This window comes from Panthera uncia, assembly GCF_023721935.1.
Source record: "Panthera uncia isolate 11264 chromosome D3 unlocalized genomic scaffold, Puncia_PCG_1.0 HiC_scaffold_8, whole genome shotgun sequence".
Lineage (NCBI taxonomy): Eukaryota > Metazoa > Chordata > Mammalia > Carnivora > Felidae > Panthera > Panthera uncia.
The window spans coordinates 23,143,528-23,215,616 of record NW_026057586.1 but is presented as its reverse complement, the minus strand read 5'-3'; the positions used below and the strand labels follow the sequence as shown (position 1 = coordinate 23,215,616).

The 72,089-nt window shown below is 42.2% G+C and overlaps 1 protein-coding gene and 1 pseudogene across 1 annotated transcript; both read left to right on the top strand.

Annotated features, from left to right (window-relative positions):
* The first annotated feature begins 39,306 nt into the window (after positions 1-39,306).
* LOC125914301 (protein NipSnap homolog 3A-like) lies at positions 39,307-49,499 on the top strand (annotated as a pseudogene).
* A 1,334-nt stretch (positions 49,500-50,833) lies between these two features.
* Positions 50,834-59,730, top strand: LOC125914300 (60S ribosomal protein L30-like). The gene is made up of 3 exons (XM_049619555.1): positions 50,834-50,871; positions 52,168-52,560; positions 59,625-59,730. Exons 1-3 carry the CDS (start codon positions 50,834-50,836, stop codon positions 59,728-59,730), a joined length of 537 nt encoding a protein of 178 aa, XP_049475512.1.
* Positions 59,731-72,089: the final 12,359 nt, after the last annotated feature.

Sequence of the window (72,089 nt, the reverse complement as noted above, 5' to 3'; positions counted from 1 at the left end):
AGATAGTAGGTAATAAAATCAAGACTCAAATCCATACTTTCAGATGTCAAGCTCATTTATTTTTTTGTTTATTCCCATTGTATTACCTGCACCATTGACGATGCTGCTAATGGCCAGTCATGGAAAGCCAGGTAAAGGTATTTCAAAGGGAAATAACCCAGGGCCCAGATAACTTCTGCTTCTCACAGTGGGCTACAGCAGACCAATGTAAGTGGCCCCAAAACTTGGGGATGGCCATGATTATCTTCATGGAAACTATCACATCCTGTTCATCTAATTTAACAGTTTTCACATGAGGTATTTCCCACATGGGGCAGTACTGGGTAGTCTTCATTCCACAGGATAGGGGAAGAGGCTTTCTTCTCTGACTTGGCCAATTTACTCTTTTCTGTTGAGATTAGCAAAATGAAAACCATGGCTTTCTTCAACTGATAACATTCAAAAGGCTCAGGCAAGAGCCATCTCTGTATTGTCATTACTTGGCACTGCCTGTATTTATTATCCGAGTCTTGTGGGCTTGATGTATAATAAATCCAAAGGAGACTATTGGTATTATTAGGCTTTGAATTCATTTCTTGAGTTTTAGGTTTAGACAATGGGATATAGTCTAAAAGCTCATGAAAATGCCGACTATCTTGAGTGCTGTGTATGCCACTTTGAGCTTCACAAAATCAGATATGACAGCAAAGTAAATAAGAGCATGTTGACTTATAAAGGACAGTGCCTAGCACAGAGGATGGATATGGTCCAGTGCTCCTGAACAGAAGATGGAGAAAGACTCCTATGAACAGTCAATTTCATAACATAACCTTTGAAAGAAACCAGTAGCACTGTTTTATTTTTGCAGGGAGCAATTTTTGCAGTGTCTGAGATGAGTACCCAGAAATGCTGAGAGTCATGCAGGGAAGACGTTTCTTTTGCTTTCACAGAAATTTAAAAAGGATGCTACTGCTGTCTTGAGCTTCAAATCAGATTTGTTGCTTGATTAAAGAGTAGGGCCATCTTGTGTCTTCGTCCATGCTTTTCCCCACATTTTACCACCTTTCTGCTCAGTTTTCAAAATGTTTCCATTCTGCAGGGCCCACATCACTTGCTCTGTGGTTTAATGGCTCATGCTGCCTGGGGTCAGCTGGTCAGGAGAAAAAGAAATCGTGGCTTGGTATTGCCAGAGCAGAGGCACAGACCCATGTAGGTAATTAGTGGCCAAACAATGTGACTAACAGTCCAAAATATAATGGCTCAAAGCCTGATCTGGCATTGTAGGTATTGATGCTTGGTCATACCCAGCAGTCTCTGAACTATGGTGATCCTTCTAGAGAGGTTGTTGCCATTGCCTTGGCTTGAGGGTCTATCCAAGTTGAATGCAAGGGAGCTTACAAGAACTATGGGTTTGTCATGCTTCCAGGTGTGATGGGTTGAATGATGACTCCCAAAGATAGGTCTACTCTTTAATTCCACAGACTCTATGAAAGTGACCTTATTTGCAAAAAGGCTTTTTACAGATGTAATTAAGTTAAAGATCTTGAGATGAGATCATTCTAGATTATCCAGGTAGACCCTAAATCTGAGGCCAAGTATCCTTATAAGAGATGCAAAGAAGGAAAGACACAGAGAGAAGGTGGCTGTGTGAAGACAGAGGCAGAGATTTGAGTGATAAAACCACAGGCCCCAGATGCATACAACTACCAGAAGCTGGAAGAGACAGAACAGAATTTTTCCTAGAGCCTTTGATAACTTGAATCATCAGAATTCTGGCTTCTACAACTGTGAGAGAATGAATTTATGTTGTTTTAAGCCACTCAGTTTGTGGTAATTTGTTACAGCAGAGTTAGGAAACTGATACACCAGGCCATAGGGGTTAGACTCAGGAGACGTTACAGGCCAACTAGGAACCAGGTGACACCAATAATCAGGACTGAAAGAAGCCCAGTTATAGGGATGAAACCTTCAAAAGGGCACCAGGTATAAATAAAGGACAGGCTGCAGATCAATGAATGCCTGCTTGGCCAGGAGCTCTCTCAGCCGTAAGACTAATTCCAGACATTCCACTGATGGGAATATGGTTAGAACATGTTAGAATAACAAGCTAAGTTATTTTTGATGAAAATGAATATTGTTTCTCAAACTATGGGTCACTACCCATTGGCTATGAAATCAATTAAGTGAGAGACAAGGGTTTGTTTGGATTTTTTTGAAAGAATGGAATAAAGAACATCAGATTGCATCACATGTGGTCAGGGTAAGGATTTGAATCAGCAAGGTACTGTCAGGAAACAGATGAGACTCAAATTGAATAACTTGAGGACTGTTTAATAAAAAGACTATTTACAAAGGCAAAAGCAGCGAAAGATGGTTCAGCATCTGGGCCTGATAATAGCATAGAGACTTTATCATTCTTAGGCCTGGAGATGTAAACAGAAAGCGAGCTTCCAGAATGCTGTAAGGAGAGGGATGCCTGACAGGAGCTGTGATCTTTGCAAGAAGGAAGTGGACATCCCACAGCAAGCTGGCAGGTAGGAACCAGCATAAAACAATGTCCCTCCCCGCTCTCCTCCTGCCATCTGCATGTCCCGCTGGTGCCTCCCATTGGCCAAACCTACCTTTGGCAGGAGGGCAAGAGAGCTTACAGATGGGATCCATAGGCATCACCTGGAAAAGAGTAGAGAATGGATCTAGAAAAGCAAAAGGAACGAATCCAGAACTGTACTGTTTCTGGATGCTTTTGTGTGTATCGAGTTGCAATAAGAAAGTATTTTTGCTACTGTGTGTTGTGGCCAAAAAGTTGAGAAAAATTGGGATAATGGTTGGCATTGTTCTGAAGCTTCAGGCTGAAGGTTTTCAGACACCTTAGCCAGGTGAGTGGGGGGTGAACAGGCAAGACTCCATGGAGACTCTTCCCTGTAACTCCACATAAAATCAGTCATTCCTTATCAGTCCTTCCTTACATGGATGGCCTGTGGCTCCTACATTGTAACCTTGATTATATTTTATTTAGTGCTATATTTTATGCTATCATTTAAAATTCTTTGTTTCAGATACATGAATCAAATCTCCCCAGGATATTCTAAACTCCTTGAGGGAAGAGACAGGGTCATGGTCTTCTCATGTGACCTCCACAGTGCTTGGGAGATAGTGAGGCCGGTCACCCCACATATTTAATTACTTATGATCTGGAGGAGACCAAATGGCCTCCTGGTCTTTCAGTCAAACCTTGTATTCCAAACCTTGTTTCACTCTGTGGAAGCTATAATGAGTTCAACTTAAAATCTGACTCCTCCTAAGAAAAGTTTCATTTAATGGGCAGTAAGTCTATAAGCTGAAGCCAAAACTCATTTAGAATTACTAGGCTCACTCCATCTCTTATGGAATCCATTTTGAAAATTTCCCCTAAACTTTGGCATTCTTATCTACACTCCAAACCCAGAAACCAGTCAGACTCTGCCTTTTCAATTACATTTCTGAAAATCTCAGTTCTCTATAGAGGTGAAACCAGTAAATGAACCTGAAAAGTGGGACATTCCACACCCCCGGTCCTGGTTTTTGCCAGTTAACTACCTTGAGTGGGTGAGGTGGTCTGAACCTTGAGCATCTCATCTCATCAAGGCCCCAGGGAGTTATTGAGATGCTACAGAAAACTGGCAAAAATGGTTGAGATTCAGGAAGGAAAGTGCCAGGGGTAGAAATGCAAGACTTTTCCTATCTTTTACGGTCCTTGAAAGGAACCTGGTTTACTTCCAGTCATCAGATTCCTGTCGAGTCCTTCACAACTCTCTCTCTGGGACCTCACTCTTCCTAAAAGATGGCAGACCACTGGTGTCTGGGGCATCAGTTGTGTTTGCCTAAAGCATAAGTGATTGAGAAATCAAACTTCACCTAAGGAAGACTGTTGCCTTGTCATCACTAGTCATTATGTACACACAGATTGGGTTTCTGAAGAAGCGATGTGGATTCTTTCTGCTCAGGGAGGATGTGGATTGGGGTTCAGGGGAAATGTTTTCCTCTCCTTCCTTTTAAGGAAAATAGATGGCAAAGGATTTTGAAAAACATGCAGTTTGTTTACAATGTTTAAAAGTGTGTATACAAACTGTGTGTTTTTCAAAGTCCTTTAACATCTATTATCCTCAAGCATAAGTAGTCAGGAAAGATATTGCTGCCTGCCATGGGTCCAGTTGTGTTTACCAAAAGATAAGTTGAAGCCCTGACCAATGGTACTGTGACTGTGACTGTTGTTGTCGATCTAATCAAGTTAAGATGAGGTCCTATTGGATCAGGGTGGGCCCTGAACAATATGACTGAGCTCCTTACATGAAGAGGGGAAACCACGTGCACAGAAGGAGATGATGTGAAGAGCCTCAGGGAGAATGCCATGAGATGATGGAGGCAGATCGGAGTGACGCTGAAGATTGCCAGCTGTCACCAGAATGTGGGAGAGGCATGGAACAGATTCTCCCTCAGAGTTTTCAGAAGGAACTAACTCTGCTGAAAACTTGATTTCCGACTTCTTGCCCCTAGAACAGCGAGAGACTACGCTTCTCTGGTTTTAAGGCACCCAGTTTACAGAACTTCGTCACAGTGACCCTTAGCAAACTAATCCTCTCCCTTATTGAATAGCTCAGGAATGTCAGGTGGTTTTAGCCACACCCTGCGTCTATGTGACTTTTGTCATCTTTACTCTTAAAGTTTCAAAAGTTACCCCTTTAAACATTGTATTATATAGCATAATATATCTGGCACATGTTATATTTTTAGCAGTCTATTATAGTACCCCAGTTTTCCCTTCTGAGAACTGACAGGGCTGGACCCAACACTCCCGAAGTCCTCTCTTAGTGCACTCTCTGATTGTGACACCCTGCTTACCAGACCCTCTGGGAATGAAGCTTTTTAAAAATGAAGTCAGATAGGCAGAGAGTTGGAGTGACCTGTTTAAAACTTTGCCTCTTAGCACCTGAATTTTATTAACTTCAAATGTCCTGGTTGTGCTGAGATTGGTGGGGAGTCCAGAACTGAGGGAGAGCGTCTAGTCCCCTGCAGGATGGGGAAACTGAACCCTGACAGCAGCCAAGGCATAAAGAGGCCCTTCTTCAGACACACTACCTGCACTTCTCGCAAAGGGCCAACGTGCTTGAATGTCATATGTCTTTGAGGAGCAGGTGACAGGTTGCCTCAGGGACTCAAGGTACAGGCTTGGCCCAACTCTGAAAAGTTGCCCTTGGTCCCTGGGGGCGGGGGGGGTCCTTGTCCCTTCACACTGTCACAGTTTGTTGGCTTTGTGGCTCTTTTTTGGGGGGGGGGCTTTTGTTTCATTTTTTAGCAGCTTCTCACAAGAATGGGTTGGCAGGCAGCTTGGCCCCGCTGTGACACGAGTCTAACAAGCTTGTCACGCTGATTGATTCAACACGACAGGTGAGCATGAAAATTCCTCGCTCTGATTGTCCTGAGAATTGGGCTTGCTAATGAGTGGGGTCTGATTACCGCCCAGCCTCTCGAGGAGGGCCTCCTGCTGCCCCAGTCCCGGGACTTCCTTTTCGAGTACATCTTAGAAAGCAGTACAGGCTTCTCAGCAGGATCTGGGGCCATGGGACCGGGAAGAGTTTCTTTTGCTCAGTCCTTGCTCTCAAACCTTCTCTGCACCGTTTGGGGGCAGAAGGTGATTCCACCCAAACCAGATGCTGCCACTGAAGCCACCCACTAGTAAGCAGAGGAGTCAGCTTTATAAATTCCAAATAGTTAGGCTTGGATGTTCCAAACTGGAATCTCTGAGAGTCCATTGGAAAGTCCCCTTCCAGCAAGGCATCTCTTCGTATCAGAGCCTGCAACTTAACACTCTGGAAGGCAATGAGGTTGCCTGTAGTTCTATCTGCATATGATTCCTAGTTAGCAACTAGGCAGGAAAGTGACTGAGGCAGGAAATTATTTCCTTCTCTCTGTCTCTCTCTCTCTCTCTCTCTCTCTCTCTCTGCATGTGTGTGTCTCTCCCCTGGGTTATAATAGGCAAATGGAACTTGGTCCCTTATTTGTAAAGTAAGGGAACTGAAGATGATCTCCTGGCTTTAAAAAGTCTTGTGCTTCTATTTTTACTGTTTTCATCCATATGCCCTCTTCCATGGGCCCAGGGCTGCCCATCCCTTGGAATGTGTTTCTGCCCCAACAAGAAGTACATGAGCAAGAAACTTGCCTCATATCAGATTTACCACAGAACATGACTAGACACAAACACCTGAAGCAATGTTCTACACTGCTCTTATGGGATTCCTAACCTCCTTCCCTGCATTCGGATACCCGCATTCTCCCCAACTCGTGCCAGTTTTCCTGCATTTCTGACCACTCCTCTGCTTTGGCCTCTGGTGACTGCATATCCTTACTTGTGCCAGACACTGGGAATTTGTAATCGCACTGGGAATATTCCCCAGCCCACATGTACCATCCTCTACAAAGATGCTTCAGTACACGCATGACAGCTCAGACTCTTCAGTACATACTCTGCAGTACATTCCATGACAACAGCAAATTCTGGGCTCTCCTCAAGGGGCTTTGTCTGCTTTCAGCACTTTCCTGGGTCTGGTATCTCATTCCTGACTCTTCTTCCTCGAGTAAATTCCCTCTCCCAAATTCCCTCTCCCCAGATCACAGGTGCATTTTCTGGGCCTGGGACCGATCTCCATTGAGGTTAGTTGGCTATAGGGATGGGGGTAGTTTGTCAAACTGACGAAGAGTGGAAAGTCCAGTCCATTAGTAATGGCTAGGGTGGATGAATGAGGAGTCCGTTCAAAGTGACAGTGTGGTGTGCAGCAGGCCGACATCTAGAGTCTGTATAAAGGAGACCAGGGGCAGGCAGGAAGAGACACTCTGGTTGGTCTTGCAGAGGCAGGACCCCAGTTTTGGTGAAAGCACACACGAGAATGCTAGGGCTGGAACCTGTGCACAGGGGCATAAGGTTTGAACCTTCTTCCAAGGAGCCTTGTTCAATAAGGCTTAATTTTAGAAGATTAGATTGTAGTAGGCCAGTTATAAAAATCTGGCGATATGATGAGAACTGCCTTAGTAGCTGCAATAGATGAATTGTGTCCCCCCAAAATATGTGTTGAAGACTAACCCCTGGTATCTACGAAGGTGATCTTATCCGGAAATAGTGTCTTTTATAGATGTTATCTACAAGTTTGGGAACAGTTCCACTTGATGAAGGTGGGCCTTAAATCCAATATGACTGATGTCCATATAAGAAGACAGAAATTTGGACACAGATGCAGGGAAGAAGTCCACGTGAAGGCAGAAGCTGTGGTTGGAGTCGTGTGCCTACTAGGCAAGGATTGTCAGAAACCACCAGAAACTGGGAAAGAGTCATGGAACAAAATGTCTCTTATAGTCCTCAGAGAGAAACAACTGGCTTTAATTTCAGACTCTTATAGGCTTTAGAACTATGAGAGAATGAATGTATATTGGTTTTGGCTGCCCAGTTTATAGTAATTGGTAATGACGTCCCTAGGAAACAAACATAGTAAGCAAGCCAATCTAATGGAGAACCACAGAAGTGCTGGTCTGGTCCTTCTTCTATTTCTCTGCATGAGGATAGGATTGGTTTTAAAGATTGGCTAAGGGTTGACCCAAGGGTGTGATGATCTTCAAATATTAGGGGCAATGTGTCTCAACTGATATGCATGGCTGGGTGTTATGAAGCTGAGTGCAGTGTGTATGTTGGTACATATCATAATTACCAAGACATTCTTACCGAATATATATATGTGCGGGAATTAATTACCAAGATGGGATGAGTTTGTGAATGGGCTGGGGCAACTGGACACACTGTTTCTCTATCCCCTTCCCTGTCCTTTTAAGACATGGAATAGCAACTCCCCGACCTCCCTCCCCAACTCACTGACTTGTCCTCAACACTCAGGTTGAGAAACATTATGTTACTGGGATATACCAGGGGCAAAGAGACGAGGAGATCACTGTGTAGTTTATCTGGCACCCTGTCTTATTAGGGAAATGCTAGATGATGTAAGAAATGAACCCCAAAATGTTAGTCTCTTACATAATAAAAGTGCTTTCCTCACTAAGGTGATAATTGAATATAGCTCTTCCTCGACAGCAGGCTGATCTTTTTCACACAGTGATTCAGGAACTCAGTCTATTTCCGTCTTGTGGCGACATCCGCCATGGCTTTGGAGTTCTCTGCTCTAGTCTTCTGGGGAGAGGGGGTTTGTGAGAGTCCCGTGTACTTCTCAAAAATAATGGTCTATAAGTGAAAAATATCACATCCTTCATATTCTGTTGAAAAGGCAGCCACATGGCCCCACCTGAAAGCAAGTGGGGTTGTACTAGGAAATGTATTATTTGGCTATGAGTCTGTCTTCTGGCAACATTCCTCCTACAGATGGGCACAAATTTTTGGTGGTCAGCTATCCATCTCTGTTATGGTCCTTCTCATCACATCATAGATCTCAGAAATTTCCTTTTACTTTTTTTTAAAATTTTTTTTTACACATTTATTTGTTATTGAGAGGCAGAGAGAGACAGAGCATGAACATGGGAGGGGCAGAGAGAGGAGGAGACACAGAATCTGAAGCGGGCTCCAGGCTCTGAGCTGTCAGCACAGAGCCTGACGCAGGGACCGAAATCACAAACCGCAAGATCATGACCTGAGCCGAAGTCGGACGCTTAACCGACTGAGCCACCCAGGCGCCCCTCCTTTTACTTTTTGTGTGATTTCTTACATAGTAAATTATAAAATTGGCAGTTAGCTACAGTAAAAAAGAGACACAAGTGATACAGTAAGAATAAGATCTGTGTTTGAATCCTGGTTCCAACTTTTAATAATTGTGTAGATCTTGGGCAGTTTACCTAAATTCTCTGAGCCTTAGTTTCTAGACTTGTAAAATAGAGATAATAATATATCTTTCTAAGTTTAATGATTGGAGATGACATATGTAAAGGATTGGCATGTAGTAAGTACTTATTAAATCGTGGCTTTTATTGTAATTTCAATAAAATCACTGCCCTTGGATTTTTATCAGTCAACATGTTACTGTGAAACTCACAGTTTTTCTAAGTTTGAGATTTTCTCCTGTAACCTAAATTAGTTTCCACTTAGTCATAGAAGGTCGGAGTTCAAAGGCCCTTAGAGATCATCTTGTTTGATTTCTGGGGACTTTGAATGGCTTATTCAAGGTCACAGGGGTAATTAGTAGCAGAGATAAGATGAAACTTTAATTCTTTTTACTTGTATTTCAGTGTGCTCTCCAAGACTTCCTATTAAGTTCACCGAAAATTGAGCATACCAGAGCTGTAGTTTCCAAGTGGGAGCTTTTGAATGACCCATTTGTCTGGTTTCGTTGGGTATGAGTCTGGGATAACTGTAATTTTCCTGAATTCCCTGTCATTTTTAGTATTATCATACAATAATTATCTTCCAATAATGAATTTTGTTGTTTCCAGAGTGGTTACTTTGACCTAGTCTTTGAATTGTGACTTTCAATTTATTTTATCCTGAAAAAAAGGGTACAAAAAGTAGATTCTCTAATATACCATATTTTAAACCTCTATTTTTCTTCTTACTCTTCCCTTTCCAAATCATTGAGTGTTCTTTCTTTCAATGGTTTTCTGGTGATTAAGAACATACCATTACTGTATACTTCTCTGTGGGGGTGTTTTCCCATTCAGTAAAAACATTATAATATTCTATAATGGAAACACCAAACAACTCAGCAACACTGTTTTCAGAGAACCGAATTTCTGATGAACATTAATAATAAAGATACAGACCTCCAGCTCTTACTGAATGGCATGGGTTAAATGTCAATAGAACAAATAGTCGTTCCTGGGCATTGTAGCATATGACCTTGATCCAGCACTGTCCTTTCTTTTTTTCTCTAAGGGGTAGTCTATGCCAGCCTGAGGAGGAAGGGCTTACTAATTAGAAATCTGATCTTACTGCCTTGTGTATTCTGAGCAGGTCTTCTACTGTGTCTCTACCATGCAAGACAACCAGATGAGGGTCCTTTCCCACCTCACCAGACTTCCCCAGATCAAAATGTCTAGGCTGCGAAAAGACACAAAAGAGTCTTAGCAGTACACGTCTAGAGGGCTAGAATGTCAGAGACTGAATCTGTCTGCAGCAGAACTGATTTTTCTATACCATACTTCCGAAGGCTAGTTCAGGCTTAGACCTTGGAGTAGAGGATATGCCATGAATGTTCCCTCTCCTATCTTTGCTTCTTCCCTGTTTTCCTGTATTTTATCCTTTTAAACTCATCAAACTGGGTCTCTCCACCCTCAGCTTTTGTGAGAAAGGCCTTTTTCCTCCCACTTTGCCCCCGGAAGCAAAGGTGGGATCTTTGTTTCCTCAATTTCTTGTAAAATGAAATGCTCCATTCTTTAGCCAGATTTTAATAGTGTGCTCCTTGACTTAACTGTAATCGTTTGGGAAGAGTGAATTCTAGTCTCCACAGCTACCTCTCATTTCCTTATTGTTTACCCATAAAGCAAGTACATTGGACCAAAGTGAGTGTTCTGAAAGACAACATAGTTTAATATCACATGAGGAAATAAGAATTCTAGGGCAAATGTGGAGTTAACCTCCCTTGTTCTGAAATATTAAACGCTTGCATTATTGTATTATAGAGACTTTGACACCCCCCACACCCCCCCTTCCCCCACCCCCTGCCAGCAGGCCCAACTGGTTCTTTTCTAAGGGCCTTGCCACTTGTACTACAATATGTCTGGCCTGTTCATGTTGTGTTCCAGAAAGCGAGGCACTATTCCTAACTATTCTCTTCTATTCAAATACGCCTGTGTCCTCAAATATGGGGAGCAATGTCCAGGCTGTTTCCACTTCATTTTCCTGCAAAATAATACAAAGAAGTATAAGATTAATAACATAAGTTTATAATTAGATTGGGGAGATGTGCTAGTGATGACTCTTACTGTTGCAAGTGACAGAAAGTCAACTGAGACTAACTGAGAAGAAACAAAGGATTAATTCATGTAAAAGTTAAGTTCCAGGGGAATACATTTAGCTCCATGTATGGCTGGATCCAGAGGTATCAAGAAGTATCCGCTCTTCCCATAGCTCAGCTCTACTCACCTCACTTTGGTATGCTTCACATGTTAGCATCATGGCTGCTGGCTGTCCCAGGGCTACACTGTTGTTACAGTCCTGAACTCTCTGGGAAAATGGCTCCAGAAGTGATCCTATCTTAGGTTACTTTTAATTCCAGAAACACTCACTGAGAAGGGAAGTAATTTCACTGATTAGCCAAATCTGGGTCTGCTGTCCACACTTGGGTGGTGGTGGTGGTGGGGTGTGAGGTTAGTCCCACCCCAACCATAGGGATGGAGCAGAACCACCTTAGAATGGAAGACAGGATCTTCCTCACAGGAAGGAGGAATGCTTTGCAGATAGCAAATCTCACACTTCCCCTCTAGGAAGTATGGCATTCTAATGGGAAATAATTAAACGATACCAGACCATGAGTAATTACATACCAAAATGCCAAATCTATTGGATAGGGTGATCCTAAAAAGAGGGAAATCAGAGAACGTTTCACACAGAGGTGTTTTTTGACCTGGATTTCAGTGAAAACTTTCAAACAGATAATGGTTAATAAAGGAAATAAAGACATAGGCAGGAAAACAGAATGGGGAAGTCTGAGACAGCAAGAATTCATGTCAAGGCAATAGCACAGCTCATCCAAAACAAAGGTTGGTCTAAAACCTGCAACTCCTGACATTCAGAGTTGATTTTTCAGCAAATTTACCTATGATGCTTTACTTCTCAGTGTTCCTGTGGCTTCCCCCAGGACTGAATCAAAGCACTGTGTGCATCTGGGGAATTTGAGACCCGTCAAACAGTGGAGGTTTTGGTGCCTGGAGATAAAGGCAGAGATCAGACTAGCTTTCTCTATCAGCAAAGCAGGGGACTGCCTGGGAGGAATGAAGGAGCCTTTCTCCTCAAACCTCTTCTTTACCTGATGGTGGATGTCTGCATCAAGGAGATAATGAAATGGCTCATGTGATCATTCCTGGAGAGAGAGAGAGAGAGAGAGAGAGAGAGAGTGAGAGGTTTTGTGACAAATTCTTTCTATGATGTTTATGAATGAGATAAGAACCTTGGGAGGTCAGATCAGGTGAGTAAGGTCCTGGTATTAAATAAATGCTAGAACTGAATGTTGGGGGTCTTAGGAAGTGGGAGAATGAGTTCAGAAAGAGGAGAAAGGCTTAATCTGGGACGAACTACCCACTTTTACAGAGCAGTGAGCTGGTGCTGGTGATGCGCGGAGAAGTGTTGGGTGCTGATAAAGCCAAATCCTTCTGCTTTGTGTTATGGTAGAAATGACACCTCGGGTGACTCTTACTCTTGAAAGCAGTGTAAATATTTATTTGCAGGCACATCACATCTTATATGCTGTGAGTGAGTGAAGGGGTGGGTGTTTTTTGTGTGTTGTATTATCTCAAGAACTGTGTGACCTTTTGCTCTCAGTCACGTCCTGCCTGGGGAGGAGTGTCACAGTCTCATGACTGTGTTCTCACTCTTGTCTGCAGCACATGGCTCAGCAGGTGAATGGAATGAGAAGATCGCTCTGCAGAATGGAAGGGCAGCTTTGACTCCCTGGCCTCCTTTTGATAGATCATGAGAAAGGCTTTGCTCTTGGGGAGTTGCAGCTTACTCTGGGCTGCACTCCCATGTTTATTTTGGGAGCAATGGAGATGCAGAACCCAGCATGACACTTGCATGACAATTTATTTTTAAAGGAGTTATAAATATGTAATTCCTTCAGCAATAAATCAAAGCTCTTTGGGTATATTTTATAATCAGCTACCAGCATCCTCTTTCTTTGTGAAATAAGTAAGCTAGATTACATTTTAATGCAATTTGCATTGATGATTTCATTTTCATTTAATTATCGGCATTTTTTTTGCTGGCATGTAAGACATGCTCCCAACAGTCGTCTGTTTCAAACCCGTGCTATGAGGTCCATTACTGGGACCCCAGAGTGAGTGCTCTGCATTGGGGCTGGCTCAGAGTTAGTGTTCTCTTTCTCACTTCCTAAGACGTTCATTTCCAGTTCTCCTTGATATAAGCCTTCCTTTCTAATACCATAAACAGAAACCCTGGTAGAGCAGAAAGGAAAAAAGACAGAATGATGGAAGTAGGTATATTTTGAGCAGTTTTCTGTGGTGGAGAGTATGGGTTTGAGAATAAATGTGTGTGGTGGGTTCAATTCCAAGATCAATCACTTACTGCTCAAGTTGGGCACATTACTTGTTTTCTAAGTCAGAGCTTCCTTGTTTATAAAATGAAGAGAATGCTTTCTTCCTCATGGGGCTGTCATAAAACTGAAAAGACACTATGTAAAGCACCAGGCAGGTAGTAGTCACTTAATAAGTGTTAGTTCCTTTCTTTACTTAAAGCAGAGATAGAAATCATCCAACCCATGAAAAAGGTCAAACATTTATTTTATTTTGGGGAGTAGCTGTATCAGTCAGGATAGGCTCGATTATGCTTCAGTAACAATCTCAAAATCTCAGTGATTTACAAAAACAAAAGCTTACTTTTATTCATGCTACAGGTTCATTGAAGGTCAGTTGCATCGTTATTCTTTGCCGTGGGATCCAGGAGTATGGAGCAGCCTCTTTCTGGGACATTCTAATCGTGGTGACAGAGGGGAAAAAGCTAATGAATTATGAGCTGCTTTGATTCAGAGTGCTACAAAACATTTTGCCCACATTTCATTGGCCAAATCAAGTCAAATGGTGGACCATGATGTTGATGCTGGTATAGAGAAGTAGAATTCTTTACCCCTGTGTGTTTGATGGAGCTGACTTGTTGAAAGCATAAGCTAAATCCAATGTCTGAACCAGAATGTTGTATGAGAATCACCCATATACACAACAGAGTCCTAATGAATCGAAACCTTTTGGTAAGCCCCTGAATACACATTTTTTGCTACTTATCACAGGTAATTCTGCTTTGCACTGTCTGGTTATTAGCCACTGTGCTAAAATGTTAAGGTTGATGTAAAAATTAAGAATATTAGTAAGATAATTAGCTTTCAAGGGAAGTGTTAAAAAGAGTTAACTTTGCCTTTTTTTGCTAAGTCTTATAAGTCTTTCTTTCTTCGTTCTTTTCCCTGTTATTCTTTTATTGAATTGTTCCATGGCCTCCTTATTTATAATTTAGGAAGCAGCTGAGTTCAATACTTTCTCTTTCTCCAAGGGAAATAAAGAACTAGGTTGCTTTTTATTTGTTTGTGGCCCTCCATTGATTTTTCAATGGGTCAGTGGTTCACAACAGAAAGCAGCATCACCACCTTTGACTTACATCTTTCAGAGATTCATGAAGATGGATATTGAGGAAGAGCCAGACCTTGATTAGCCATGTGCTTTGGGTACTATCTACCTTCTGCTGTACAGATAGTTTTCAGTTAACATTTTATTGTTTTTGTCAGTCAATCAAGAATATTGGATTTGCCTTTCCAGCATACTCCTGTTTTCTTTGGTGCAAAACAAGGCAATGAAAGAAAACCACTGGGGATGGGTGTGTGAGGGAGGAAGTCATAAGAAAGCAAAAGGGCAAGGGGGCATGTCTAGATTGAGCACTCTTATTCCAGATTGCCTTTTGGATGATGATGTGTTTCAGTCTTTATTAATCACATCCTCTAGTTCCAGATGTTCCTCGGACCAAAAAAAAAAAAAAAAAAAAAAAAAAAAAAAAAAAAAAAAAAAAAGGGTCCTGAGCCAGCACCTCTCCAGATACTACTGGAAAAGGACCCAACCTATGTGCCAGCCCTTGTAGGTGTTTAGTGAAGGTATCTTACTAAGGGGACGGAGCTGGCAACAACAATGTCCTTGGGTCTGAAAACACACTGAAGCACAAGACTGCAAAGAACTCTCAGTGCGATTATTGGAGTCATTGTGGCTCCCTCCCAATATTATGCTTGCTCTGGGGTTTGGGTTGTTCCTCCCATTTCAGAAAATGGGAAACTGGATTGCATAAAGTTCATGCAAGTGTTCAGATACCCTTAGAAGTTAGTGCACACCAGTTGCAGGACCTTGATGTAGCATTACTTAAAAAAAATTTTTTTTTAACATTTATTCATTTTTGAGAGTGAGAGAGACAGAGCATGAGTAGGGAAGGGGCAGAGAGAGAGGGAGACACAGAATCGGAAGCAGGCTCCAGGCTCTGAGCTGTCAGCACAGAGCCCGACACGGGACTTGAATTCAGAACCACAAGATCACGACCTGAGCTAAAGTCAGACCCTTAACCTACTGAGCCACCCAGGCACCCTAGCATTACTTTTTTCTTTGTTCTTGTTTTTCACAATTGTCTCTGTGGTCAAACGCCTAGGGAGTGCCTGACAGGGCTGACCTGTGTGTTGGCAGAAGCTCCATGCACTGAGGTGTCAGAACCACAAAGAAGCCCCCCAGCTCCCCGTGCACACTGCCAAGTGAGTCGCTGAAGTCACTGGCAGCCAGAATTCCCCTGGCTGAAATACGCTTCAGCTTAAGGTTTCAATTTTTGTTGAAATGTCTCTAGGAGGAGTCAAATCTCATTTTATGTGGTGTGTGTGTGTGTGTGTGTGTGTGTGTGCACACTTTTTGTGAAAATAAAATGTCCTGTGGATTGTAATACTGCTTTACCAGTGCTTGCTGAGTTTTCTTCTGGGAGTGTGACATAAGTGGCTAGCTCCTCTTCTATAATATAGATCCATCGCTGAAAGTAGCTGCTGGAGGTCTACCCTCTAACACACTTTCTTGTATCTAAGTGCGTATCGTGTGACTGGGTTCTAGCCATTAAAATGTGATTGGAAACTGCAGAGTACCACGCACTGGTTCCCAGTGCCTGAGGAGGATTCCAGCTACATGGAGGATAGCAAAGATCATCACAAAGCCAGCTGCCAGCAATAGGAGCCCGAACACTTCTGAGCACCGCTTCTTGGAGTCAGAATCACTGAGGAATACACAACACATTGGCTGCCAGGAAAGACTCACTGATCATGGGGACTGATGCCCACAATCGAAGCTGATCTTGCCCTGTCTCTTCTCTCTGTGAGCAAAGCACTCCATTCAGTGCTGGTATGGATGACAGAAGGAAAAAGGGAAGCTGGTTCTCTAGCTGATGGCATATGTGCATCAAAGGAGTTGAAGCTTTTGAAAGAAGAAGGAGGCAAATAATTTGAGAGCAGCAATGTGGAGCAAGGAGTGATCTCCCCAGTGCTCAAGCCTGTGGGACATAAGCTCTAGGAGGGAAAATAGCAACAGCTTGAGGGTGTGGTAGAGAAGGAAGATTTAGATCAGGGCAATAACAAAAAGGAAATTAGGAGGTGAGAATGTGGTCCATACAGTGTCCGTCTAGTTCCCTGTATTTTTATCCAGAGAATAATTTGAATTGGGGAGTTCTGTACTGCGTGATTCCCATATCAGGAGGTACTTCCCCCCTACCACAAACATGGAAGGACATTTGGAGATTTGGGCAGCTGGTAGGCCCCTAAAGAGCGCAGGCCTACTCGATCTAATTGTGCCTCTCTGGTTAGGTTTCTCTTGAAGCATTTTGATATTTGTAAAGAAAATTTGTGTGTACACAATAATTTCATACATTAACAACTGAAAACATATATATTTCATCTACTTGTTTTTTTAAATGTTTATTTATTTTTGACAGAGAGAGGGAGACAGAGCACGAGTGGGAGAGGGGCAGGGAGAGAGGGAGACACAGAATCGGAAGAGGGCTCCAGGCTCTGAGCTGTCAGCACAGAGCCTGACGCGGGGCTCGAACTCACAGACTGTGAGATCATGACCTGAGCTGAAGTTGGACTCACAGACTCTGAGATCATGACCTGAGCTGAAGTCAGACGCTTAACCGACTGAGCCACCCAGGCGCCCCTATATTTCATCTACTTCTGTAGGCTGGTTTGGGAGCCTAGCTATACAATGAAAACAAAGTGTCTGTGTGTGTGTGTATGTGTGTGTGTGTGTGTGTGTGTGTGTGTCTGTGTGTAGTACATAGTAGATGGCCACATGGGTGTGGTTGTTGAGTCTGCATCTAGGCTCCAATATTTAGTAGCAGTAAAACTTTGTACAAAAAAACTAACCTCTGTGATCTGTTTTTTGTATCTATAACATAATGTTGATAATCCCATGCACTTGGAAAGGCTGTTGTGAGGATTAAGTGACATAATCCATACAAAGCACATGACATAGCGTCTGGCACCGAGTGAACATATTATTGTTTTTATTCCGTTATTACTTTGAAAGGAAATTCTGCGTTGCAAATATTATGCCAAATAACCCTTGCCATGTAGCTCTTAAGTTAGCAAGTATCTGTTTGTATTTAAGAAAAGCAGACCTATAGTGTCTTTGTAGTCAGAGAATTGCTGTACCTAATCAGGGCGTATTGATTAGAGGGTATGGTCCGAGCTCTGAGAAGCCTTAGCAACCCTGTTTATAAATGGACAGTGAGGCATGAAGTGGTAAAATGTTTTATGGGAAAAACCCATGAAAACTTCAAGCCTTCTATAATACTGATTAAAAATAATTTAAATCATTCATATTTTATTGGAAAATATCAGTGGCTATGAGTTAATCAATTTCAAATAGATTTTATTTGTGTAAAATTGGCATTTTAGAAAGTGAATGTATTGTTCACAGTTACCTCTTCCAATGTGAAATTATTGCAATATTAGTAGTAAATGCACTCTGATTGAATCTATATCATTAATCAAATATTCCCCAATTGAACTCCTAATCATGTTTTTAAGATTAAATAAAAAGACCCAGAGGATGCTGGTTGCTTTTCAAGGCCTCAGTCAAGGATGAGGAAATGGTGACCGTAGAGGACAATTGCTAATTTTTGGCTGCCTCCTCTTATGTTGCAGGAGTGGTGGTAGGATGCAGAATCCTCCTTTTACTAGAGAAGGTGCTAGATGCTGAAAGGCTAGATGCTTTCCTAGTCTCCCCTGCAGCTAGAGTGGGTGTGTGACTAAGGTTCAATCAATCAGACACCACCACCCCAGACTTTGAATTGTTGCTAATGAGTCAGAAGGAGGCAGTGGAGAATCCATTCTGGAGGCAGAGGTAACAGTGGAACTCCGGGTCTAAGACTGGTGGTAGCGGCAGGGCAGGTGTCATCAGTGTTCTTCAGCTGGAGTAGAGTTGTCACTGTCAGTGAGTCATAAGTAGGATGACCACATATCCCAGTTTTCCTGGGACAGTCCCAGTTTATGCCCGGGAATCTCTTCATGCTCCCACCACCAAATACACTAGCCTTCTCACCTATTACCCATTTACTTAGCCGTCCTTCCCTGTATAATAGACTGTCCATATGCTCCGTGAATCCAGACCCTTCACGTGTGCATTGGATTCCACCCCCTCATCCACAGTCAACAGTGTTGCTCCTTCAATTACACCCACTTGCTTCAGCATCATCAACATATTCCTTCTATTGGATCATTCCTGCCCTTGTATGCTATGCTTTCTGCCATGACATGAAAGGGCCAAAATGAGTGTGTGTGTGTGTGTGTGTGTGTGTGTGTGTACAGGCAAGAGTTATCTATGAATATCAGTATTTATTCTCCAAGGCCTTAATTGTAAAATCAGTACAAATAAACAGATATTTGTTTATAATCTATAAAATGAATATATATATATATATATATATATATATATATTAGGGAATAATGAAGTTTTAAAGCAATGTAAATGCTTATCACAGTCCTAGGTTATCCAGAGAAGTTCTGGTATTAAAGACTTTTACTCACTATCTGCATAACTACATCCATCCCCGCCAGCCTGAGTAATCAATTTTAGGTTCAAAAATAGTTAAATCACATAAGAACTAATGCAGTTCATTTGGGAGTATCATGCATAAAATGCTAAGAATTAAAGATGCAACATGAAGAGACAGTACCACCTGAATGGCTAAGACTTGAGTTAGAAAATTCTGGTTCTCCTGGAGAGGCTGAGATTCTCCTGTCCAGTCCTGAGGGTAGCCAGTGCTAAGCAGTGGGTGGTTTTGATTAAAGGGCTGTGGTCTGGTTAAAATTGTTCTGCACTGTAGGCAGGCATCAGCTTTGTTAGAAGCTGACATTGGTCCTCCGAAGTGGCTGCACCATTTTACACTCCCGCGAGCAAAGGAAGAGAGTTTCACTTGTCCTACCTCCTTGTCAGCACTTGTATTGTCAGCCTTTATGATTTTAGCCATTCGGATGGATATGTGGCAGGATCTTATTGTGGTTTTGATTTGCAATTGCCCGAGGAGCAGTTACATTGAGTATCTTCTTCGTAGGTTTACTGGTCTTTTGTATAGCTTCTTTGGTGAAGTGCCTGTTAAAATCTTTTGCCTATTTTTTGATTGGGTTGTTTGTCTTCTTACTATTGATTTGCAGGGGCTCTTTATATATCCTGGATACACATCCTTCATCACATATAAGCCAGGAACACTTCTGAAGGCAAATAACGGAACTTGACTCGTGGTAATGCAAGCAATAGCAGCATCAATTATCTGACAAAGCAAAAAGTCTAGAGGCAGGCAGTGTGTGCCTTACTGAACGGATCTGTCATCCTTAGCAGGTTGGCTCCTCATGCCTAAGCTTGTAACAACTTGGTTGCAAAATGGCTGCCACTGCTTCAAGCACCATGCCTGCCTTGGAAGGCAGGGAACAGTGGGAGCACCCAGGGAGGCAATATGAAGAGGTCCTTATATCTCCTTCTTTCAATGGGGAGAAAAATTGTTTCTCAGAAGTTCTCTCAAGCTTCTATTTATTTCTTATTGGCCATAACTAAGTATTTGACATACATACCAGCAAAAGGGAAAATAAGCATTAGACAATGGTATGCTACCCTATAGCCATGACTGGATCAGCCCCGATCATGATTTGTGCCCTGGGGCTGGGCACACTGCATGAACACAGGCACTGTTAGTTAGAAGAGAGGAATAGCTTTTGAGTAGGCACCTAAGGTGTCACTATTAAAACAAAGCTATATGTTCCTGTAGTGAGGGATCCTTTGGAAAATTCTGAGAGACCTTGGTAAGCTTATAGACAACATAGTGTCAGAAAAAAAATTAGAAAGCCAAAAAATTAGAAAACCAAGTCTTTTGACTTAAATGCACAAAACAACAGTAACAACACAAACTCTCATTAAATAGCTGATCTCAGAGAAGCCCTATTGCATGAAGAGCTGAATCAGGTTGTTAGTTGTGGTCATATTTTATTGCTGCAAGAGGAAGACTGGATTCATCACTACACTGTCCAGGGGAACAAGGCCCAGTGAGGTCTAATAGGAGTGCTGAGAGCAAGTAGGGGTTAAGGGTCCATGCCTTTGTCTCAGTTTCCTCTGAAAGTAGACCCTGAGGCAAGGACATTTTAGGAAGTATATTTGGGAAGTGATCCCAGGAAGGAGTGAGGGACTGGGAAAGTGTAATATAGAAAAGGGAAGGCAATGTAAAAGCACAGTAAACATTGGTCATTTCTGTGGGTGGCTGGCCCTTGATTGGCTAGGAGTCTCTGAGGAACTATATAGAATACATGGCAGAATTGGTCTCTAAGTGTGGCCCTGGAACCGACTGCACTGACATCACCTTGACTGTGTTAGTCATGCAAATCCATTTCCCCAGGTCTCCCAAGGTTCTGAATCAGAATGTTTAGTGGGGAGGGAGCCAGGATATTGTACTAATAAACTCTTCAGGTGACTCTTATGCATGTTCACATTTGAGAACCAGAGGTCTACTGTACAGAGAGAACACTTATCAGTCAGCTCACATCCCCCAGTGGACAAATCATGAGGGGTTAAGTCCCTTCTACTTTAAGGTTGCTCACGTGCTCATGCGTCCTTTACCACCTGTCAGAGAAGCCCATGGTAGAAAGTAGAGGTTTTCAGTACAGCTGAGGCAAAGTCTGTCTCGAACGTTCATAGGGTGCTGGTTTCCAGCAATTGCTGGAGCAGAAGGGTTCCAAGAGAATGTGACACAAGAGATGTCTGATCCAGGAGAGGAGAACAACAAGAGGCCAGTTTAGATCATGACAGCTCTTTCAATACCTGAACTTCATGGAGGAGGCCAGGAAATCCCTCTTGAAAGCATTAAGCTCTTTATAAAGGGCCTTAAGCTCCTAGAAGGAAATATACCACGTAATTGCATAGGACTTGAGTTTACAGAAAACATTAACAAGACACATGAGAAACAGTAGCTATTTGTACTGTAGTATATCCTCTGGGCAGTGGAGTGTTTCTATCTGTTGAAAGTGACCTCAGTGGCGTTTCCCTATTGGGATCAAGTTAAAGAAAATGGATTTTTCACTTTATTGGGGAAGAGCTTCTTCTAAACAGAAGATACTCATCAGTCTTCCCTTGATTTCTTTGGGAATTTAAATCTGTGTAGATTTGTATTTTCTTTCCTTTCACCCCAGGAGAACATCTACTTTATTTATTTATTTATTTATTTATTTATTGCCAGCCACTAGTTCCCTTCCAGTTTTTTACTTTCTCTGTGGACTCTAAAAATGTCACTGGTGGTCATGATCTGATTTAGATAATTTGAAGAAAAGAGGAAAAAAAGCTTGTTGAGACTAGAATGAATGTGGGCTGGTGGGTCAGGGATGACTAACTTAGGCGCGGAGTGGAGAGTCATCCTACAAGTCCTTTGTACGTGACGTTTGATTCAACACAAGAAACTTCAGATTTTGACTCAGAAATACCACTAAACTGGAGAGGCAATAACATGAGCTACAAAGACTGAGAGAGAACATATTTTCAGTCTTATTCTGCTGCGGTGGGAGGTACTTTAAAACTCAATTTAAAAAGTTACAGCCATGGCAACTTGGAATTTAATAGTTCATGTGTGTAGAGATTTCCCTGGGGGAAAATGGCCACCTTTTCCCTATTTTCACCCCTTTAGATGTTTCATGCCAGTGCATGTCTCCTAAATACCAAGTATATCTGGTGATGACACTTAGTGCATTCCTATTGGTGAGTACTGAAAAATTCCACCACACAGGTCATGGCATGGATTGACTCAATGTCTGAGAAAGAGTGATGGTGATTTTCTAGCCTCCTTTGAAATAAGAGATAGTAGGATTCCAGAAAGAAACAATTCTCCATTGAAGGAAAACTCTTAGATACATTTTCCTAAAATGTACCTTTTATCATGTTCCTACTCAGTTCTAGAATCTACATCACTCATAGAATGGCCCAGATGCCAGCTTAGGCCTCTTCTCTCAGGATCTAGGCAAAATTAATCCCAAACTTTGCAAATTGTAGGGCTCTAATAATGCCCATGGCCTTTGAATGTACGCATAGGATGGGATTGTCCAATCAGACTCATGCCAATCAGAGGTCTTACCCAGTATTCAGTTGTACTAATTCGTTTCCAGGATTCAGACAATCAATAGGTCAGAGTCTTTCCTTTCCTGGTTGAAGAAGTCTGTCCAACCCAGAATAGATAAGGTCTCTGAGTGAGAGTGACAGGGATCCTCTCACAGAAATATCCCCATTTTTACCTGCAGAGAAAGGTTCAGCTCAAGTGCCAATCTCTAGGGGCCAGGCCTCACACCTGGGTTCTACTTAGTATTGGTGATCTTTAGCGAGGACATCCTGCTAAGGGCACTGCTAAAGAGTGATGAAATCTCCTTCCCAGCTCTGTTTGTGCTGAGTTTTCAACTTCTCTTTGGGATGCTCTTGCATCCATTACTGTTCCCCTTCTCTCGCTGGCCTCCATGAAGAGGGCAACATCACTTAGAGTTGTAGTCAGAGAGGAGTCTCGTCTTGTATGTTCCTTTTATCACAACTGAGGCACATCACTTTTCAAAATGGACCATTTATTCACAAATGAAACAAACAAGGACACACAGGGGAAATACTAGAAACCAAAAAACAGGTTTGCAAATGCAGGTTTCTGAAACTGCCTTTTCTAGCTCACTTTCAAGCTCCAAGGCTCTTTTATGTCCCCAGTCCTATCCTAGGAAATGGAGTTCGCCACCATCTAGACGCCAAGGCTGCCTCCCCGCTCAGTGCCATCTTGTCTCCAAATTCAAGGATCCATCAAATGGCTCGCAGATCTAATAATGTGGGTTCTGTCTGCTGCCTGGGCCCCTTGATCCCTCAGAGTCAAGGAAGCAGTCTCCCACCCTGCTGTTATCTGTCTAGGATTGTGTGGTCACAAGGAAGTTCTATCTCTAAAGAGCATTCCCTTTTCCCTATTTACGGCAGATCTGTTGAGACTAAGGCAATGAACGACCTTAACATTCCAATGCCACACTCCCTGTATTCAGGATATCTCTTGGAACCTAAAAGAAGCCCAACAGTTTTATGCTAAAATAAAAATAAAAAAACAAGAATATTACTCAAACACCCAGAGCTACAGTGAAAGAGAATTTATCTGAAGATCCAAACATTATAACCTCTGAAAAATAAAATTGTTCTAAAAGAATTAAAAGTGATTTTCTCTATTTGAAATCATATCATTGTCATAACTCAAGATTCATTTTGTAGTCTAGTCCCCCAGGCTGTGATTGATCAGTCTACGGTTCCACGGTTGTTCAACCTGACAGATGTTTTGGCAGGCAAACGCTCTTTTTGAATTACAGTTGTGAAAATATAATTTATCCTTTTTATTCCTTCGTTCTATGCAAAAAGTAAATCTCAAAACTGGACTGGATCTCAGCTCTGTTTGGTTCCAAGTTTGGCTTAAAGTGTAGTTAAATTGAAAGTGCTACCAAAAGAGACCAGTCTATGAGATAATGAACAAATACCCTGGACACTTTGGAGATGGTTAGTAAGTCTGAACAGTCACTTACTCCCTCGTGTTAATTCATCTATTTTACCCTTTCTTTATAGTGAGTTAGAAGGAAGAGAGGACAGTGACACAGAAAGGACTGAGGGCCATTAACCTGATTGCTCCCTTGTTGATGCTGTCACCACAAATTATCATTATGACTTTAATCTGCAATCACATCACAAATGTAGAGTTGCATTGGTCCCTCAAAATATTCTTGATGTAGTTTTAACACTTCTCTCTTTCCCTTAGTGGGTTCAGAAAGCAAGTTTTTCCCTTTCAAATTCGTGACTGAGGGTGATGAAGAAGTGAATTCTGATTTCTTACCAGCATCTCAACCAGGGAATAGGATTTCTAGTAATAACATTGCTTTTATTTAGATCCTAGCAGATCTTATAGGTTTTGACAGAACATGATTTTATGCTGAGAATTTCCTATAACTATATGAGGCTGGGTCTGCTCTAGGAGACACACAGCTTGGTCTCCCGGGTGGGGGGTGGGGCATGCAGGGGAAAACGCCAATAGTGAGAGTCTCAGACACTCCAGAGCATAGGCCCCAAGATTCCCAGCCCATAAAAGTATTAGGAGCCATAAATCCTATTGGTGAAACCTTATCACTGTTCAGTTCCCTGTGGAAAAGAAGGCAGGACCTCAGCCATCTGGGAGTGGGACAAAAACTCTGTCTTAGAAAGCACTGGTGAGGTAAGGTATTTCTGCAGAGACCCCAGATGATGTCAGGGATGCCGGGCTTATTCAGAATTTGCAATTAGGATTCTGTCCCATTCATTTCCTGGTCAACCACAACCAGGACTCAATCCATCAGAACAGTTAGAGATTCCAGACTGGGTGGGTGGGACAGGGCACATGAGGGGAACAGAGCTAAGCTTCCTGTTGACTGATGTCTATGATGGATGCATGGGACCTAAAGGTAGATTGGAGAGATGGAGGTGATAATGGCAAATTGGCACTTTTCTGGGCCCATACCAGGAAGCTTCTCTCCTATAGTGCCTGAGGAGAAACGACTGTGGCCTCAGCAAATACTTGAATTCTACAATAACTTTAATATAAACAGAAAAAATTACTTGTACACCATTTTTTGTTTAACTTCTTGGCAAACATAACATTTATTTTTGAGCATCATTTTTACCAATTTTGTGAGTCTCCAAAAGTTTATGTTTTCAAACTCAGGGATTCTCTTAAAAATTATACATTAATTTTCAACTTCTGAAAGTTTAGTTCTGAGAAAAAAGTGAACATACTAAGGATCAAGGGAGAAAAAAAAGGAACAAAAAGGAACAGCAAAATAGGTGAAGGGAATTAAAAGGTACAAACTTCCGGTTAAAAATAAGTCATGAGTATGAAAAGTACAATGTAGGAAATATAGTCAATAATATTGTAGTAACTTTGTAAGGTGGCAGATGAAAACTATGCTTCTGGTAAGCATTTCGTAGTGTATTAATTGTCGAATCACAATGTTGTACACCTGAAACTAATATATTATTGTATGTCAACTACATCTAAAATAAATTTTTTTTTTTAAAATTTAAAGGGGGTAGCAACATGTTAAATCCAAGACCAGTAATATGGGTCCTGTTGTGAGGGTATATTTTCACTCTCAATGACTCTCAGGAGGCAGTGTTTACAGGTAAAAAGAATTCTGCGCTTTAAGTCCATTGGTTGTGTCATGCCTTCCTAACCAGTTGTGTGATCTATCATTTTATGAGTCTTAACTTCTTTGTTTGTGAAATGATGGGACTACAGGAACACCTTTCTCTTTTTCACATACAAAAATCCAGACAATTCCTTTTGGATTTAAAATTACAACATAAAATTTGAAAAGGTACTATGTTTAATTTTGTTTAAATACTTAGTTGTATTTAACCCATCAATTTAATTTCCATTGAGCAAAACTTCTTAGCTAGGATATGTCCTTTTGATTTCACATAACCCTTGACTTGGATAGTATCTGATCAGGCATGATGCTTTGCCATGTGAATGGAGGTGAAACTGTGGAGTCATTAGCTGCTTAGGACTTTCTTAAAGCTAGCCAGACAGTCTAGTTCTGTTCTTTTGCCCAAAGCCTTGTATACCCCAAGTGGCTCTTGTGTTAGGTATCAGCTTCTAGAATTCATCTCTTTTTTTTTTTTTAATATTTTTTTTAACGTTTATTTATTTTTGAGACAGAGAGAGGCAGAGCATGAACGGGGGAGGGTCAGAGAGAGAGGGAGACACAGAATCGGAAGCAGGCTCCAGGCTCTGGGCCATCATCAGCCCAGAGCCCGACGCGGGGCTCGAACTCACGGACCGTGAGATCGTGACCTGAGCTGAAGTTGGACGCTTAACCGACTGAGCCACCCAGGCGCCCCTAGAATTCATCTCTTGTGACAATGAAAGCCAGGATAGCCAGACACTTGTGTCATTCTTTCCCACTTACTGGTTTAACCTGTGATGACACTGGGGCAAGGGCATATCTTCCAGAGGAGATGCACCATGTTGGAAGATAAATCAACAGATTAGATTTGTGACATGTACTCCTCCCAGAGGAGAAAACATTGCCCTATTTTCTTCCATAATATCATTTACCAATGGCAAGAAACCAGGTAGGCTTTTTTGAGGAGTGTGATTTTCAGAAACATTTAGAGGAGAGAGACCTTGGCTGGAAGTTAGATCAGATCCCATCCTAATTGATGGATCAACTTGAAAAACCCCCTTCTCATGCCTGTGCCCAAGGTGGTATGTTTGTTTTCCCATCAAGTAAATGAGGAATTGAAGCGTATTTCAACATTTTCCTAACTAGAACAACATTTTCCAAAGAGTGTTATGCTTGAAGAGCTGTAAGTTGTTGCAAGAAAAAAGACTTCCATGGTTAAATGGGAAATGGTGCATGAAACACTATTGACAGTTTGGGGTGTTTTTGTTTGTTTATTATTTATTTTATTTTATTTTATTTCATTTTATTTTATTTTATTTTATTTTATTTTACAACTGGTCTCTACTATGCAGATGTGCTTTTGACCCTCTAATAAGGGAGTTAAAATTAAGCTTTCCCCAAATTTAGTTGAAAACGATTTTTTTTTCTTTTGGAAGAGCATCTTATGACATTAGTGTTCACCAAACTTCTTTCAGCTTTGTGAATACCATCATAAAAGAGTGCACTAATTATTATAGAAGAAGGATAAGAATGTCCATTAAACCCAATTCCCTTAGGACCCCAATGAAGATGTTCATTTTTGGGAATCCATTCTGTATTTTACTGTTTTCCAAGAGGAATCTTCTACTCCGCTCAATGGAGAGACCAACTGAATAGAAAATTATCAAATAAAGTGCTTCCAAATAATTTGATGCAAGTTTCTTTGACTTTTATTGACTCCCTCACTTTCATATAATGATTTTCCCTCCATTTTCTGAACTACAGCCTAAGGTAAAAGTCGGTACATGAAAATCTGAACATATGAAAAATTAAAAATTAGAGAAAAGCTATTCATACAACAGAATTATTCATTTAAAAATGATTTTTCTGAGTCTATTTTAAAGAGAAAGAAAGTTGTAGATGCTGAAGGAAATTCAATGGTCTGACAGTTTTCTCTAAGTTCTATAATATTTGTTTTTTAGTAACCTTAACCTTTAAAAGTATTTTTTTGATGCCTGTGTTTACCCTGCCATTAAGATTGAGAACTTGAGTCCCTTCCCTCACTCCACTGGACATGAGTGGGTTGATTTAGCATATCTAAACTTAGAAATGGCACACCTCCTCTCTCATTCTGCCTAGTGGCCCACTCCCAGAACTTCCTGCTAGTCAGGGAGGACTTACTCACTAGCAGGGGACTGCTGGTATTAACAAGATAGATAAGCTCTCAGCTGTAACCTCATTGTCCATTTTTCTAGTCTTGTAGCTTGAAGACTTATTGTGGAAATTATCATCCTCCATAGAAAATAAGTCTTTGGATATCATTTTTATAGCATGCATCTGAAATATGTGTTCTATTTTGCCAGCTGTTCAAGTTGCTGAGACTTCTCTTCCCTTGGTTGGGAAAAGGGTTTCTACTTTAGATAGTTACAGTAAATCAAAGTGTATACAAACTTGATTTTGAAGGGGTTTCCTGCCTTGTTAACCCAATCATTATGAAGACAAAGGAACGGTTGGATTGTTGCTATGTTGGCAAAAAGCATTAGTTTTCTTGTGAGGGTGATTTGCCAGTTCAGGCATAATTAGGCCACTTAAATGCTTATCTTTGCTAGTCAATGGACTGGGAAGTCTTTATCCTTATCATGAGTGATGTAGTTGAAAGTCTCAACTTTAAATGGAGATGTTCTTTCAGTGCAAGGTAGTTTCTACTGGATTGCTGGACATTTTAATCTCCAGACCTAACCAACAGTCTTGTTTACATGCCCCTGGAAGACGATCACTTCTAAAATATTTCTTCGGCTCCTCATTAAGTAGAACTTCATATCCTTGATGACTGTTTTTGGATGGTAGATGGGTGATCAATGCCCTTTTGTAAACTTATAAATTCAGGGGGGAGGAGGGGCTGATTAAAATACTAAACCTTGACAGTGAATATTCTTTTCCAGGGCATCTTATGCTAGCTGTTTGAAAAAAGATAATATAGTATATAGTAAGGGATGGGGAGGAGACCAAGACATCCATGCATCTCACAAACCCACGCTCTGTAGCTCAGGTTTGATGGGAGACACATCTGATGAAAGATGGGTATGTTTGGCTGATTTCTCCTATGATGGTGAAGCCTAATGACCTGTCCTTGGGGAGCTGGGGATTCCAATCCTGATCCAGGCTCTGTTTCTCAAACCAGCCCTGTGATCATGGGGATCAGTCAATCTTTCAGTTCTCTTATAGCAAAGTGGGGATTTATCTCGGCCTTGCTTGGATACGCATAATACTGGGAGGTATTCTATTGAGATAATGAGCTTGAAAGTTAGACTATGATGATTTATATGGTCAAGGGGCATAGCTTTTTCTCTGCTTCTTTTATATTCTGCTTGGCTTAATGTGGGAAGAGCATGGATATTAGAATTGGACCCACCTGAATTTGAATTCTGGTTTTGCTAATTACTCAGTTTCCTCATCTATAAAATAGAGATAGTGACATCTATTGCATAGGGTTATCTTGAAGATTTGACTGATTCTGCTGCTTGTAATTGTATTACCTGGCATTGTGACAAGCAATCTTTTCCTAATATCTTTTCCTCCCTGTGTGAGTCAGTGGCAGATGCAGCTTCATCAACTCTTTTATAGGTCATTTATGGCACTTAGTTGTTGGGTTGTTGCTTTGTAAGAAAATGTTGAATTGTGACATCTCCACATTTCCTGCTGCTCTGTTTCTATGCTCTCTAGCATATAATTACTTCTTTATATAATCTTTTTGAAGACGTTTTAAGCAATAATTAATAATCCAGGTTTAAGTTAAATTTTACTGTAGGTTAAAACCATAATGAGATACCAACAGAATATAAAAAAAAACATCCAAACAAAAAACCAGAAGAAAACAACCCAAGAAACACCAAAATGCCAAATCATACCCCCCCACACACACACACAATACCAACCAAACAAACCAAAAACCAAAAACCAAAAACAAATCTGGTGATACCAGGTTCTGACAAGGATGTTGAATAACTGGAATTCTTATACACTGCTGGTGGGAATGTAAATTAGCACCACCATTTTGGCAATATCTAGGAAAGCTGAACATATGCTTACATTATGGTGCATAAATAGATGCATATTTGCACCAAAAATGTACAAGGATGTTCTTGGCAGCTTTATTTATAATACCCAGAAATTGGTAGCAGAATCAGCTGTGGTGTATTTATATGGTGGAGCACTATATAGCAATAAGGGGGCAGTAGGAAACTTCCATGGTATTGGTGATGTTTTCCATCTAGTTGTATGGGGGTATTTATTTTAAAAAAAAAATATCAAGCTGTATACTTGGGATCTTTGCATATATTTTAGACTTCAGTTAAAAAATTTACTAAATAAATAAATAAATCATAAATATCTATGTCATTTTAAAGAATTCAATGCCAGATGACTGGAAACTTTCTACAATCCATAATCAAAATAGACTTCATAATTTAAGAAATCTTAAAATATAGACAAAAGAAAAATGCAACTTAAAATTTAGTACTCATGTATTCAAGCATTTATATATTGTTTTTTAGTGAGGAATAATTTGCAAATAAAAAATGCATAGATTTTAAGTGTATAATTTAATACATCTTGATACATGTATACATTAAAGTAACTATCACCGTATAAAATAGAACATTTCCATCACTACCTCAAGTTTCTTGTGCTTCTTTCCAGCCAATAGTCTAGGAAGCCAGCTATTCTTACTTATAGCACATTAGGTTAGTTGTGCTTGTCTTTGAATATGTTATACATAGAATAATGCAGTATGTATACTCCTGTGTCTGGCCTCTTTACCTGACATCATGTTTCTGATATTCATCCAAATTGTTGAATGTACCAATGGTTAATTTTTTATTTTATTAATATACCATGATTTATTTTTCCATTTCCCTGTTTAAAAAAATTTTTTTTAATGTTTATTTAGTTTTGAGAGAGACAGAGATAGAATGCGAGTGGGTTAGGGGCAGAGAGAGAAGGAGACACAGAATCTGAGGCAGGCTCCAGGCTCCAAGCCATTCAGCACAAAGCCCGACACACGGCTCCAACCCACGAGCCGTGAGATCATGACCTGAGCCGAAGAGCCACCCAGGTGCTCCTCATTTCCCTGTTTTTAGATATTTGGTTCCCCCCCCACCCCCAGTTTGGAATTATTTATGAATAAAATTGCAGTCAACATTTTGCATAATTTTTTTCTTGAAATATGTGTACTGTCTAAGAAATCCTTGCTTATCCCCAGGTCATAAAGATAGTTTCCTTTAAAAGCTTTGTTTTTTCTCTTATGTTTGTGTGTTTGATATACCTCAAATTAATTTTTATGTATAGTGTGAGGCAGGGATTAAGTTTCTTTTTTCCTATGGTTTATCAGTTCCAGCCCAATTTTCTGAAAAACAAAACAAAACAAAACAAAACAAAACTTGCTTTCTCTATTTGATTACTTTACATCATCTGTTGAAAATCAACCGCCTGTATATGTGAACATCTATTTCAGGACTTTCTATTCAGTTTCACTGATCTCCTTACTCTTATGTTCATAAATTACTGTTTTAATAACTGTAACTGTGAAATAAGTATTAAAATCATGTAGTGAGTATTTATTTGTTTTTATCTTTAGATAATACCAATGCATTTGTGAACCTCTTTACAATGGAGATAAATGTCATCTAGTGTCCTAGATGGTAACTTGATTTTATGATAGATGAGGGAAAAAAAGCACTCAGATTTCAGAAACCTTTCAAGTAATGGACCCTAAAATATAGAAGTATCTTTGCTATGCAAAAAAAATTTTTACCACTGCCTTATCAACAGTAGTTTGTGAATTCCTTATGGCTCTATTGACCTTTCTGCCCTTATCATGAAGGTGGTGCTGAGTGTAAATCTGATAATATTACATAGTGGCTTTGGGGATATAGTAATTGAGGAATGTGCTTTTATTTACATTTTGGTCTCCAATATCCCTTTTAGCACACTTGATTGCCCCAGATATCCCCCTTTCTCTCTTTTCTCCTTTTCTATTTTTTAATGCTTCACATTCTTCTGGGTTTTTGTGTGTATGTTGGTTTGTTTGTTTTGGGAAATGATGGGTATGCTGTAATCTCAGCCCAGAGCAAATACAGATTGACCTTAAAGTAACTAGGTGGCCTCATTTCCTTTTTGTGAATGATTGGTTGGGAATATGGCACAATTATGGACAATGAGAGGTGGTGCAGGATAACTTTGGAGCTCTTGTGAAAAATTTTCTGGCTGATAAAAGGAAACCAGGGATTAGGGGCAAGGTGACAGTTTCTCTCCTGATGCTCTTGCTGTGGAATGTTGTTGTGTTGATCTGTGATATCTGGAACTGTTGTAACCATCTTATGACCATGAGGAAAGCTATGAGCTGACTTGCTGAATTAGGCAGAATGAAGAGAAGAACGAAAGCTGAGTCCTCAAAGAAATGAGGGAGCTAAAAACAATGTCCTAATATATCCCTACCTAGTCTTCCAGCTATGAAATTTAAAAAACTGTGTCTGTTGTTCATACCATTTGAGTTCAGTTTTCTGTCATTTGTTTCCTAATGTATGCTACCTGTTAAAAGCACAGTGCATCTTAGCAGCTCTTTAATGTGCTGAGAACTCATAATGAGAAAATTAAGTAAACATGGCATTAGAGTGAGAACCATGATTTATTGATGAGTTTTAGTCCATCAAAATGTATGATTCGAAGGGGAGGGCACTTACTTTTATAAAGTATGATAAAATTGGATGGCCTCGATATTGCTGTGTCTTGAGATACAGTTACTCATGATTCAGGTAACTGCCAATGAATAGAATACAATGTTGGGAGTAGAAGAAGCAAAACCAACTGTAGACTTTGGGAGAAAGTCCATAATCAAACACATGCCCTGCCTGAAGAACCACTGGGCTTTAGAGACTTGAGTAAGGCCTAAGCTTATAAGAGAGATCAGGTAACTCAGCTAAGAAGACTGAAAGTAAGGCAGGATCAGACAGTAGAGCTCTTGTGTATGGGGAGCTTAAGGGCAGGCAAGTTGGGATATGGAGCTGCCATTGCAAAAAGAACTCCTAATAGTTGTCTATATCAAAGAGTCGGGTGGGACAGCGGCTGTGGTGTTGGTTAACTTCTTTGTTGCAGTGATTAAGGTCAGACTAGTTTTCCTGCCTTGGATGAAAAAACCCGAAATCATTAGAAGCAAGCCAACCTCAAAATCTATAGCTGCTTTATTTTGAAATGAAGTCATTATTTCAAGTTAAAAGTACATAAAGAATTCCTGAAGGGTTTCAAAGGCAGAGAATTTCAATTCTGGTGGGGTGGAAATCATAGGTAGTCCTTCAGGTTTCAATTTTATCAGAGATGATGCTCCATAATTTGAACTTTTGATGCTGAAAATTGAACTGATAATGAAATTCTTCATTCATTCAACCACTGCTGCCTTATTGGCATGATTATTATTAGCAGGTTATCTCGTCCATGTTGGAGGAGGTTGAGAGGCTTGCCCAAGGTACACAACCATAATCCTAGAAACTACCTTTTACCAAATAGCCTGTGCATGGTAGGGAATGGGGTCTTCCACTGGCATGAGTCATGGTCTTTTCCATTCCAAGTGGAGTCTTTTTTTTTTTTTTGCTGAGTTTCTACTTTTTAAATTTTTTTTCCAATGGGAAGGGGTAAATATGTCTGTCATAGAAGGGATGGCTGCATGGAGTTCATAGACTGAATTGCTTGGGTTCCTGCTCACCATTGTACACAGGCAGGGTTACGAATTTATTGGGAGACCTATGTTTCTTGCTAACTTGTTAACATGACACTTTGCTTCACTAATACATTTACACGTTTGCAGGAGTCTGGAAAAATAATGTGTAAAACAACTCATGTTTACCCTACTATGGGGTGAATTGATTTGTGTGTGTGTGTTTAAAGTAATGCATCATTAGCTCATTTAAAAACTATAGACTAAGGAAAAAAACCCACACCAAATATTTCCCATTTTCAATTTAACACTAGAGGTTTTTGTGTTGTTAGGTTTACAGTGTGTGTGTGTGTGTGTGTGTGTGTGTCTGTGTGTCTGTGTGTGTCTGTATGTGTCTGTGTAAGGAGTATAGCCCTTGAATAAGGACTTTTCTACTATCTTTGAGCATATTTTTTAACTTGAGAAAAAATGCTATTGGTTTTATAAAAAAAAATTCAGGCCAGCATCTAACTAATCTTAGAAAATTGCACAAGAGTTCAACCCTAAAGTATACGTGGATCATACTGAAGTAGATGCTCAGAGCCTTTCCTGACATGTTACTGAATCACTAATGGAATAACAAGTTAACTTATGCTGCATATTCATAATGTTGAACGATAAGTACTTTTTTTGCCCTTATTGTAAATTTGAAGCACTTCTGATCTAATTCTATCGCATATGAGAGGAAATGAGAATTGTTATTCAATACTGTTATGTGACAGAGGTGAAAATATTGAAGCATTGGTACTATGGCCTTTTCCCTTCTTCACTCTTAGGGGAACGAGTTTGTCTTCATGACTCTGTGCTCATCATGGTAGTGGGAAGAGGTGCAAATGGAGAAATCAAGAGATTGGACTGGTGATGATCATAGGGACTATGGATGAAGAAAGATGGCAGACTGGAGTCAGGGAAGAATGAAGTTCTTAGGGGTTTATGGGAAAGAGAAGAGAGATTCTGGGGAACAGAGGCCACAGTGAATGGGATACTGATAAATAGAAAAAGTGTAGTATTTAGTATGTCTTTCTTTGTGTCAGTTTATTTCTACTTTCTGAAATCTTCAGAATGGATCTGGTCACAATTGCCTTTTGCCACTGAGAACAACGGGAGATGGTCCAGTTTTACATTATGTATGATTATTTATTTCACTTTATGCAAAATGTTTCCACCACTTTCAAGCTTCCAGATTGGTTATTGAAAGGTTTCTTGAAATTATTCCTTGGTCTTGTTCAGCTATCAGGTAGAAAGTCCTGTAGCTTAGTGAAGGTCTACGAGAGGGCATGCAGCCTGGATCTGGCCAACTGGACACAAGAGAACTCTGTTGGTGGTGTCTGGAAAAGATGTTTCCCTCACATAGGGAGCATGTCACAAAGAGATCTCTCTCTGTCCCGGCCACCATTTGCTCTAGTTTTTTGGTGGCTTTTTTATGGCTCATGACCATGAAGTGGCATCCTAGGGATGAAAGGTCAGCCAAGGGAGGGCAGAAAGGAAGGATGGAGAGATTTGGATCCTTTAGGACACTGTTGAACCATTGAACTAGTTCTATGTTGCCTACCTTTGGGGGTACTTGTTCAAGTCTTATAAGCCACCACATCTAACTGGTATCCTTTTCTATATTCCTAGCTTTTGTTAATCAATAGTAAATATCCTCTGACATTTAACTCTTTTCTTACATGCAGCCTAAAGCATTACTAACTGGCACGTAGCACATTGAAAACGTTTGCCAGCTGTAAGCACTTCTTCATAAAGTTCAACGAAACAAAACAAATAAATTGGAAGTTAGAGCACATAAAAACCTGCAGTCGTCATCTGTATCATCTGATTCCAAATGTCTGTGTTTATCAGAACCATTTGGCCTCATTGACTGACTTTATCATAAGTAAATGTCATAATTAAACTAAAATTGTAAACAACCATTAATAACATCGTGCAATCGGTCTGTTTTATATATCCGTATTCCAACCAAGATTTTATCTGAAAAAAAAAAGCTAAAATAATTGAAAAACCACAGCAAAAGCCAAAGGGAAGCAGGGTAGTTGAATGTTGGCATTTGTGTATATGTACACGTATTAATCACCACATTCATCTGATCATTTAAATTTATTAAGCCCCTGTTATGTGGGATCCACCATTCTGAGGGCTAGAGATACAAGGCTAAATTTGACACACATTAGGACGTGTACAAGATTTCTTTAGTGGTGTCACCATTTGAGCACAGACTCAGGATGAAAACTATGTGGTTGTTCTTGAATCCTGTCTTTTGCACACGCTCCACATGCAATACATCAGCAGGTTACTTTCCCTCCACCTGGGCAACACTTCCTGGCCTCAACACCTCCCCACCTCTCACTCCGGCTCCTCCTGCTCTAGCTCATGCCACCAGCACCTTCCACCTGTCCTGCTTTGCAGGTTGTGGGTTCTTCTCTATAGGGTAACAAGAGGGAGGTTTTGTTGTTTTTTTTTAACATAAAAGAGATCATGATGTTCCTTTCTTTTCAGCTCTCCCATGGCTTTGCATCACTATTAAAAAATCCAAAATCCTGTTCTCACACAGGATGTTTTATGATAGAGCACTAGTTCCCTCTCAACATAATTTCTACCCCGCTATCCCTCATTCATTCCTATCGAGGTATTCTGGCCCCCACCACTGTTGTAAACACCACGTATGTTCCCTTCTCAGTAACCTTGTATGCATGGCTCACTTCATTCACGTCTCTGCTCAAAGTCATCCCAGGAGGCCTGTCCTCAGCTCCTATATATTCTTCTCGATCTCCTTACACTGCAGTGTGTATTTATTCATTTATGGTCTATCCTCACTTTAACATCAGCTCCATGAGGGCCAGGGCTTTGCTGTTGTAATGAATCCCAATGAATGAACGAGGGAGTGAATGAACACACAAACTATGGGCAAGTTGCTTTTTCTTTCTCATCCTGATTCTGTGTGACTGCTGATGTCTTCTTGGCCATTTTCGTCCACTCTCTGTGCCTCTCTGTTTGCATTTGTGAAATGAAAGGAGGTGTCAAGCCTGGGAGTGGGGAGATTTTCAAGGACAGACCTGTTGGCTTCCTCCCTTCCACACTGTTTTGGTGGCTTGGTACTTTGTTTATATACCAGAGAAGCCTGTTGCCAGGCAGGATAGGAAGCTGGACTAGGGGAAGGTGATGACTAACACAGGCGTCTCTCCCCTCACCCCTGGAAAGAAAAGCCAGCTCAGGCCACAGGGGCAAACACACATGAAGTCAGCAACGCTCTCCTCTGGGTTTGCATCTTTCCTACACCTTACCCCCCTGTTGCCACTCCCCCTACCAGAAACTTGATGGAATCCTGAAATCCTGAAATTCTAAGAAAGTGAATTAGAAAATTTAACATATCCACAGGTATTCAGCATACAGTTAATCCTCTTCCAAGTGTCTTGGGAAACACTGCTTCCAAGAGCAGTCTCCTTGGACTCTAACACTTCTGTCCAACTCCGGCTCTTTTCTAGCTGTGTGAGCCTGGGCAGGTGTCTCTACTTTTCTGAGCCTCAGTTCTTTCATCTGCAACCTGGGGACAGTAGACCCGCATCACGTTGAGATGGCAGTTAGATGAGGTGACGTGCAGAAGGCACTTAGCACAATGGCGTCAGAGTAGAAAAAGACGGTAGCAAGCAGGCAGTAGACAACTCACGGGTACCTTGGCTGACTCTGCCTTTCTAGCATCCTTTAAATTCACTCTTTCTATATTTCTGTTCAAATAAATGGCCCATCTTGCATCTAAGCATGGAACTGGGAGCTGCTAGAAATGAGGCTGAGACAAATGGACAACAGTGAAAACATTAATACATCCATAAACCTGGGCCCATTTCAGCAGTGACCACAGCCCGTATATTGTTTGCAGCGCCCATACCCACGGGCTAGAGGAGCTCTGAACCCATGGCCGGGTTTCCTTCTCCCCTTATCCACTGTGATTTCCCTCCAGGAAGAAGGTCTGGTCTGGACTGCGTGTCCCTAACTGGAACCCCCAGCCTGACTCTGGGGGAGGTGGCTCCCTCCTCTTCCTTGCTGCTGACTCCCCTCCTTCCCTGCAGGGTCTGGGAGGGGATGGGGAATCCAGCTCACTCGTGATGATGACATGTGTCAGACCTGTGGGAAATGGGACACACTGTGAGTGTGTCCTTTGTGCAGCTCAGCTCAACCTTACCTTTCATGTTTTGAGCTCTGTTGAGGGAGTGTGGGGGTGGGGTGGGAGGGGGTACAGCCCAGGGACACATGGAATCTGGCCAACCCCTCTGCTTGATTATAGAGTTTGTCAGCAACAGAAAACCTGTGTGGAAAGGCCAGGAATCCACAGCTTCCTGTCTGTGGGTGGACAAAGGGGTTTTGTTTACCTGGGAGAACTAGTCTTAGAGCCCCTGGCAACAGAAGTTTTGGAGTGGAGTTACTCTGAGATGTCCAATTCAAGCTAAGAGCTGGGAAAGCCCTGGATCTATCAGAGAAGGAGAGGCAGGCCTCTGGGCCAGGATGAGGGATTGGGATTCCACCCAAAGGGAGAAAGGAGAAAAGCCAAAAGGAGAGTCTCCTGTGTCCTGACATGTCAAACTCATTTCCATCTTAGAACCTTTGCAAGTTCTTTCCCTGGAATGTTCTCTCTCCTACATCTGTATGGCTTCTTTGTCATCTTGTTCAGGGCTTGTCCAAAGGACACACTATCTGGGAGGCCTTCCTGGAGCTCCTGTCTCTCAGAATGCTGAAATATTGTCTCCGGACATTCTACTTGGTTTATTCAACTTGCCTATGAAGTTCTAAGTTAATATTTGACAAATATAAGAGTGAATATTTTACCAGGAGTTCCCCAACTGCTGAATGTATTTCTTGGTGGTAAATTTCCAGGATATAAGATAGCTGTCTGAATTCAGAATAAACCTTAATAACTAAGCAATTCATTGGCTGAACCTCTCGTTCGGCCCAAAGGAAAACTACTCAGATGAGGACTGACAAGAGTGGCCTCCTCTTGCAGTGAACTGATGCTATTCACCTTCAGGTGTTTGAGGATTTCCTCTCACTTCCTCCAGGTCTATGGAGTTAAACACAGGCTGCTGTCTTTGTAGAGTCATTATGAATCCAGGGTGAAAGGAATCACAATTATGATTTCCCTTATACTTTAAACCTCCTTCTCCAAACAAAATGATGAAGACCATTTTTACTGGGACAAGAGGCACTTTTTTTTTTTTTAAACTACAGGCATATAGCAAGCTTAGGTAGAATGGAAACATTTTGCTTTAGTTATGTATGTGTATTTTTAACTAAAGAATTTAAAAAAAGAAATGCTGTAGAAATGTCAATCGTTGTGTCTGTACATTGTATCACAGTCGGGCAATTCCTAACTAATTGAATTGATCACTGTGAGATTGTTCCACTTTGTTGGAGAGAAAAAGCAGGCAAACAGGCCATATCTAGTTCATTCATGGATCCTGTTTATTGAACTGTAATCGTCTCAACCACAGAGCCAGGAACCTCGTAGTTTATTCATCCACTCTCGAAATATTTACTCATCGCCTACCATGTGCCAAGGTTTTCCAGAGGATTCAGCAGTGACAAATGAGACCAGCATGTGTGCCCTCGTGGAACTTTCGTTCTAGTCGGGGAGACAGACAATATCAAAATAAATGAAGTATAGTGTATGTCGTACTGTGGAAAAAAGGCAGAAGAGGGAAATGGGGGATGTAGTAGAAAATGGGATTGTCAGGGTGGCTCTCGAGTGACATTTGAGCAAAGGTTAAGGGAAGTCAGAGGGCTAACTGGTGGAGGGGCATGATAAGTGGAGGAAATGGCCAAGGGGAGGGCCTAAGCATGTTTGAAGAACAGCAAGGAAATTGCTGTGTCTGGACCACAGCTAGCAAGGGAGCAGGATAGAAAGTGAGCCAGAGAGGAAAGGGGGTTCCATTGGAAGGTGAAGCCAATCCAGGGTTTCACTGAGGAGTGACATGACAGGCCCGCAGTGTGAAAGCATTCCTGAATTGAATTCTTTGACAGCCTGTGTTATTTTGGTCACAACATCCAAATCCAAAAAAAAAAAAAAAAAAAGCTGCAGACCAAGTCATCCCTGGGTGCAGTGTGGAGCCTGATGCAAATCTCTACATGTGCTGCTAACACACATCACCCCGGAAAAGCTTCTATTTTACCTCAGGAATGCTAAAGGTCAAAAGCAAGAACAATAGAGTTATGAGCTCTGGAACAATTTTGGCTCCACAAGGTCAAGATTCTTCACCCCCCACTTCTGCATGTCTGGTTGAAGGCAGGGGGTGATACTAGGAAGTAGGGCAGGGAGGCTTAGCCTGGGATATTCATGCCAATGGCCTGATGGTATATTCCTGGTCAGAGCAAACCTCATCTAGAGAATCTTATGCTAAGATTTCCTGAATCATTCTTCTCTTCTAAGTGTTTGGTATTAATGCACTTGTTCATTTCATGGTTCACGATCCGCTATTTCTGTAAAACCAGGGGCACTTTGTCTAACAGGATTTTTTTTAAAGCTATTTTAAGGTTTGAGAAACAGCCTGGGAGATGTTTGGAAGCAAAATTTTAATATCGGAATCACTGGGGTTTTGATTTGTCATGAAGACAAAAAGATAATGAGTCCTGGCCAGGTCTTTCTGACAAGTGGGATGGGCAGGAAGACCTATTTGGAAGGACTCCGTGAGGCAGAAGAAGAAGGTATCCGAAGGCTTCGGGAGATGGGAATGCTAGAGTAGGTGTATAATATGACACCACCTCACCCATCTCCTGACTGTATTCTCCCCGAGGGTCCAGGGGGTAATCCTTTCACCAAACTTGGGCGAGATGCATTTGTCGGGGGAGAGGCCCAATATCCTTGAAAAGCACCGTGGTGGCTCTTCTCTATGGGCCAAGAGTGACGGTGGGGGCTGCTATCTTTAGACTAGACTCCCTGACTTAAGTGGGGATGATGGAACCTGGGAGCAAGAGGTGGTATTTAACTGCCAAAGACAAGGTGGGTGAGGTTGCTGAAAGATTAGCAGAGCCAGAGCAGTAACCAGAATAGTATAACCATCAGAACGTTGCTTTGCCCAGGTAGTTGATAGTGATATTCCTTGGGCTGAAACAGATGGGCAGGCTACTAAAGGCTTACATGATTTGCATGAATGGAAAAACTCTAGATGTGGTAAAGGTCAATAGAAGGTCATGGACCTGAAACCAATTCCCAGACTTGGGCTAGTTCTTAGACCCAGAGTCCCTCGAGTGGTAGGGAGGAAAAGTCCCATTGAGGAAATCCTGCTGCACAGCCAACAGTGTACATTGTCAGTCTTCCTCCCAACCTTCCCTAAAGAGCCCACGGCTGCTCATCAGGGTGACGGTGCATGAGGAAAGGGATGGAACCAGACTTTTGGAAACTAGTGTAACCTGTAGACCCAAAGTGCCACTACCATCCACCAATCAGATGATCGATGGATCTTGGTTCTGGTCCACCTCAAAGTCCCCAAACCCACCGTGTGGTTATTTCTGCAGTTCCGAAAATCATAGCTGGAAAAAATATATTACCAAGTGGCAGCACCCCCACATTGGTTAGCATTGGTTAGATGAGAAAGCATCTCTTCTTTCAGGTTCCTGAAGGCTGAGTTTGCCCAGTGCTCGGAGCACTTCCCATCCATAGACAGTTACTCCCAGATGGTTGTCCCTTGGGGCAGTGTCTGCATGGGGTGACAACTCTGGCTGGTGGCTGGTGAGGTCTAGCATGCTGCATTTGCTGAGCATGACGTAGTAAACTGTAGCAGACTGTGAAGGACAGGGAAGAGAAAACAGGTCTCAGTTCTGCCGTGACTTTCCTGTGTGTTGCTGGGCAGGTCACTTTATCTTTCTGAGCCTTGGTTTTCTCATCTTGAAGAAGAAAGGTTGGGCTAGAAGCTAGTGATTCTCAGCCTTGGTTGCATATTAGAATCACTCAGGGAACTTAAACATTACTAATACCTAGGCTCTATACTAGAGACTTTGATTCATTGGTTTGGGGTAGGGACCTACATTGGGGTAGCACTGACATTTTGAACGTCTCCTCCAGGCAATTCAAATGTGCAGGCTGCTCGAGCTCATCCTGAAGGCCCCTCCCTTCCAGCTCTGACAGGAAAAGCCTCCACAACATTCTTCACCAAGGGAGAGAAAGAGACTCTGACATATTTGAAGTCACAGCTCTAGAGGGCTTTTGAAGGAGAAAAACCTGAAAACCCCTATTCCCCAAATTAAAATCTGTAGTATTTCTCCTTTGAGGGAGAAGAACTTTGACTGGCTAGACTACAGAGAGGCTGGGTTGGGGAATAGCCCAAATATTTGTTCCAGCCATTTCAATGACATTTTGGAGGGCTGATCAAAGATCTGTCTACTGTTTTTTGCGTGTGTCCTAGACACGGGCCAAAATCTGTCCTTATGTTTAATATCTGCCTTGTCATACCACGGTTATTATGTGGATTCAGAAAGAGACCCACACTTTTGCTTACCGAGGGCTGCTCTCACTTCTGTGTCTTATTCCTATCTTCATCTCTGGCCTGCCTTTGAAAAAGGGTTGCTCCTATTGTGTGAATAGTAGTATTGGTTTTAGTTCATGAGCCTGACTCAACCACAAACTAACTGAGTGACCTTGAAGAGGTAGGTATCTTTTTCTCCCTGGGCCCATGTTTCCTTATTATTTATTTATTTATTTATTTATAAATTTTATTTATTTATTTTGAGATAGAGAGGGGGAGAAGAAGCAGGTGAGGGGCAGGGAGAAGAAGAGACAGAATCCCAAGCAGGCCCTGTGCCATCAGTGCAGAGCCCGATGTGGGGCTCAAAACCATGAACGGTGAGATCATGACCTGAGCTGAGATCAACAGTGGTATGCTTAACTGGCTGAGCCACCCAGGCACCCCAAATTTCCTTATCTTTTAAATGCTTAGCTCTAAAGCGTCTCATGGATGAAATGCTCTATACTTTTCGTGTTTCATGGATGAAGTGCTCTATGCTTTCCTGTTTTGTTTCGGGTCTCTATTCTATTTTGACTTTGATTTTGTGTGTGGTGTAAAGAAAATCATCCAGTTTCATTATTTCACCTGTAGCTGTCCAGTTTTCCCAGCCCCGTTTATTGAAAAGACAGCCTTTTCCCTCTCGTATATTCTGAAATGCTCTATGCTAATGTAATTTTATGAAACCTGGCTTATCCATCCAGAATTTTAAGCTGAGCTACTTACCTAAAGCAAAATGGACTCCAAGTGGTTGCAAAACGATTGTCCTCATTGATAGCCAAGGTGGACTTGTGAAGAGCATCTTACCAACTTGGTCAACCTCAAAAGAATGGTGGCCTTTTCCACTGGTCACTTAACGACAGATAAACCCAGCTTCAAAGCACTTAGAGCAAGGGCTGCTAGATGGCGCTGTTTCCCCAGATTTCCAAGGCATCAAGGTTTAGCAGATGGCTCTTGTAGGAGAATTAACAATTAATGTCCACTGTATCAGCCTGAACTGGCAGAATATGCTATACTCCAGAAACTACGGAGAACTGAGCTTTGTCAAAGACATTCTTCTGCCAGCCTGGTCCTCTGCTGGCCAAAAATGTAATCATACATATAGCCCATCCCATCCACAAATTGGTCCCACAAATTAGAGACATTAATAACAAGAGTAAAGAGGAAATATCAAAATGAATAATTCTTATACTAATTTTCTCAGTCTTATTATTTTATTTTGGAGGTTTTATTCCACATATAACAGAAAATAATCATCCCTGGGCTAGAAGGTGATTGTAAGGTAAAACCAATTCTGATGTGAGTTCACTGTCTCACAGCTTGAAAAAGGAAAGCACCAAGTGAGTGAGTATCTGCTCCGAATTTGTATGGTTGCTTCTAGGGTATTGCAAACAGGGATGTAAGGGCTATAGTGTCAGGTAGAAAAGATTTCTTGGTTTTCCTGACCTTTACTTTACTAGGCCATTTGAGTTAAGGCCATTTGAGTTAAGGATTTAAGCACTACAGATATCACTGTCTTCACCCAAAGGCAAAGATGTTCTCTGTCACACAAGGAGTTAGGGAAGTCCAAAAGAGGGAAGGACAAAGAGGTCATTTGGTCCATCCTCAGCTCTGCTCCTTGTAATTTTTTCTCCCTTAACGTTCGTCACCTTCATCACCAGTATTTCCAATGATGCCCGGCTGGGTTCCTGAATGGCAAACTCCTTTTGGTAACAGAACTTTGGGGGAGGAGGGTGGCACATTTTCTGCTTCCCTGCATCTTTTCTTGTAGATATGGCCATATCGAGGGGCAGGGGGTGGTGCCACGGCCGTGTGGATCAGAGAGGGCAGCTCTCCCTGGCAGGCAGTGGCCTCACTCTGCAAACTAAAACGTGCACCTTCCGCAGAGGTCCCCCTCCCGTTACTGCCTGGCCCCGACTTCTCCTTTGCCCAGAAACCGCAAGCTGTCAAAATGAAATCATTTACTGCTCCATTCTCCCTCTGCCACGCCGTTCACAGATCACTTTTGCAGGCTGGGGAGATGGAAAGAATGAAACCCACGCATTTTCTTCATGTTTCCCTTCTAGTTTAATTCTGCCTTTTGTGAATGCATGGTGTGCATTGTTTAGATTTAGAAAAGTGTTCCCAGTGCCAACTCCTCTGGTGTGTGTCTCAAAAAATCATTTTCAGTCAACAGCGTCAACAACTCGGACTCCAGGCTGGCAATTGTGGGGGGAGGGCTTGGGGGTTTGTACCACTGGGAAGCAGAGCATCTCCCCTCCTGGCAGGGAAAAGCGAGGCCCCTTGACCTGAGGCACCAATTACTATTTTCACCACCCTCCCCCCACAGCCCCAGAGGCAGCTGGAAAGGAAACCACACACTGGCAGTTCCCACAGAGTCTTGCTGGCTCCCTAAGGCTTCCAGGCATTTGCCCATCTGGTGAGGCCTCCAGAGCAGGGGGCCTAATTAGGCGTCATCTGGCCACCTGAGAAGGCTTGGTGGACCTTCCCCCCACTTCCCCCTCCTCCAGGCAGGACTCCACTCTCCCAGCTGCGGATCTCTGGAGCTTGTTTGGTTGAGCAGCTGCTCAGGCTAATTATTGGATAGCAGGGTCCCCAAGTGGCTGCCTCAGACTGGAAGGGGGCAGGCAGAGAGAGGGCTGAGGGACATAAAGGGACAAGGAGGGGAACAATATGAGGGGTGGGCAGAGAGGGGATAGAGGGAGAAGAAACAGAGAACAGAGTTGGATGAACAGTGCAGTTCAAATCTCCCGAGCTGGAAGATGAGGAGGGGTCTCCTGACCTGCAGCAGGACAGTGGATCCCAAAGGGGGGCCCATCCGTGAGACAACCTGCTGTGCCCTCTCCACTCCCCTCCTCCCACCTCCCACCTCTCCTTCCCCACCTCCCACCTCCCCACATCCCACCTCCCACCTCCTCACCTCCCACCACATCACAATATTCTATATTCCTGCCCTTTGCTTCCCTTTTAGCACCAGCCTCTACCCAGCCTTGCTCCTTCAGTCCAGGTACTAACCAACTGTGTTTTCTTAGGAGAACATGGCTTTGGAGCCCTAATTTTGGGGATAAGCTTTTGGAAGAGGATGTTGTTTAACTCTCAATTATTCTTTGCTCTTGTTGGACTTTTTGGCACACAAGTGTGTCCGTGTCTTAAGGTATTTTGCACCCTAAACCATGGCAGGTGTCCAGTGCCTTAGCCAATAGGTGAGCCAGACTCTGCCCACCCATCCTCAGACATTTTCCCTTTGTCTTCTGGGCAATCACCCTGTGACATGAGAGGAATGGGAAGAATATCGGGAAAAATTAAGGGGAAGCAGAATGGAAAGTAGAATTAGCTACAAGGTATTGTGTTGGCAGAAGATGCAACCTCCAGGCCACTGATGTCCCACTGTCGGCTTGAACCATCACTTGCTAGAAAACCAAGCTGAGCCACTGACACACTTAATTCCATGGATTTCCTCTCTTGTAAAGTAGGATCGTTTGAAGCAATAATGTTGTGGTGAGTCAGGGGAGCATTCCTGGACTAGGTCAAAACTCACTCTAGTTTAATTTCTGGCCGTTATATCTGGGGTATGTGATCATGGGTAAAACATGGCATTTTCCTCTCTCTTCCAATATTCTCATTGGAAAATATAAGAGAATGATTCTTTTAGTGTGCTAGAAGTTACCATTTTCTGAGCATATTAGAAGTTAGAATTTTACGTTTCTGTATTTGGTTTAACAGGGCTCAAGAGGGAATGGCTTTCTCCTCTCCTGTCCCCAAACAGCCACAGTACAATTGAAGGCAGTTTTGCTCCAGGAAAGGAAAACGAGTGTATGGAGAACAGCCATTTTGAGACTCGTGCTACGTGCCCCAGACCTCAGAAGGGTGGGCTGTACAAGATGTACACAGATTAAGGACAGTTGAAGCAAGAATTGGATGGGTGGTGGGATTTTCAGGGTGGTGGGAAGATAGTCGCAGGATTTTGAAGTCTTGTCTGGTTCCCTTATAACTGTCCGTCCATCCCTTGTGAACCCAGGGCTGATGTGGGAAGCCTCAGACTGCAGTAGAAGGATTCTGAGATGTGAATTCATCAGACAATATTCACAAGCATGAGCCATTCTCTTCAGAACACTAGAATCGTTTGATTCCATTAGTCATAGGCTGTGGTCAGCTTTGGCCCTTCCAAAGGGCCTCTGGGTGTAAATCCCAGGTACACAGAGGGGATCCAGGGACGTAAGCAAATAAGAAGAATCCTTTTACTAAAGGGTGTCAGCTCTCAGCTGGGTATAGACTGGTGGGAAGTATAATTTCTTCAGCCCTAGAGTAAGAGACATTGCTTTAAATTACTCTGGGGGCCACGGTAATTCCTAGAGGATAACAGTTACTATTTTCTGCAGGCCGCTAAGCATTCTAGCTTTGTTCTCAAGCTCCGATAGAAAATTACCAAATCCTTAATTGAAGCCTACAGATTCTGCAGGGAGATTTTAGGGCCTTGAGAATTGATTTGGCCCAGCCCTGTCACTCTGGTGGGCACCTCTCTGGTGTCTCGGAGACATGAAACGAACCCTCTGCTTGACTAACCCCCCAAAAAAGCTGCCCAGTGCATTCCGTTGTGGGCAGTTCAGGTGTTTAGAGGACCATGTCTTACTTTCAACTGAAAGCTGCTTCCTTAAAACTTCTGCTCACTAATCCTGCTTCTGCCCTCTGGAACTACATGGGATAAATATAATCCCCTTTTCAGATGAAAGCTCTTCAGATAGGAGAAGCTGGTTATCACATTCCCTAAAGTCTTCCTTTACACAAGCCACCCGTTCTAAGTATGAAATGGTGTGAAACTCCTCACCAGCCTGCTGCGAACCTCACCATGTGCATCTATCAGGATCCAGAAAGGAAGGTAGAAACACTCGCAACATTTCCAGTAGAGACAAATTCATACGGGAGCTTTCTACGTAGCTGTGGAAGGGCAAAGGGAACAAAAAGGCAAATGTGACAGAGATGTTAGTAACTGCGGGAAGCAGCTACCACCCCAAGAGCCAGAGGATGAAGAAGGGGAGTGTCCCTGAGCCCAGAAGCACGGGAGGCCACTCATGGGACAGTGGCAGTGCCATGAGGGGTGGAATCTCTGAGGGGCACAATGCCACTGATGCTGGGGCTGCCAGCACTGTGTTGGCACTCTCATGCAGCCTGCAGTCAACTAAGCCCCTGCTTCCGTGAAGCAGGTGAGATCAAACCTGAATTTTGCCAAAATGAGTGTTTGACTGAAGATCAGGTCTCCAGTGGGTCTATTTTTTTCTTCCTTTCTCAGCAGACTGCCCCTATCCTCTGGTGACTGTGCCCTTTTTTTCCCTTGGGAAACCTCCCTCCTGCATGCACGTGGCTGGGCTGTCAGTCACATGTGACCCCCAACAGCCCAATCCCAGGAGGGGACGGCACAGGAGACAAGCTTTGCAACTTGGGCAGAGATGCCGAGGGACATGTGGTCGGTGGGACGGAAGCATTGATGGCACTTCCCTACAGAAGCAGTGTTTGGGTTTTCTCCTGACATCCCTGCAGCTGCTCTGATTCTCGGTTTTTCCAAGACTCTGTTGTTCACCCCCCCTCCTTTTTTTACTATTATTGCAAGCGCTTCCCAGTATCCCTCCTATAAAGGACTTTCTAGCTCAGGTTACTCAGGGTCTATTTCAGTTGCTCACAACCAAAGAACCTGGAATGCTGTGTATCTTTACCCGTATTTCCTAATTTCCTATAGACAGGAAGAAGCCATCTGGCGTGGTGGAGAGCTATCAAATACTGACTCTGAAGCCAGCACATCAGCAATCCTCCTAACTTTCTGTCTTCACAAATATTAGAAGCCCAGGGAATTACTGCCAACCAGAAAGTAAACTCCTCTGGGTGTGCTGAAAAAGCTATCCTTATTGCTCTGGAGTTTCAAAATCTGTGATGCAGATGAATGTATGGGAATCGGGTCTGGAAAAAACATTTTGATGTGACAACTTTGATGTGATCATATCAAAATGGGAACATCAAAATATTAAAAAAAATCTTCTTGTTTCCTAGAAATGTGAACAATGGACACCTCAAAGCCTCATCCCATCCCTGGGTCAGACCTTACTATGCCTCTAAAATACACTCAGAAATGGGATGAAGGTCAGGAAGTCAGTGTGTATATAATTATATTAACTGGCACTTTAGGAAAATTTCTTTAAAAAATTAAATAGTTTTACATGGCTGTCAAAATATCTTCAAAGCATTGCATCAAAAGACCATGTATTTGATTTCCATATATCCATACAAGTCATTAAAAAGGTACCAATATATACATTTTTTCAAGAAGAGCAACCTCCCCCCACCCCCATCATCACATGCTACTTTTCAGATGGGCAGAACTGAGTTTATCAGTAACATATATACTCAGTAACTCAACTAGTTAAGAAAACTCTTCTTCATGTAATTGCCATTCATTTCATGCTTATCCACATTGTCCATAGGGATAGTTTGACTATGACTTCTTGAGATCTTGACCCAGGAAAATGTTGGCTTCCCTTATAACTTCTTAGCATAGAAACAAGGTTAGTTGGGTAAAGCTTGTTTTGTAAAAATCAGAGTGGTACAAGTAGTTATGTTTAATAATTATATTTTAAATACTAAAAAATATTTACTCTTTTAAAAATTGGCTAGGTCCTGGGGCACCTGGGTGGCTCAGTTGGTTAAGCTTCCAACGTCAGCTCAGGTCATGATCTCCAGCTGGTGGGTTCAAGCCCTTCATCGGGCTCTGTGCTGATGACTCGGAGCCTGGAGCGTGCTTTGGGTTATGTGTCTCCCTGTCTTTCTGCCCCTCCTCTACTCATGCTCTTTCTCTCTCTCTCTCAAAAATAAATAGACATTAAAAAACTTGGCCAGGACCTGGTTTCCAGTAAGGAAGACATAGGAAGAGAGACCCTGGAAAGACTACTGACTGGCTTCCCTTCCCACTGGGCTGCCCTTCCCAGCACTTGAAGCTACCACCAGGCTTGATTCCTGAGGGGTCTGGCCACACAGCCATTCACCCTCAGGTGTGTTCACCTTTGCTAAGGGTGGGGGGGGGGCTGACAATATGATGAAGTACTCTATGAGTTTTATACTTATTACCTTAAACTTTTAAAGAAAAATGAGTTTCCAGAAAATATTAAGAAAACCATTCATCTTTGGACAGCTGACTCTGAATTTGTTGGATTTTGGAGTGTAACATTTGGAGGTGGAGTGAATAAAGTGTTTCATGTTTGGAAGTATGATAGTTTTTTTTTTTTTTTAACTCTCTCTTTTTAAAATAGGCTTCAATGCCCAGTGCAGAGCCCAGTACAAGGCTTGAACTCTCCACACTGGGATCAAGACCTGAACTGAGATCAAGAGTTGGATGCTTCACCGACTGAACCACCCAGATGCCTTGGAAGTATGATAGTTTTGTTCATGGAACTGAAGTTCAGAAAGGCTTGACCAAAAATAAGGATGGCCAGGAACAGCTTCTCATTCCAAAGTTGGCTCTCATTGATTAACAAGAGTTTGAGGTTACTTATGTCATACCATGGTCCAAAAAACCTCCAAAGGAGTGAGTCCAAGAGCTGGTTATTTTCCAGATGAAACCTGATGCCAACTCTGTGGGGTGATGCACTAAAAATGGCAATTGATACCCTAGTAGATTTAGGCTATGTAAAACCAGTTGGCATTCTCCACCCAGAATATGGAGCAGCCAGCAGAGTTCCTGTTCTTCACTGAAATACGAGTACAGATGGTCGTGTAGCTGGGAGACATCAGTCTCTTGAGGACCCCAGACTTGTGGTGGTTGTTTGGAAAGATGTCAACTACCATGTGTCACGGCAAAGTATGCTTCTGATGCCCATGTCATTTCACTGTTGAAATAGTTTTCTACTGAAATATGAGGCATTTCATGAACTGCCCTAAAACGCGTCTGCTATGGGGCTTTGATTCTCCCAATAGATTCTCACTGTAGCTTGAAGGAGGTGATAAGTTAATTAGCTATGTCCCTTGCATTTTTGAAAGCCACCTCTGTCTTTTGTCACCACCACTTCAGGAGATAGTTCTGTCCCTTTCCTCCAGCATGGAGCCCGAGGTGGGGCTCTATCTCACCACTGTGAGATCAGGACCTGAGCTGAAATCAAGAGTCGGTCGTTCAACCGACTAAGCCACCAGGTACTCCAATTATTACTTCATTTTAGATCACTACTTAACAAAGATACTTGGGACACGTTTTTGTTTTAAGGAGATCTTTATGGTTATGGATATGCTTGCCATGATGAAAGTCTACATATCCATAAAAAAATTATTCTCAGGTCTGGATAATTTTCACCTTTCTATAATCCACCCATTTACTTTACTTTTCTTTTTTTTTTAAATTGGAGCATGTTCCTATTCCTCAAAATCCCCTCCAATACTCCATCGCTCCCTGCAGCTGCTTATACCCCACACCTTCCTCTGTGCAGTGGGATGTCATTCTCCAGAACACATTTGAGTGGCAAGGTGTTTTCTTGTCTCCTTGCCTATTACAGGTTTCAGTTTCCTACTAACCGTATTTGTTCTAGCCTTCCCAGTTTGAAGATCACTTTCCTCGATAGAGAAAGCAGTATAGGAGTTGAATTGCCTTGCTTTTCTCTGATAGCTTTCAACATGACATCACTTGCCCCTAAGAAGCTCTTCATTCCTCATTCTTCCTGCTCTGAGCCCAGCCAAAAGCCCCCTTTTAGTGCCCTCACACTGAATTTTTAAGCCTCGGGGCAATTTGGACTCTGTTTTTCCTAGGATCATTATGACTGGCTAATATTCCTTGGTGATAAGTGTATAAGTGCTTCTTTTCATATTTCAGGTGTTTCTTTTTAAAATCTGTAATCATTAGAAAGCTCTCTGCATTGTTTGTTTTTATTTGCTTTTGGTTTCTTTTTTGTCAAAGACACTTCCCCTTATTTCTTCTTGATCTATGTCATTTGTTGTTATGGTCTGAATGTTTATGTTGCCCTAAAATTCATAGACTGAAATCTAATCCCCAGTGTAATGGTATTTGGAGATGGAGCCTTTGGGAGGTGATTTGGTCCAGAGGGAAGAGCCTTCATGAATGGGATTAGTAGCCTGATAAAAAAGGTGAAGGAGCTGTCTCACTCTTCCTCTGTGCCACGTGTGGATGCAAGGAGAAGTTGGCAGTGTGCAACTCAGAAGGGGTTTTTCCCAAGAATCCCACCATGCTGACCCTGACCTCTGACTCCCAGCCTTCGGAACTGTGAGAAATAGATTTCTGTTGTGTATAAGCCCCCCAGTCTGTGATACTTTGTTACAGCAGCCCAAATGGACTAAGACAAATGTTAGTGTTCAGGTAGAAGTTTTTCCTGTGAAACTTCTTTCTTCTTTTAGCCATTTTAACTTTTAGAATGTTGCCAAGGAGTCATTCCTACCTTTTCTCTGAACTTTTACAAATTATTTTTTTCCCTAAAATCTAGAATTTATGTATAATTATGGCCAATGGTTATGTTGGGGAACAAGAATGTCCTGTTCCCTTCAAGGTCCTTCTAGCCAGACTTAGAATCAAATTGACATGAGACAGGTTAACACGGGAAACTCAAATTTAAGAGTGTATGTACAGGGAATCTACACAGACATGGAAATCCCAAAGGCAGGAAAAATAAGGTATATATGTCATTCTGGACTAAGGAGAAGGGGTAGGGGTCTGGGACTTCTTTTGAAAGAAGGGATGCAATTCACAGGAAGATGAAAAAGAATAAAGGTTTGGGAAACAAGTATTTTCTGGGCTACTCAGAAACAGTGGGGCATAGAGGACTTTACCCAAACAGGTCTTGTTAGGTTCCTCCCTGTCTGCCATACCTAGTTTATATCATAATGTAGCTATCTATCATGATAGTTCTCTTCCTATAAATTCTTTTTAGGCACATGAGTGAGAAGTAAAGAGCTTTTCTTTTATTTGCTGGGTTTTGATTGCTTTTTAACTCAAAATAATCTTTATGCCAAAGTGGCCCATCTTGGGGTGGCCTGCCCTTGGACCCCAACAATTCCTTCATTCTTTGGCTGTTAATAGTTCCACAAGGATGATAGTCACTTTATCTGGCTATTTATTTGACTACACTAGGGTTAGTGCCTAAGGGTTGTGCCTAAGGCTTAGGAAGAAGGCTCAAACAGTAGCTGCAAAACCAGGGGCTTCTGAATTTGGCAGATCTGGATTCAAATCTCCACAGACCCTCTGATGATCTTAAACAATCCACTTGACCTGTCTGACTCATAAGGTTAAAAATTGAGTCAATTATACAACTTTGCAGGGATGTTTTTAAAATCATAAAGAATGTAAAATTTGCTCAGTGAATGGTAGCTATTGTTATTACTGCCTGAATAATACAAAGAGAATTCTGAACACCGCTGGGGACAAAAGGTCCTTAACATACAAGGGTAGGCCCATAATGTTAGCAGCAGACCTGTCCACTCAGTAATGTTTATGATCTTTTGGAATACATTCCTGCTCCAGCATATGTGCTGATATATGTTCGTGAGCTTTCTGTCCTCGCTCCAGGCCATCTTGGCGACTGCTCTTGATTGGGGTCTTCTGGCACCTAAGACAGGAGGGTCGTAGCCCCGCAAAGAAGATGAAAAAGTCACTGGAGACAATCAACCCTAGGCTCCAACTTGTTATGAAAAGTAGAAAGTGTGCTCTGGGGTACAAGCAGACTCTGAAAATGATCAGACATGGCAAAGTGAAACTGATCCTCCTTGCCAACAACTGCCCAGGCTTGAGGAAATCTGAAATAGAATATTGTACCATGTTGGCCAAAAGTGGTGTCCATCACTACAGTGGCAATAAAATTGAATTGGGCACAACATGTGGCAGATATTACAGAGTATGCACACAAGTTGTCATTGATCCAGGTGATTCTAATGTCATGAGAAGCCTGCAGACTGGGGAAAGGTACATCATGCAAACATTTTTCTTTACTAAAACTGGCCAGAGCTTGTTAAAAGGAAAAAAGTGTGTGTGAGTTGGTAGTGTAGCATAAATAAGTAAAGCTACAATAGGTATCATTAGGGTCGAAATATAGACATATTGGTGGCAACAAGCATACTGATTGAGCACACAGTTTCCGAAGCTAAACTGAATGCTTAAAGTCCTTCTGGGCCACATATTAGCTTTGTGATCTTGGGCAAATGGCTGGGATATTTTGTGTTCCCATTTCTAACTCACTGATCTGTTACAAAGATTTAAATGTATAAATGCATGTAATTGTTTAGAATGTCACCTGGCACATGGCACTTAATGATGTTAGCTCTTATTACCTTGCTGAGGACGGCATTATGTGAAGACAGAGCTGAGAATGCCAGAAGCAATAGCATTCCCATGTCAACCAGAGAATCTGCAACAACACTGAGAAATCCTCAGAGATAAACAGGGCTAAGGAAATGAACAAAAGGAAGGTACTGAAACATGTTCACAAGAAAGCTTAGGTTGATAAGTCCTTCCATTGGGAAACATATAGGCATGTCTGGAGGTAATGGTTTCAGTCATGATGTTGTATGAGGTTAGTTTATAAGGGCAGCTGAACATTTACCATCAATTTGGGGGTATCTCTTCCTGAATAATTACAGCCTCCATCTGAGTGGGCTGTCCAAGTGCCCCCTACCCTTTTAGGGGAGTAGAGGTGTGCACCATTCTCCCAGATGGGTTGTAGGTGAACCCATGGGTAGGCAGTTATATATCTTTATAAATCCTTCTCCTCCTCTTTGTTTTTTTGGCAGTCAGTCAATCAAGCTTTAAAAAGATGGGCCCTCAAAGGCTACATGGTGGGATTAAAGTCAGGGATAGTAGCAAAGAAGAGAAGCATTTGAAACAAGGTCAGTGCCCTTCAGGATTATTTTTTAGACTCTAAGCAAACAAAACACTGCTCAGAGCTAAAATGAACGTGTTTTCAAATGCGAGAAACTCTTCTTAAGCTTCCAACTTTGGCTCAGGTCATGTTCCTATGGTTTGTGAGTTCGAACCCCACTTTGGGCTATGTGTTGACAGCTCAGAGCCTGGAGCCTGCTTCAGATTCTGTGTCTCCCTCTCTCTCTGCCCTCCCCAACTCATGCCCTCTCTCTCTCTCTCAAAAATAAACATAAAAATATTTTTTTAATACTGGGCATGGTAATAATAACATGTAACCCCAAATGTGTTTATAAGGAGTAAGTGAGTTAATACAGCGCCTGGCACACAGTGAGCACTCAGCCTGGTTAGCTTAATCTTTAGGTAGATTTCCCCTAGAAAGCCATTGGCCCTGGACTCTTATTTTTGGGGAGATTTTTAATTACTGATTCAATGTATTTACTGGTAATGGGCCTGTTGAAATTTTCTATTTCTTTCTGTTTCAGTTTTGACAGTTTATCTGTTTCTAGGAATTTGCGCATTTCTTCCAGATTGCCCAATTTGTTGGCATATAATTGCTTATAATATTCTTTTATTATTGTTTGTATTTCTGCGATACTGGTTGTGATCTCTCCTCTTTCATTCATGATTTTAGTTATTTGGGTCCTTTCCTTTTTCTTTTTGATTAATCTGGCTAGGGTTTTGCCAATTTTGTTAATTCTTTCAAAGAACCAGCTCCTGGTTTTGTTGATCTGTTTTACTGTTGTTGTTTTTTTATTTCGATATCATTGATTTGTGCTCTAATCTTTATTTCCCCTCTTCTGCTGGTTTTGGGCTCCATTTGATGGTCTTTTTCCAGCTCCTTTAGGTGTAACGTTAAGTTATGCATTTAAGACCTTTCTTCCTTCTTTAGGAAGGCCTGGATTGCTATAGACTTTCCTCTTATGGCTGCCTTTGCTGCATCCCAGAGGTCTTGGACTGTCACGTTTTCATTTTCATTGGCTTCCATGTTCTTTTTAATTTCCACTTTAATTTCTTGGTTATATCATTCATTCTTTAGTAGGATGTTCTTTAATCTCCAAGTATTCATGGTCTTTCCAATTTTTTTCTTGTGGCTGATTTCAAGTTTCATATGCATGGTACGATCTCCATCTTTCTGTACTTGTTAAGGGCTGATTTGTGATCCAGTATGTGATCTATTCTGGAGAATGTTCCATGTGCACTTGAGAAGAATGTGTATTCTGCTGCTTCAGGATGAGATGTTTTGAATATATCTGTTAAGTCCATCTGGTCCAATGTGTCATTCAAAGTTACTGTTTCCTTGTTGATTTTCTGCTTAGATGATCTGTTCATCGTTGTAAGTGAAGAATTGAAGCCCCTACTATTGTGGTATTGTTATCAATGAGTTTCTTTATGTTTGAAAGCTGTTAAGTAACTAACTGGTGGTTATAAACTGAGAAACATTTCTTTGTTCAGGAATTCCTCTCTCCACCTTCCATAAATATTCTTGTTTATCAAAAGTAAAGTTTGAGGTAGAGTTTTGAGAGATTCTAGTCTACTTATACCTATTTGAATTAATTCAAAATTCTACTGACTCCTCAGAGTTGATTCAAAACACCATTTCCTCTAGGAAGCCTCTCCAACTACTCCCAGTTATATAGTGAGTCTCACTCATGGCTGCTCAGTGCACATGTGGCCCAAACTTCATATGATGTCAATTGGCTGACATCACATTTTTTATTTCCTTCTCCTGTTTCATCTGAATAAATCTTTTGTTCTGAAGTGTATTTCCAGATAATTGAAGACAGTATATATTCAGCATTTTTCAAAAGTATAATGAATGAATTTATTTCTTTTTTATAATAGAAGTCTGGCATACAAAGGGCAAACTGGGTGGTGACATTTAAAAATCATCATCAAAAAAGAGTTGAGTTAGGGGCACCTGGGGGGCTCAGTCAGTTAAATGTCTGGCTCTTGGTTTGGGCTCAGGTCATGATCTCACAGTTTGTGGGTTTGAGCCCCCGTCAGACTCTGTGCTGACAGCAGAGATTTGCTCCTCTCTCTGTCCCTCCCCTGCTTGTGCTCTCTCTCTCTCAAAATAAATAAATAAACATGGAAAAAAAAAAGAGTCGAGTTAGTTTGCTTGTGTTTAAGGTCTGGTTGCTCTTATTTTGCTCTATGACCCTATGTGAGTTCTCTAAACTCTCCAAACCTTGATTTCTTCATCTGTAATAGAATCATTGAGAACTAAATGGCATAAGCCACATGCCTGAACCAAATCGGGTTCTGGACAAATGTTGGTTTATAACCAGTGTCAGTGGATCTTCTCCTCTCGATCAATGAGACAACTTTGACTTCCATCCATCCCCTTGCGTCCTGATCAATTGACAGCCCAAGTGAGTGATGACTTTCGGAGAGCTTTTTCTGTCAGTCCTGGCTTTTGGTTGAACTCCCAGGAACTTTTTATGGCCATTTTCAACTCTTAGCAGTTCTTAAGCTATATAATGATAAATATATCCTGAATCCTTAGTAAGAATGCAAATTCCAGGACCACAGCCTGGATGATCTTGATTCCTTAAAGCCAGGGGGGGGGCTCAGGATTCCACATTTTCAGCATGCACTGAGTGATTGCAGGTGATTCCCATGCAAGTGCTGTAGGAAACACACTTTGAGAAATTTCTAGCGAGGTTTCTAGGCCCTAGAAATAAACTCCTCATCTGTGGATCCAAAAAAGCCTCTAAGCAAGGGTGCATGCACAGACTTTAGGGACTCCGTGAGCTCTCTGAAATTGAAGGCAAGTCACATGTATATACATTTCTTTGGGGAGATGTTTGACTTTAGCTTTCATTTTATATACTTTCATAAACCCTCTATCCCAGTGTTCCCTCTAAACTAAAACAAAACAAAAAACCTTAAGAGCTATATCTTCATGCTCCAGGCCATTTTCCACCCAGCCCTCAGAGTCTATCTGTCTCTAATAGCCAACCGGACATGGACAGAGCTGTGTCAGCAATTAGTCTACCCACCGCCCCCAACGCCTACAGAGTGCTCCCACACCAAACTCTCATTGTTTTTTATGGCCAACAGGTGGGTCCTCCTTGCCAGGCACAGCTGCATGCCATGGGCAGGAGTGGAGCCTGCAGATGTGGCTTATGTGGCTTATCTTCAGCAGCTTACACCCCTGCTGAGCACAAGTCTTGGAGAAAGCCTGCTATGGCCTCTGTGTGGGTGCCCAGTGAAGGCAAGCCCTTGTCTGGGTTTAAAATTGTCTGCCGAGGTCCAATGTTAGGAGTTCTGTGTTTTGCAGGTTGCTCATGGAGTATCTCCACAGGAATCCAAATTATCTATGCTGGGGAAGGTCTGAACCTCTGTGACAACCTGGTTACTCTCTCTCTCTCTCTCTCTCTGGGAAACTTGGCCACACTGAAGCTCCCTCGGGCACCGAGCCTAACCCAAGGTAAGATTTCCCTTTCTCCTTACCTGGGAACACAGTCCAAACAAATCAGCTCCCTGGAAGATGGTGGAGAGCTTGCTCTCTGCTTGTACCCATAGTCCCTTTGATTCCATTTTCTCTGCTGTACGCCTGTGGGGTAAGAGCTGCCTGGACCAGTATTCATTTAAGTGCCTTGTCTCCTAAGCTCTTCTTTTATTAGAGAAACATCAAAGATCCTCTCTTCACTACCAGTACCACTAATGCCTCATTCGCCTTTCATGGGAATCCTGTTTCCCCTCTAATGGCCATTGATATGTACTGGGCTTTGGGACATCTACAAATGGCTCAGGTTATTTGCTGGTGATGCATGTATGTGTTCTTCCTCTAAATATCTTCTGTCCCAATCTTTAGAGCTGATTACCTCTGGGTTTCATTTTGTGAAACGTGGTGCTGGAGTGTGAGAGGGCACAGAGGAAGGCGACAGGATGCTGGTGTGGCCAAGCAGCTTTACCTGATGTCTCTTGTGATCTCTGAGCCACCCAAAGGCCTCCTTGGTCCTTTTTTTTTGTCCTTTCCTCCCATGACAAAGCTTTCCTGGAGAAGTCCAGCATTGATTCCTATGCTGCTGGTAAAAATGTCACCCTAGGTCTGGAGATGAAGTGCCTTTTGTATTCACTTCCATGCCTTCCATGGCTCTGTTCTCCTGCCTGGTAGCTTATTCTGTATGAAGAGCTTAGCAGCAATGGGCTCTGGAAGAGAGCAGGCAAATATGGTGATATAAAATGCTAACAACAGCAGATGGCAGGAAAATTTCCTTTAAATTCAGATGAGCAGTTGCTTCTTCTGGTGGGCTTTTATTATTAAATTTATTTCCATCATTTGGCTAGATAGGTCTCTCCTTGTGCTCGTTTATCATGTGCTGAAATCATCTTGCTTCTAATATCGGAAACAAGGAGCTGTTCGTTATACCAATTATAAATATATCCATATGGTCCCATGTGTAATCGTCAACTCAGTAACACAGATGTAGCCTTCATATTTGGAGGGAGTAAATGTTCACCTTATTCTAGAGAAAATGGTAAGCTTCTAAGCTTTTAGGTGCCTACCAACCTTTTTCTTTAGGATAAAGTGAGCCTTTCTGGGAGCCAAAAATTATTGATCCTTTAATTGATTTCAAATACCTTATCTTTATCTTAGCCCCAGAGGTCCTGACTCTAATCTCTGTCTTATAACTGTTGAAACTTAGTGCTCTGATATTAAGCCATCTGTGCTCTCTCCGTGAATTTGTGATTTTTTTCATTTCCAATATCTATTAGGAGGAACCAAAGCTCATCAAGTTCTTTGGAAATTGAATTAAAGTGATTCTTTTACCGTTTGTCCTCCCTGCCAAAATAAAATTCTTTATCGCTGTTACAGGCAACATCTCCCTTATCACCCACTGCCTTCCTGCTCCATAGTTATATTACCATCAATGTTGTTTAATTTCATATGTAGCCAAATTGGCATCAGCTTATATATATATTTTTACAATTTCCAGGTCAGGAATCCTAGAATTCCAAGGACAGAAAAGGAAATCCAGAGGTCATATAATTCAGTCCTCTAGTTTTCCAAAGAAATGTTCAAGTCATATGGAAGGAATTTATTTTCAAGCAACACATTCTCTGCAACGAGATGGCTACAGAAAGGCTAAGGGATACCAATGGGGCGTTAAAATGAAATGCCTCCTGTTTTTTCACAGGATCTCTAGGTAGTAGTAAGGGACCTTCAGTGCCAGGGGAAGACCATCACAGGCAATTTTGTGAACCCAGTGATAAACCTCCTATTGAAGAGAGATGTGCAGTGAACCTGATTATTTCTCAAAGAACTGTCATTTTCCCAAGAGCTGGCATTTTCAACCTCTTGAAGAACACCAACCACTGTTATCACAGCTCTAACTTGAGCAATCAATCAGGGGTTTGAAACATTAAACTCGAATACATAATTTTAAAGGGGATAATTTTAGCAAGATTCACCTTGAACTGAAACAGCTCCAGTCAGCCCTTCTCCAACAAGAGGGTCACTGCTTGCTTTTCTTGGCACTGACAATTCCCTCCCTAATTCTCCCCATCCTCCTTTCCAACCAGAGGAAATGAGGTGCCAGGCCATGGATTTATGAGATCCCTGAGAAGAATACCCAGAAACTTTGAAAAAGAGGCAAATATAGTCTACTCAGGAGAACTCCCAAGAGGAAGAACTGACTCTTGTTGCACTGCTAAGCAAGCTGCACTTTCCAGGGTAAGAATGACACCAGTGGAAAAGGCGGTCTTTTCTCTGACCCTTATCTCTGACCCTATCCGATATCACAAATGATACAAATTCTGTTTTGGAAACCCAACAAACCAGTTTAAATTTAAATTCTTAACTGATGTTCTCATGGCTAATCACATAGCCCTTATTTCTTCTTAGCTAGCCAAGGGGAAATTTATGCTATAGCAAACACATTGTGTGTGTGTGTGTGTGTGTGCGCGCGCGCACACCTAAATAGAAGCCTGTAATTAGTCTAGAAAAGAAAGCACCATTTGGATCTCAAGAAGAGACCATTTGGAATTTGGAACATGTTTTCACTGCCTGGATTTGGTAATCTAAGTCCCTGTCTTCAGGGTCTCTTATAAGAAGGGATACCCATTTTTGTTTCTGTTTCTGGTAACTGCCTGTGTTGCAGTTGGCTGATGCCTCCTGTCCAGAGTTATAAATGCCACTGTGCGGCCATTGTCTTGTCAGATGTTAAGCTACTTGTTCTGCAACAAAAGGAACAGCACCAGCAGTAAACCCCAGGCCCACCATAGACTAGTTCCTGTGGTCCGTTCAACCTCCTGATCAGCAAAAGCTCGGCAATGGTGGCAATCTGAATATCTTAGATGAGTGTCCTGCAGCCTAACTTTATCTGTCCTTGGCCAAAAGGGGTAGCTGAGGAAGGAAAGCAGCTCTGACAGCCAGGAATTCACCTGGCTCTGTCAGTGGGGCAGTGGCATCACGAGGTGCTTCCTGTCAATTAGAGCTAGGCTTTGGCGTTCCCCCTTTTAATTATAGACCATTTCAAAGAACAGCAATGCCAGGCAAGGCCACTCAGAAAAGGCACAAACAAGATCATTCTGTAATCATGTCTGAACACAGACAAAAACATAAACATTGTCTCCACCACAGAATGACCCTCATCCTGGATAATATAAGCAAGGATTTGTCTTTACTAATCCCAGCTTCAAGCTCACTCCATCCTTATGGCCTTCTAGGTAAGAAAAATAGTCACCCAACCGTAGAATTACCCTACTTCCTGACAGCATCCAAAGTAGAGCAAACCACATTTCCCTGTAAAATGAGCAACCTGCCCACCAGAAGCCCAAATTCCCTAGGCCCTTCTAACACCCTCTTACTGAGGTACCCTACCACTCCCCATCATGTGCATTCTCTCCTGTTGCAAAAGCTCAGTTCCCTGACCTTTGTTCAGCTGCAGATGTGTTCATGGTGGTCTTTGGATGAAGGGCTCCTCTTGTGCTATTTCACATCTCAGTAAACATCCTCACTCAAGCATTCTGCTAAAATAGATCATGGGTATCCCCATGGGATCATGAAGTCATACCTGACATCTTCCTGTAACCCCCCATCCTGCATCGATCACAAATCCTGATCATTTTTACCTTATAATAGCTCTCATAACCCTTTCCTTCTCTACATCTTCAAAGTAACCTCTGTTTTCCAGGTGACAAACATCTCTCCCCTCACCTACTGCCCACCACGAGTCTCTAACCTAGTCTTCCTGCTGCTCCCTTCACTTTCTCCAATCTGTATCCCATACTGCAGCTGGAGTAATTTTTTCTAATTAGAAACCTTACAGAGCCAGTCTCATGTTGAAAGCACTATGCTTCCTAAAGCCTCAGTTACTGACAATGGCCATGAGGGCCATAAGAAGTCTGACCCATTCTTACCTCTTTAGCCTCATCTCATGTTATTTCCCACTTTTCTGATCTAGCCACATTGGCCTTCTCTCATTTTGTTGAACACCATATACTTCCTGCTACCACAGGGGATTTGTATATACCATCTCTCTGGAAGTTCACTCCCTTTCTCCTTCACTCTTCACCGTTCAGATCTCAGTTCAACTGTGTCTTGGGCTAACCTCCTCTGACCACCCTAAGTCAGTTCATGTTATTTATATCTCATACCACATGCCTCTCTCTGTGGTAGCAGAGTTGAAATTTTATTTTTATTGATGTCATTCTTTGATTGATACCTGTCTCCTCCAAAGATGCCTTACACTCAGTAAGTGCTTAATATTTGTGGAATGAGTGACAAGTCTCTGCTCTGCCACTGGTGAGCTGCCTCATTTCGAACATGTCATTTAACCTTATTAACTACCTTATCTGGTTGAGCTGCCATAACAAAGGTCTGCAGAATGAATGGCTTAAACAAGACACTTATTTTCTCACAGTTGTGGAGACTGAAAGTCTAAGATCAAGAGGTCGTCAGAGTTGGTTTCTGGTGAGAGCTCTTTTCCCACCTTGCAGATAGCCACCTTCTTGCTGTGTTCTTACATGGTCTTTTCTCTGTGAAAAGAGAGAGAGACAGAGAGAGAGGGAGAGAGAAAAATGGAGCATGGATCTTTGGTGTCTCTTTCTCTTCTTATAAGGATGCCAGTCTGCTTGGATTAGAACCCCACCCTTATGACCTTATTTAACCTAAATTACCTTCCTAAAGGTATCTCCAAATACAGTCACAGTGAGTGCTTCAATATGTGCCTTTTGGGGGGCACACAATTCAGTCCATAACTTTAATCCTTAGATTTCTCACCTGTATAGAGATGAATAATTGTCCCTAGGAGATGTTATGAAGGTAAAATGCGACAGTGTATGTGAAAGTTCCCCAAGACCTACAAAGTTCTAACCCAAGGAGGGTGGTAGGAGTCTACTCTTTGGTTAAGAAAGATTGTGGTTAATGTCTTCTCAAGGTAGACAAAGTTTATAGATAAGAAAGCCTATACTGGTGTGGGGGTGGGAATTGTTTTAGCTTAACATCAGAAACATAATAGGTAGAGTCATGATGTTCAATAAAGGGCCGGGCTTCTTGGAAATTGTGAGTCCTCATGCCTGGATTGCTTCTGTAGGACACTCAGTGGAATGGGAGACTGGACCAGGAGTCTTATTCATTCTCTTCCAAGTTCAAGCTTTGTCTTTTGTGCTGTGCTTCATGTTGCCTAGGAATGGGTCCGGAACTAATTTTCTCTGACTATGCATGTTAAGAAGTCAGCAAACTTCTAAAAAAGGGCCACATAGTAAATATATATATTTTAGGAATTGCAGGCTATGTGGTTCCTTTTTCTAGACTCAACTCTGTATTGAGTTGTAGCAGGAAAGCAGCCTTAGACATTATGTTTATGAATGTGTATGGCTGGGTAAATAAAACTTTACTTATGGATACTGAAATTCAAATTTTATCTGATTTTCATGTGTCATGAAGTATTATTTTTCTTTTGGTTTTTCCCTCCCCTATCCACTAAAAACTGTAAAAACTTTTCTTCTCTGGTGAACCTACAAAAACAAGCAGTGGGCTGGTTTGTCAACTTGTGATCTATATCATTAACTCAGAATCTGAAAAGCCATTAACTTCCTGGCTATTCTTAGACCACCAAGGCACACTGATTTTCAGGCCTGGTTGGAAAAACCTACTCTTCTCTAATTTGACTCACTGGCTAGACAGAACATTTACTTTATTGTTTCCATAAGTTTCATTTTACTGCTGGCTGTGAAAAAATTACTTATCCATTTGCCAGGTTATAACAGCTGACGCTAAGTCTCTTAAGCCAAACCTGGCCTTTTCCACACTCCCTGTGCTTCTGGCCAGCCTTAATCTCGCCATATTCTCCAAGCCCCTTAGCTGCTGCCAATGCCAAGCCCCCCAACCTGTAAACCAGCCTCTTCCAATAAGTATTTCCAATCTCTAGATTTTAAAAATACCCCGATGCCATATTTAGATTCAATTACAAAGCACAGACATGCATAGAAAAGAAGAGAAGGGTAAAAAGTGACTGATGTTTCACCAGCAGCTCTTAGGCTACTTGGCAAGAATGCTCCGTCCTATTTAAGAACCATGGGTAAACGACACTGTCATATTTTCCCAAATATCCTGAAATTAGAATGTACAAAGGCTTCTTCAAATGCCCAACCGGACACAATTCATCCATTAATGTTATTAGTGCTGGCATATTATTTGGTGATCAAGACATGTATGGAAACTTATGCTTTGAATTTCCTCTTGGTTGCTGACCACTTAGCTCTGCACTCAAGCCTTCCTCTCCTTAATAGATATGAAACTGTTAGGGGGGTGTCATAGGTGCCCTAGCAGCAGCCACCTACGGCCCATGATGTATGTTCTGTCATGGGAAATAGTGTAGGATTGCTTCTGGCTGGCCAATGCTAAATGGATTATTCTGACCATGGAGCTTGGCTTTGCAATTTTAGTCTTGGGGCTAGTCTCAAAGAAATTACCAAGTTCATTTATTGATTGATATTTATTGGTAATTTCCCATGTTCAATGTTGTGCAAAATGCCCAATTAGATGGCTGCATGCCCACATCCTGATTTTAAAGGTGCCAATTTGTGTTGCAAACCTGTGTGTGTGCCCGTCTCAGGTATTATAGTTATTACAACCACCTAGGGAGCTTCTCAGACAATTCTTTTCTAGTCACATTTCCATGATCCATTCATTCATCCCATCCGGCATTAATTCTGCTTTACATACTGTGTGCATTCTTTCAACAGATATTTTGATCATGCACCAAGTATAAGGAAAATATTCGACATTGAGGGTAAAAAAAGATGCACAGACACAGGCCCTTTAAGAAAATACCATGCACATTTAGTTGTGGAGGAGTTAGGCATTTTTTAAAAGACGTTAATTCAGTGTGAAAAATGGCAGAGTAGAAGTATGGAAAGAGATTCAACTTTGGAGGCAAGGCAGGTTATGGAAAACCAAGTTGTGAAGGATCAGTGGTCTACTGGGAAGAAAATGGGAAAGAGCATTCTAGGCAGAGCAGACAGGACAGGCTTTTACCATCCAAGAGGTGCTTTTCTCCTACCCAAGCCCAATGATGTCTTCCCTTCACCCATAATCCACTTGCCTCTGTCTGCTACTCCCCTTCTTTGTAAGTATCTTTTTGTGATCCCTTACTAGCTAGGCTAGCATATAATGAACCTGAGTGAGTAGCTAGTGGAAGACAGGTGTTATAGGGAAGGACTTGAAGGCCAAGCATTTTCAACTTTTGGTCTCAGGTTTCTGAGCAGAGAAGCAAGTTGATGTAAGCAATATTGCAGAATAATTTTCATGGCCATGGTATGTAACGTGAATTGGAGGGAGGAGGCTGGATTTGGGATGTCCCCTAGGAGACTTTGTTGGGGATGGACTTTCTGCTTCCCAAAGCACAGCACAGGCCGTTCACTGAGTGATGGATGGGCCTAGAGATGGGCCCTCTGGGCCCTGGTGGACAGAGTGCATCTGCAGAAGTGACAGAGAACAAGGCAGAGCCTTGGAGGAAAGCTTTAACTTGCGGCTCACTCAGCCCTCCTGGGAAGAGCCTGGAATTATTTAGCAATCAGGGAAATTTGGCCAACGTGGCAGATGGGCAGGAGCAACACTTGTGCTTGGCCTCAGGTTGAAAATGAGGTAGGCTGCCATCACGCTGAGCAGGGATGGGAAAGCAGAGGCCCACAGGAAGGATGCAATGAAAGCTGCCAAGGTGCATGTCAAGCAGGACTAACAGAGTTCCAGGAGCCGGAGCCAGGAGGAAGTGATAAGTAGATACAAGGTTCCCCGCAGAACGCTGGCAGGTAGAAGAGTGTTATCAGGAAATATCCTCTTCTCACCATAGAGGGAAATTTGTTACTTGCCAGGACCAAATATTTCAAAAGCTGTTTCCCTTGAAGGCATAATCAAAATTAAGATGTCAAGTGATGGCAACGGTGTAACACTGCCGTTGAAAAGATAAATAAATTGTAGAATTGTTTTTAGATCCCTGGGAGACAGTGTGAAGAAGTGGGGGCAGCACACCCGGCTCATAGCCCAGTTAATCCCCCCAAATTGCCAGGATCTAGGGCAGGCCATAGAATTTGCCAGACATGTTTCCTAATGCATAAAATAGGGAGGAGGGGTGCCTAAATAAACCATTTCCAACATTTATTTCATAGCGCAGTTCAACACATTATGGCTGCATGGGTGTGTTTTATTTTATTTTATTTATTTATTTTTTAATGTTTATTTCTGAGACAGAGAGAGACAGAGCATGAATGGGGGAGGGTCACAGAGAGAGGGAGACACAGAATCTGAAGCAGGCTCCAGGCTATGAGCTGTCAGCACAGAGCCCGATGCGGGGCTTGAACTCACGGACCGTGAGATCCTGACCTGAGCCGAAGTCGGACGCTTAACCGACTGAGCCACCCAGGCGCCCCTGCATGTGTGTGTTTTAAAGAAATTATCAACTTCGAAATGATGGGAAAATCCAAATCATTGTTAGTAGGAAAAAAAAATTAGCACAACTCATTTGGAAAGCAATTTGGCAATCTATGTCAAGAGCCTTGAAAATGTTCATACCCATCAATAATTTCTCTCCTAGAAAACTACTCTAAAAAGTGGTCTGAAATTCAGAAAGAAAAAAAAGTTCACTGTACTATAATTTTTTAATAGTGAAAAGTTATACTGGATTAGGGGGAATGTTTAGTTGATAGTCTATACAATGGATCTTTTTTAGTCATTAAAAAATGATTATTGAGCATATGAAAGGACAATTTTAAGTTATTTAAATAGTAAACAAGGAAATTATTGAACTAAATAGGGAAATGTTTATATTATAATATTAACTTTAAAACGAACAGAATCCTAAGTTATATAAAGACTATTATCTCAATTATGTAAAAAGTCATAAGCATATTGGAAGAAAATATTCATTTTAAATGTTTTGGGATTATTGATTGTATTTCTTTTCTCTTTGTTCTCTTCTAATATTCTATAATAAACTTTCACTACTTTCATTATAATAAAGACGGAAATAACTCAAGTTTATGATTATTAGTTGGTAGTATATATTAAGCTGTCAGAAAAAAATGGAAATAACCACAATTATAGAACTTCAGTGGTTATACAATATGAAATGATGTACTATGGAACTCGGTGGTAGATGTGTTAGTGCAAAGGTCTCTGAACTCACAGTCAAAGCTCAAAATCAAAGTGTGGTTCTTACAGTTCTTGACTGGAGGGCTTGTAAGTGAGTGAGTTCCATGTCTGAATCTCAGAAGTATTATCTGTAAAATAGAAATTCAAAAAATATTCGTTGAATACTTACCACGTGCAGGTATTTGTGAAATGTAGTCATGATACAGAATTACAGAAAACATGATTCGTGCCAATAAAGGATTCATAAATTAAGGGGCATCTTCACTGAGTCTAAGCTTGAGCAGTAAGGGGGAATTAGTTAAATAAAGACTTTATAGATAGGAGGAACAGCAAACCCACTTTTGGGGACCTACTAAAGTGTGTCATGCAGGGAAGTGACAGGCAACATGCCATAACAGAAGACCACAGTCTTGGCGTCATAGGTCTGTATTCAAATCCTGACTTTGTCTCTTACTGGCTGTGGGGCCTTGAGCAAGTTACTCAATCTTTCTGTGCATCATTTTTCTTCACTTTATTTGTTTGTTTTCTTAAAGTTTATTCATTTTGAGAGAGACAGAGACAGAGAGAGAGCGCATGCTTATGTTTGAACAGGAGAGGAGCAGAGAGAAGGACAGAATCCCAAACAGCTTCCATGCTGTTAACATGGAGTCCTACACAGGGCTTGATCTCATGAACCGTGAGATCATGACCGGAGCTGAAATCAAGAGTGTGACGCTTAACCTACCTAGCCACCCAGGCGCCCCTCATTTTCCTTCACTTTAAAATGGAGGTGATATTAGCTATGTCTCATGAATGCTGTGATATTCAGCGGCAACTTTTATAAAGTGACAAAGCAGTGATCCATCTCTTCAAAGGATATAAAGTGAAACCACAAGTGGTGACAGATACTGAGAAGAATAAATAATAAACCAGACCAACCCCTTCCCTTGCTCTTCTATCTAGAATAAACAATACTCTTATTGCCATTATCAATATTAGTAATGTAATTATTGGAAAGAAGTTCTCAACACTTTCTATGTGCCATCAGTTTTCATTACTCCGGTGATTGTCAACCCGTGGGCACATCAGATCATCATCTCAGACACCATGATATAGATGATGGAAGATGTCCCTCTTAGATAACCTGTTCAGCCTCTTCCTCCTCGCTACCCCCATGAGTCTCACTGAGGGGAGAACAGATGTCCTGTTGACAAAGTGGGATGGGGAGGATGAACTCCTGCAGCGGCCTCTGGGAAATGGGACTCTCCCAACCCCCACTAGCCAAGGGTGTCACCCAGCCCAAATGGGAGAGATGAAGGAGGGGAAAGAGCCAAATGCAGACTCCTTCCAGAGGGCTCCTTAGAGACCCGGGGAGGGATTATGGCAAATGTTTCAGCAGCCACAGGGGAAGGGAAGGGGGAGGAGAAGGGCAGGTGAGGGGAGAGCCTGGTTAATTACGGAACAGATGCCCAGCAGCACCTTGGGGTGAATGCATTAGGACAGGAGCTATCATTTCACTCACACCCTGGCATCTATTCACAGACTCCTTGGCATCCAGCTGAGGCTGGTTTCTTGTGGGTTTTGCCTCAGTTGGAGAAATCTGCAAGTTCAAAGCCTTCTCCTTATTTCCAAATGGGATTTCTCTCCTGCCTTCTTTCCCTTCCTTCCCCACTCCGCCTCCCCATCTTAACTCTCCGTGCATCCCAAGGTGCCTCGTCTGCCTGCAGACAACTTTAATTGCTTTGCATGAACTGGTGCAGGAAAGCTAGCTGTAGACCTTCAGGCAAACGGAAGGAGGGGGCTTCCAAGCCTGCTCCGGTTCCCTCGCCACTTTGCCCTCCTTTCCCACCTGCCCGTGGCCTGTGCCAAGTGCACCCAGGAGGCCCATTACAGACTGTGCCTCTGAGGGAGGTCTTCAGAACTCTGCTCTAGACCTGCTGCTCCTGCCTGGAGCCCAGAGAAACAAAACCAGTGGTTCCGACATAAAGACCGTGTGCCCAGCACTGCCCTTTGTTACCGCAATATTGTGCACTTTGCACCCCTGTCCCGGTGGTCTGGGCTTGAGGGAAAAGGTGGCAGGGCCCACGTGGGGGTAGAAAACAGGGACTCGGGCTGCCCTGGGTTCTCCTCCCATGTCTTCGTTGCCATTCCCCGCACACCCCAACTCTCCAGGGCTGCCAACTGGAGATAAGACCTGGAAATCAAAAGAGAGGAATGACTTGGATTTCACCCTCTCTCCTCCTCCCAGAATTTTCAAGTATGACTCACCTCCCCAGGGACCGACTCCAGCTACCTCTGTTGTGAAAAATGTTCTAACTCCCGCTGCCTCCTCTGTGCCTCAGTTAGCACTTGCTTTTCTGCGAATATGGGAGGATCCCTTCTCTCTCTGGCTAGATCGTCAGCTTCTGGAGAAACTACTGCCCACTTCAAAGCCATTCTGATTCAATCTGGTGAAACGCGTGGTGGAAATGGTAATCTTTTCACAGCACCTGTCCTGATGTGTACATGCTCACCCTGTGTGTAACATTTGTGGGTAGTAAAGTAAAATGCCACTGGGATGAGGCATGTCTGTAACCTCTCGCTTTGGTATTGAAAGCTGGATGGAGAGATAAGCAGGTCCTACTTTTATTGTATCCACAGCTCCCGATTCAGTGATAATGTTTCCTACATAAATGAGATGATTGAATACTTGGAGTCATTTAAACCAGATAGCACAAATGAACTCACTGGAAATGAGGTACTTCATGCATCATTGGCTTTATCGTTGTTATGCTGTCATTATTCTCATAATTTCAAGATGTGGGTTGTCAATTAGATTTGGGAGTGACCTTTGAGGGCACGTAGTCCAATGTCCTCCTCAAAAGACAGCCCTCAGCTTACTACAAGCCGAGGTAAGATGCTAAGCCTGTGAAGGCAGAAACCTATAAGGAATGTGGAATTGGTGTGAGGCATTTGCCATGCTGTGGAGAAAGCCCGGGGTCTGAAATAATGGGCTCTGTCTGGCCCCGCACTCAGAGATCTATAACCTTTCATAAGACCATTTAAAGCAGAAGCTGCAAATTGGCTCCTCAAGGTTTGTGTCCCACCTCCCAAGTTTCGCCTGTGTAGAATTTATTAATTTTTTATATGAGTGAACATTTAAAAAGCAGGAGAGTTTAGCTAAAACAAATCAGATTTTTTTTTTTTTTTTTTTTTTTGCTTTTCTTTAAAAAGTAGAAGATTTGTGGGGCACCCGGGTGGCTCAGTCTGTTGAGCATCTGACTTTGGTTCAGGTCATGATCTTGTGGTTCATGGTGTCAAGCCCCACATTGGGTTCACTGCTGTCGGTCTGGAGCCCACTGGGATCCTCTGTCCCCTTCTCCCTGCCCACTCCCTGCTTGCACTGTCTCTCTCTCTCTCTCCCTCTCAAAATAAAAGTTTTTTTAAAGTAGAATATTTTAAAACAATGGCTTTGCAATTGCTTGGAAACAATTAGCCTGAAGAGTTTACTTTAGATCCGGGGTGAGCTCCAAATTTACTACAGTCCTCACCATTCCCTATTACCTCCCTGTCCCTAAGGCTAGGTGCCAGTTGCCACCTATACTTATTTTTATTATTATTTTTTTTAATGTTTATTTTTGAGAGAGAAAGAGAGCATGAGCGGTGAGGGGCAGAGAGAGAGGGAGACACAGAATTCAAAGCAGGCTCCAGGCTCCGAGCTGCCAGCACAGAGCCTGACACAAAGCTCAAACTCATGAGCCGTGAGACCATGACCTGTGCCGAAGTCGGACGCTTAACTGACTGAGCCACCCAGGTGCCCCTACTTATACTTATTTTTAAATAATTTCTTCTTCCGTCCTTCCTTCTTTTATTTCTTTCTCTTTCTTGTTTTTCTTTCTCTTAGCAAAAATGGGACAAGAAAAGGTAGATGAACATTATTTATCCTTCAAAATGTTACCCTACGCATCTTATGCTTTCCTTCCATAACATTTGTATTCCCGTTACTTGTTTTATGCTTGTCTCTTCTCGGGACTATGCGTTCCAAACAGTCAGGAACTACGTGTCTTGCTCATGGCTGTGCCTAGCCCTCCGCCTGACAGAGTTCACATTCAATATATATTGTCAGGTAGACATCAAATTTCTCTTATTCTTCTCTTCACAAGTACAGTAGTGAGATACCTCCTCAGCCAGAATTGACCAAAATCTTGCCACAAGTTGAGTGGGCTCTAAATATTCAATGATATAAAATGCGAGTCATATCATTGGGAGATAGTGAAAACAGTATTTTTTAGTTGGTCTGTGCTGTCACAAGGAGCTAACCACGGAAAGATTAAATGGTCATATATCTGTCACTTCCCCACTGTCTCTCCCCACTGGAAGATAAGAAGCCTACTCGCCCCTGTTTGGGAATGAGAACTGGCACAGCACGGGGGCCAACAGTCATTCGAGATGTCCAAATACCCATTACTACAGTGATACTTTCTTGGGGCCCGTAATCAAGGGGTTTCACTGGATACTGAAGTTCTTGCTGGTAGTTATGCAATAAAAATCTTGTGTCGTGACTGGCTGACCAAGGTGCTCATACAAGTAGCCCAGTCCTTGGTATCATTTTGTTGTTTTCTCTCTCACTTACTTTTAAGCCTTAAGAGACAGTGCTTTGTCTCCAGCCCAAGCAGAGTGCTGCCTACAGCAGGAACACTTGCTTCTCCAGAGGAGTTTTTCTCTGCATGATCCTCATCTCCAGCTCTGAGCCCTGAGGGAGCCACCTTCCTACAGGGGCCTCAAGACACGCCAAGCAGAAACTCAAGTAGGGAAGAGAGTGATCAGCTTTCTCTCAGGGTTTGTGTCGAAGTTGTTGTATGATAGGAAGGCTCACTCCATTCGGGGTTTGACGAGTCACGATTCCTGGGGGCTTGTCTTAGGATCTACTACCATCTATCATTCCTTCCCCCAAATGATCCTCTGGCCCTTGTACCTGCTCATTCTCTCCTCCCTTTGGACTTTGCTGAACGCGGGGCAGGGAACCTGGCGAGAGCACGTGAGGGTCACTCACTGCCGACCCCCAGGTCCTGACTCCTTCCCAGCACCTGACTGAGGTTGCTTGCGCACATGTATGCTGCATGTGTTCAGCGTCTGCTTGCCACCCAGCCTTATCTCCTTTGTCTGATCACAGAGCCTATTCAAAGTTGGGTCCTCCATTACACAAAACCAAAGGGAAAGTGATTGCATTTATTTTGGCTCTCAGCTTTACCCTTTCTTTAAATTATTTTTCTTTCTTTTGCCTATCCTTTATGCCCTTCTTAAACACAGCATCTGGGTGGCATTTAAGTGAGTCAGTGCTGAGGCCAAAGGTGGCCAGTGTCTCGTAAGGGCCGGCAGTAGGCTTGCAGGAAACCATGGCGGTGACTGACAGGGCAAATGCATGCACTTAAGGAACAGTGCACTGCTTTAGTGATTCTGATGATTCTACCTACTTTTCTAGTACCAGAAGCAGTGATTGTTCATCCAGAGAGAGCAAATGGGCCAATTTTGATAATCCAAGCTACCCAGCAGGCTTCACTGGTTTCTATAAGCAGTCAGTAGAAATCCCACCATGCTAGGCTGCTGGCAGGTTTTTCCTAGGATTCAGAAGTCACCTGGGGGTCATGTCTAATCCTTTCTGATATAGAATATGCCTTCTACTCTCCCTCTAGTGCTCCCTTACTTCCCCAGATCCTACCCTGTCAAGAACTGCCTGTTTCAATTGTGGCTTTATCAAACCACACACTGATGCATTTAGTACCTTATTCTTGTCAAAACCTTTCACAAAACCACTGCCTCAGCTACCTTGAGTCTGTTCCCACTGAGCACATCCCTTCATTAATGCCCCATTTCTCTGATGCGATCCCCCCTGCCCTGCTTTCTTCATCTGTTTAATTTGTTTGCTGTGCACTTTGAACCCTTCCCTTGGAAGACATGACATAACACCATCTATTTCTATTTAAACTGTTATTCAGGACATGTTTGAAATGTG

What these genes read in the sequence shown, in the direction of transcription:
- LOC125914300 (XM_049619555.1), top strand. Translation starts at nt 50,834, where the DNA reads ATGCTGACCCTGACCTCTGACTCCCAGCCTTCGGAACT. An exon ending in GACTCCCAGCCTTCGGAACT is followed by an intron (nt 50,872 to 52,167) that starts GTGAGAAATAGA and finishes TCCTCGCTCCAG; the next exon opens with GCCATCTTGGCGACTGCTCT. An exon ending in AGCCTGCAGACTGGGGAAAG is followed by an intron (nt 52,561 to 59,624) that starts GTACATCATGCA and finishes CCTGTGTTGCAG; the next exon opens with TTGGCTGATGCCTCCTGTCC.